The following is a 60,948-nucleotide window of genomic DNA, read 5'->3' on the forward strand; positions in this document are numbered from 1 at the left end:
TGAGAATATCTGACTCAACCTCGATCCGAACCCCGATATTACGAGGGACCTGATTTCATAGACCAGTGTTTCCCAGGGCTACAACGAAACTGTGTACTGTTGGGGGTACTCGAGGACCAGGGTTGGGAAACACTGTCACAGACCTTCCACAAATGTCTTGCTTTATTAAAGCCTTTTCATGATGTATCCAGGACACCAGTGGTGTTTTTAATTGATTTGACATTTCTCAAGCCGTGAGAAACGTGTGATAAGCTGGAGTGCTGCACTTTGAACAGAGTATCCTGAACTGAGAGTGTTCTGAAAATGACTTGAGAGCAAGTCATGAAAAGAAGCAGTTGTCATACGCACACGTCAAAACACTTATTAAATGCAGCGGGTCGAATGAATATACAATAAAATCTTAACATGTTCATATTATTTGATTTAGGATTCATTTTCAACAAGGCAGGTCCTACAGGCCCTAGCTTTGTCGCACCTGGACTACTTTCCAGTCGTGTGGTCAGGTGCCACAAAAATTACAATTGGAAAATTACAATTGACTCAGAACAGGGCAGCAAGGCTGGCCCTTAAATGTGCACGGAGAGCTAACATTAATAATATGCATGTCAATCTCTCATGGCTCAAAGTAGATTGACTTTCATTACTACTTGTTTTTGTAAAACGTATTGACATGCTGAATGCACCAAGCTGTCTGTTTAAACTACTAGCACACAGCTCAGACACCCATGTATACCCCACAAGACATGCCACCAGAGGTCTCTTCACAATTCTTAAGTCCAGAAAAGACTATGGGAGGTGCACAGTACTACATAGAGCAATGGCTACATTAAACTTTTTTCCACATCAGGTAACTGATGCAAGCAGTAGAGTCAGATTCTTTTTTAAATTAAGATAAAAATACACCTTATGGAACAGCGGGGCCTGTGAAGATACACACACACAGGCACAGACACACGCATACACATGCTAACACATGCACCCTACACACACGTACACATGGATTTTGTGTTGTAGATATGTGGTAGTAGTGGCCTGAGGGCACACACGTAATGTGTTGTGAAAAGTGTTATGGCGTGTTGATAAGAGAATTATGTTCTCAAGGTACATAACCCAATTTAATTATATTACTCAGTCTGCAAACCATAATTTGTAAGATCCTGGTCGAATGAAACAGACGGAGGCCCAACTAAAATAGTCAAAAAGGTTTATTCACCGGAACGTTGTTACGTCAATAATACAAAACAATTCATTTTATACTGACTTCCCACCCACGCACACACATTCACACAACCATACTCACACAATGTCCTACTACGCACACACATGTCCTGCTACCCAGCCGACAGAGATTAGGGAGACCTTGTCCTTGAGACGTACTCCCCGTTCTCTCCCAAATCTCTAGTCAGGTTGGCACCGAGCTCAGACAGTCTGTGTTTAAAATACCATAAAGACATATTGTCTTTACCCTAATGTAACGGCTTTCCTCTTCCTCTTCATCCGAAGAGGAGGAGCATGGATTGAACCAAGACGCAGCGTTGTGATAAGACATATTTAATAAACAAACAGAAAACACGACGAACACTTGAATAATTACAAAACAAGAAACGACGTAGACAGACCTGGACGACAAACTACATGAAACACGAAGAACGCCCGAACAGGAAAAATGACTACATAAAACGAACAAACAAACAAAACCGAAACAGTCCCGTATGGTGCGACAAACACAGACACAGGAGACAACCACCCACCACAATCAATGTGAAAACACCTACCTTAATATGGCTCTCAATCAGAGGAAATGAAAACCACCTGCCTCTAATTGAGAGCCAAAGCAGGTCACCCTTTAACCAACATAGAAACACATAACATAGACTACCCACCCAAACTCACGCCCTGACCGTCAAACACATACAAAATAACAGAAAACCGGTCAGGAACGTGACCTAACCCCCCCCTCAAGGTGCGTACTCCGGACGGCTCTAGACGCTCATGGCTCGCTGACGGCTCTGGCTGCTCATGGCTCGCTGACGGCTCTGGCTGCTCATGGCTCGCTGACGGCTCTGGCAGATCCTGGCTCGCTGACGGCTCTGGCAGATCCTGGCTCGCTGACGGCTCTGGCTGCTCATGGCTCGTTGACGGCTCTGGCTGCTCATGGCTCGCTGGCGGCTCTGGCAGATCCTGGCTCGCTGACGGCTCTGGCTGCTCATGGCTCGTTGACGGCTCTGGCTGCTCATGGCTCGCTGGCGGCTCTGGCAGATCCTGTCTGGTTGGCGGCTCTGGCAGATCCTGTCTGGTTGGCGGCTCTGGCAGATCCTGTCTGGTTGGCGGCTCTGGCAGATCCTGTCTGGTTGGCGGCTCTGGCAGATCCTGTCTGGTTGGCGGCTCTGTCAGATCCTGTCTGGTTGGCGGCTCTAGCGGCTCCTGACTGACGAATGGCTCTAGCGGCTCCTGACTGACGAACGGCTCTGACGGCTCGGGACAGACGGGCGGCTCTAATGGCTCGGGACAGATGGATGGCTCAGACGGCGCTGGGCAGACGGATGGCTCAGATGGCGCTGGGGAGACGGATGGCTCAGATGGCGCTGGGGAGACGGATGGCTCAGATGGCGCTGGGGAGACGGATGGCTCAGACGGCGCTGGGGAGACTACAGAATCTAGCCGACTGAGACGCACTGTAGGCCTGGTGCGTGGTGCCGGAAGTGGAGGCACCGGACTGGAGACACGCACTTCAAGGCTAGTGCGGGGAGCAGGGACAGGGCACACTGACCTCTCGAAGCGCACTATAGGCCTGGTGCGTGGTACCGGCACTGGTGGCACCGGGCTGAGGGCACGCACATCAGGACGAGTACGGGGAGAAGGAATAGTGCGTACAGGGCTCTGGAGACGCACAGGTGGCTTAGTGCGTGGTGCCGGAACTGGAGGCACTGGGCTGGAGACACGCACCATAGGGAGAGTGCGTGGAGGAGGAACAGGGCTCTGGAAACGCACTGGAAGCCTGGTGCGTGGTGTAGGCACTGGTGGTACTGGGCTGGGGCGGGAAGGTGGCGCCGGAAATACCGGACCGTGCAGGCGTACTGGCTCCTTTGAGCACCGAGCCTGCCCAACCTTACCTGGTTGAATACTCCCCGTCGCCCGACCAGTGCGGGGAGGTGGAATAACCCGCACCGGGCTATGCACACGTACAGGAGACACCGTGCGCTCTACTGCGTAACACGGTGACTGCCCGTACTCTCGCTCTCCACGGTTAGCCTGAGAAGTGGGCGCAGGTCTCCTACCTGCCCTTGGCCCACAACCTCTTAGCCCCCCCTTCCAAGAAATTTTGGGGGTTTCTTCAAGGGCTTCCGTGCTAGCCGCGTACCTTCATAACTCCGGTCTTGAGCTTGATTCTCCGGCTTCCAGCCACGTCTCCTTGCTGCCTCCTCATACCACCGCTCCTGGGCTCTCGCTGCTTCCATCTCCTCACGAGCGCGGCGATATTCCCCAATATGAGCCCAGTGTCCTTTTCCCTCCAATACTTCTTCCCATGTCCAGGATTCCTGTTTCGTAGGCCACTGCTCGAACTCACGCTGCTTGGTTCTGGTTCGGTGGGTGGTTCTGTAACGGCTTTCCTCTTCCTCTGCATCCGAAGAGGAGGAGCATGGATTGAACCAAGACGCAGCGTTGTGATAAGACATGACATTTAATAAACAAAACAGAAAACACGACGAACACTTGAATAATTACAAAACAAGAAACGACGTAGACAGACCTGGACGACGAACTACATGAAACACGAAGAACGGCCGAACAGGAAAAATGACTACATAAAACGAACGAACAAACAAAACCGAAACAGTCCCGTATGGTGCGACAAACACAGACACAGGAGACAACCACCCACCACAATCAATGTGAAAACACCTACCTTAATATGGCTCTCAATCAGAGGAAATGAAAACCACCTGCCTCTAATTGAGAGCCAAAGCAGGTCACCCTTTAACCAACATAGAAACACATAACATAGACTACCCACCCAAACTCACGCCCTGACCGTCAAACAGATACAAAAAAACAGAAAACCGGTCAGGAACGTGACACCTAATTCTGACTAGACTACACATTTATTGATTATGATTTTATACATTCTAATCAATTACATACAATTATATGTTTCAGGGAGGAATATTCTAATCATTCAACTAACAGATAATTTTCAACTAACACATGTAGTGTCATGTAATATTTTATATTGTTTATAACTGCCTTAATGTTGCAGGAAGAGTTTTAATGGGGATCCTTAATAAATACAAATACAACAATTCATGTTACAAGTCTCCGAAATGGGTAGGAAATTAAGGGGCTGAGCTGAGTCACATTAAGACGTTTTCACAACAATTAACACAACCCCATGCAGTGGGAAAATATACAGCAGAAAATAGCTCAACTGAACCTGTCGTTACTATGGCCTAGTTAGAAAAGATGCATGTTGCAATTAGTTTGACACATCCATTGGGTTATCGACTGGTTTGACCACTTGGAAGTGGGTTCACGGTCTGCCTGTTTACGTTGTGGTTTCATCAATGCTGTTTTTCACACCAACACAGAACCTGACTGACATTTCTCCATTCCTTTACCCATTTTTCTTTTGTCATATCCATGGTTCATTGAACACAGTTCGTACACAGTTGACAGCTTTATTGACAGTTATATGATGATTATCCTACCTACATATTTTGCATGGTTCTATTTAGCTGCCCATAAACATTAAGCAGTATATGTCATAAACAACAAGTACTCTAATTGTGCATTTTCTACACAATGGACGTCCTGTATGTGCTGCTGTCTGTGCATTCCTCTCGGCCATGCATGATGAATTGACTGAGTCTAATTAGGCATACTGTTCTGTTGGGTGGGAGTAAAGTGCACAGCTGCTTTTTATGTGTGCTTTAGACGCCAGTGATTCTCAACACCCCCACACACAACAACAGCGACTGTATAACGGTGTGAATGCAGAATGGGAGTCCTGACACAGTCTAACGACAAGCAATAATTGATTTAATGAGAGCATATCTTCACCATGGTATCTTGATGGAGGCCATTTTGACATTTACTTTTAAAGGATGTATCATGATTAAATAAAATATGAGTGTCTAAATTTGGTTATCATGGGGATTTCAGACTCTCAGGTTCAGTGGGATTTATTGACCGCTGTGCTGCAATCTAAAACATGCATAAATTAGTCAGCAATACAAGGACTGCATGCAATAAAAAGACATTATCCTTCCCTCCCTCCCCTCCCTCTCTCTCTCTCTGTTTCTCACACACTGCTCCCAGTCATTACTGGTTTCTCCGTCAGAACATTGCCTACTTGGGTGTTACATACAAAGGACATGTTCCATTTATAGGTCTATGACCCTGTAAAGTACGTGAGGCAGTGTGGTATTGTATGGAAGGTTATGCCTGAAAGGAGATTGGACTGGCATTTACCTTCCACTAGCCTGGAACATTGGACAATAGTGACCTGACAGGCTGACATTCATTTCTGACTTGTGATGTACAGTCCAGTCCAGGTCTCCATACTAAGCACAGCATGTACAATGTGTACAATGACGTACTGATATAGCTGTATATGAAGTCACCAGCCTAGCCAACGTTTCAGTGTGGCCTTTCTTTAGCTACAGTAAGTGCATGTCAGTGCATGTTCATGTTTGAAGCAGGTGCATCCTGCTGCTTGTGTGCATGTGTCAAGACAATGAAGAACACCATGGTCTGACAAAACGCGGTAGACTTACACTAGTCCATGTTAAAGAACCAAGGATGCTGGAAAAGGACATAACTCCATCAGACAAAGCAAGTAATTCACTGGGATGGTGTGAAGAGAGATCAAACAGGTTTGGGAAGAACACAGAGTCTCCATCAGAAGTGAGAAGAATAGCACGCGTCTGATCATTACAGACAACCTCGAATTGATGTTCATTGCAAAAGGCTGTGAAGTGCAAGGTTTTTGCAAAACAACTTGGATATATACAGTTGAAGTCGGAAGTTTACATACACTTAGGTCGGAATCATTCAAACTAGTTTTTCAACGACTCCAATAATTTCCTGTTAACAAACTATAGTTTTGGCAAGTTGGTTAGGACATCTACTTTGTGTATGACACAAGTAATTTTTCCAACAATTGTTTACAGACAGATTATTTCACTTATAACTCACTGTATCACAATTCCAGTGGTTCAGAAGTTTACATACACTGACATTGACTGTGCCTTTAAACAGCTTGGGAAATTCTAGAAAATTATGTCATGGCTTTAGAAGCTTCTGATAAGCTAATTGACATCATTTGAGTCAATTGGAGGTGTACTTGTGGATGTATTTCAAGGCCTACCTTCAAACTCAGTGCCTCTTTGCTTGACATCATGGGAAAATCAAAAGAAATCAGCCAAGACCTCAGAAAATAAATTGTAGTCTGGTTCATCCTTGGGAGCAATTTCCAAACGCCCGAAAGTACCCCGTTCATCTGTACAAACAATAGTACGCACGTATAAACAACATGGGACCACGCAACCGCTCAGGAAGGAGACGCGTTCTTTCTCCTAGAGATGAACGTATTTTGGTGCGAAAAGTGCAAATCAATCTCAGAACAACAGCAAAGGACCTTGTGAAGATGCTGGAGGAAACAGGTAAAAAAGTATCTACAGTATATCCACAGTAAAACAAGTCCTATAGCGACATAACCTGAAAGGCCGCTCAGCAAGGAAGAAGCCACTGCTCCAAAACCGCCATAAAAAAGCCAGACTACGGTTTGCAACTGCACATGGGGACAGAGATCGTACTTTTTGGAGAAATGTCCTCTGGTCTGATGAAACAAAAATAGAACTGTTTGGCCATAATGACCATCGTTATGTTTGGAGGAAAAAGGGGGAGGCTTGCAAGCCAAAGAACATGGGGACAAGAAACTAGCTCCATGGTATACAGACAATACTCGAGCTCTGAAGCAAGCTTCCAGAAAATTGGAACGGAAATGGCTCACACCAAACTGGAAGTCTTCCGACTAGCTTGGAAAGACAGTACCGTACAGTATCGAAGAGCTCACTTCTCACTGCGCACCCTCACTGCTGCTCGATCATCCTATTTTTCCAACTTAATTAAGGAAAATAAGAACAATCCAAAATTCATTTTTGATACTGTCGCAAAGCTAACTAAAAAGCAGCATTCCCCAAGAGAGGATGGTTTTCACTTCAGCAGTAATAAATTCATGAACTTCTTTGAGGAAAAGATCATGATCATTAGAAAGCAAATTACGGACTCCTCTTTAAATCTGCATATTCCTCCAAAGCTCAGTTGTCCTGACTCTGCACAACTCTGCCAGGACCTAGGATCAAGAGAGACCCTCAAGTGTTTTAGTACTATATCTCTTGACACAATGATGAAAATAATCATGGCCTCTAAACCTTTAAGCTGTATACTGGACCCTATTCCAACTAAACTACTGAAAGAGCTGCTTCCTGTGCTTGACCCTCCTATGTTGAACATAATAAACGGGCCTCTATCCACCGGATGTGTACCAAACTCACTAAAAGTGGCAGTAATAAAGCCTCTCTTGAAAAAGCCAAACCTTGACCCAGAAAATATAAAAAACTATCGGCCTATATCGAATCTTCTATTCCTCTCAAAAAGTTTAGAAAAAGCTGTTGCGCAGCAACTCACTGCATTCCTGAAGACAAACAATGTATACGAAATGCTTCAGTCTGGTTTTAGACCCCATCATAGCACTGAGACTGCACTTGTGAAGGTGGTAAATTACATTTTAATGGCGTCAGACCGAGGCTCTGCATCTGTCCTCGTGCACCTAGACCTTAGTGCTGCTTTTGATACCATCGATCACCACATTCTTTTGGAGAGAATGGAAACCCAAATTGGTCTACACGGACAAGTTCTGGCCTGGTTTAGATCTTATCTGTCGGGAAAGATATCAGTTTGTCTCTGTGAATGGTTTGTCCTCTGACAAATCAACCGTAAATTTCGGTGTTCCTCAAGGTTCCATTTTAGGACCACTATTGTTTTCACTATATATTTTACCTCTTGGGGATGTCATTCGAAAACATAATGTTAACTTTCACTGCTATGTGGATGCCACACAGCTGTACATTTCAATGAAACATGGTGAAGCCCCAAAATTGCCCTCGCTAGAAGGCTGTGTTTCAGACATAAGGAAGTGGATGGCTGCAAACGTTCTACTTTTAAACTCAGAGATGCTTAAACTCAGAGATAAAACAGAGATGCTTGTTCTAGGTCCCAAGAAACAAAGAGATCTTCTGTTGAATCTGACAATTAATCTTGATGTAATGTCCTGACCAGAGTTCTTATGTGTTTTGCTTGTTTAGTGTTGGTCAGGACGTGAGCTGGGTGGGAATTCTATGTTGTGTGTCTAGTTCGTCTGTTTCTGTGTTCAGCCTAATATGGTTCTCAATCAGAGACAGCTGTCAATCGTTGTCCCTGATTGAGAATCATATATAGGTGGCTTGTTTTGTGTTGGGGATTGTGGGTGGTTGTTTCCTGTCTCTGTATTTGTGTTCTGCACCAGATAGGACTGTCTCGTTTTTTTCACGTTTGTTGTTTTGTATTTGTTAATGTTCATCGTTTATCGTTATATTAAACATGTTGAACACTAACTGCGCTGCATTTTGGTCCTCTCCTTCATCCCAGGAAGAAAGCCGTTACACTTGATGGTTGTACAGTCGTCTCAAATAAAACTGTGAAGGACCTCGGTGTTACTCTGGACCCTGATCTCTCTTTTGATGAACATATCAAGACTGTTTCAAGGACAGCTTTTTTCCATCTACGTAACATTGCAAAAATCAGAAACTTTCTGTCCAAAAATGACGTAGAAAAATTAATCCATGCTTTTGTTACTTCTAGGTTAGACTACTGCAATGCTCTACTTCCGGCTACCCGGATAAAACACTACATAAACTTCAGTTAGTGCTAAATACAGCTGCTAGAATCCTGACTAGAACCAAAAAATGTGATCATATTACTCCAGTGCTAGCCTCCCTACACTGGCTTCCTGTTAAGGCAAGGGCTGATTTCAAGGTTTTACTTCTAACCTACAAAGCATTACATGGGCTTGCTCCTACCTATCTTTCCGATTTGGTCCTGCCGTACATACCTAGACGTACTCTACAGTCACAAGACGCAGGCCTCCTAATTATCCCTATAATTTCTAAGCAAACAGCTGGAGGCAGGGCTTTCTCCTATAGAGCTCAATTTTTATGGAATGGTCTGCCTATCCATGTGAGAGACGCAGACTCGGTCTCAACCTTTAAGTCTTTACTGAAGACTCATCTCTTCAGTAGGTCATATGATTGAGTGTAGTCTGGCCCAGGAGTGTGAAGGTGAACGGAAAGGCTCTGGAGCAACGAACCGCCCTTGCTCTCTCTGCCTGGCCGGTTCCCCTCTCTCCACTGGGATTCTCTGCCTCTAACCCTATTACATGGGCTGAGTCACTGGCTTACTGGTGCTCTTCCATACAGTCCCTAGGAGGGGTGCATCACTTGAGTGGGTTGAGTCACTGACGTGATCTTCCTGTCTGGGTTGACGCCCCCCCTTGGGCTGTGCCGTGGCGGAGATCTTTGTGGGATATACTCGGCCTTGTCTCAGGATGGTAAGTTGGTAGTTGAAGATATCACTCTAGTGGTGTGGGGGCTGTGCTTTGGCAAAGTGGATGGGGTTATATCCTGCCTGTTTGGCCCTGTCTGGGGGTATCATCGGATGGGGCCACAGTGTCTCCTGACCCCTCCTGTCTCAGCCTCCAGTATTTATGCTGCAGTAGTTTATGTGTCGGGGGGCTAGGGTCAGTCTGTTATATCTGGAGTACTTCTCCTGTCTTATCCGGTGTCCTGTGTGAATTTAAGTATGCTCTCCCTAATTCTTTCTTTCTTTCTCTCTCTCTCTCGGAGGACCTGAGCCCTAGAACCATGCCTCAGGATTACCTGGCATGATGACTCCTTGCTGTCCCCAGTCCACCTGGCCGTGCTGCTGCTCCAGTTTCAACTGTTCTGCCTGCGGCTATGGAACCCTGACCTGTTCACCGGACGTGCTACCTGCCCCAGACCTGCTGTTTTCAACTCTCTAGAGACAGCAGGAGCGGTAGAGATACTCTTAATGATCAGCTATGAAAGCTGAAGCCAACTGACATTTACTCCTGAGGTGCTGACTTGTTGCACCCTCGACAACTACTGTGATTATTATTATTTGACCATGATGATCATTCATGAACATTTGAACATCTTGGCTATGTTCTGTTATAATCTCCTCCCGGCACAGCCAGAAGAGGACTGGCCACCCCTCATAGCCTGGTTCCTCTCTCGGTTTCTTCCTAGGTTTTGGCCTTTCTAGGGACTTTTTCCTAGCCACCGTGCTTCTACATCTGCATTGTTTGCTGTTTGGGGTTTCAGGCTGGGTTTCTGTACAGCACTCAGCTGATGTAAGAAGGGCTATATAAATAAATCTGATTTGATTTGAACACCATCCCAACCGTGAAGCACGGGGGGTGCCAGCATCATGTTGTGGGGGTGCTTTGCTGCAGGAGGGACTGGTGCACTTCACAAAACAGATGGCATCACGAGGAAGGAAAATTATGTGGATATATTGAAGCAACATCTCAAGACATCAGTCAGGAAGTTAAAGCTTGGTCGCAAATGGGTCTTCCAAATGGACAATGACCCCAAGCATACTTTCAAAGTTGTGGCAAAATGGCTTAAGGACAACAAAGTCAAGGTATTGGAGTGGCCATCACAAAGCCCTGACCTCAAACTTATAGAAAATTTGTGGGCAGAACTGAAAAAGCGTGTGCGAGTAAGGAGGCCTACAACCTGACTCAGTACCAGCAGCTCTGTCAGGAGGAATGGGCCCAAATTCACCCAACTTATTGTGTGAAGCTTGTGAAAGGCTACCCGAAATGTTTGACCCAAGTTAAACAATTTAAAGGCAAAGCTACCAAATACTAATTGAGTGTATGTAAACTTCTGACCCACTGGGAATGTGATGAAAGAAATAAAAGCTGAAATAAATCATTCTCTCTACTATTATTCTGACATTTCACATTCTTAAAATAAAGTGGTGATCCTAACTGACATAAGACAGGGAATTTATATTAGGATTAAATGTCAGGAATTGTGAAAAACTGAGTTTAAATGTGTTTGGCTAAGGTGTATGTAAACCTCCGACTTCAACTGTATAGTATATTTATATATCTCTTGGAGCTGTGGCACCCACTAATGAAGGCCTATTTCTTTTGATTTGGTCTGGCTAGTTTTAGGCACTGAACACACTAATGATCTTACTTTTTCAATTAAGCTGCTTACTTTTCTAAACGGAGCCCAACATTGTGTTCCAGAATTAATTACAAGTCAATATGAGCTGGGGCCCTGTTGGGTTGAAACAGTAGGGGCCTCATGGTACTGCTATTGGATTGGAAAGAAGTGAGCGAGAACACAATTAACCAACAGTGTGCTAGCAGCAGTGCTTTTAACACTTGTCTGGGACTAGGACAAGCCTCAAACTAGGGACTGGAAGACAAAAGAAAGATGTTTTTGAGCAGTAACAGTAGCTTATGTGCAGATATATACAGAGCTCTTTATAAGGAGATTGCTCAATGCATAATCACCCACACGGCAGAGCTTTGAAGAGATTGTCATTGAAGGTTAATGGAGAACATCCTACAAATGTACTTATCAGTTTTGATCTTAGAAACTCTGTCATTTCTGAGAACACTTGTTTTAAAGGTAACGTTGCTTCCGCTTTATACAAATGTCCAGTATTTCCACAAACCATCTCAACCTAATAACATGTATTCACATATACACCATCTTACAAATACTTGAATCTGACACTTATCACAACATTATCCCTTCGTATGTCTACATCAAAGTGAATCAATCAAGTCTATCATTCATTAAATGTAACCACTCACGTCTGACTTGTGTCTGTATATGCAGCTATTTCTGATGTAGCCAGTGATGGGCCAGGTTAACCTCTAAAAGTCGTTGGGGTACAAAGCTAACATATGCAATTGTTTTAAGATGGTCATACCATAGATCATTTCGCTATTTGATTTGGAATTTTAGGACCCCTTTAGGTATCCCCCAAAAATATATATACTACAGCCCATGGAAACACATTGAATGACACAATCCTAAATGGCAAAAAAAGATTAGGAAGAAGGCTATGAAGTGTCTGTCCTATATCTAGGAGATATAAGAAAGCTCGGGATTAACCCCATATTTTTGGGGCACAAATCTACTTCCATACTTCCATTCATTTGTATAGGTTACCTTCAGACTAGTCCTGTGACACTTGTGGGGTCATAGTTTCTAGACCAAACCGTTCGGACGCTACAGAAGTTTCCATGAGAAGACCGATTTTCGGGATGTCTCATGTTCTGACAAATGCCGCTGTAGCTCGACTACCTTCCACTGCAGACGCGGAAGGCAGACAAATGCGGAATCAGTGGATTGAGACTCAGCCCATGCAAACTGTTATCTCTAGCTTCATTTGACGGTTTTTGATGGGGATTTTTTTATTATGTTACTTAGATTGACTCACGGGTGTCAATAGACTATTAAGGATTTTTAACTGACAAGAGTGAACTGCAACATCTTCCTTTGTAATTAGACTTGAAATACTTGAAACTCATGAACAAAAAGCAAAGCTGTTCTAATACAATCCACAACAAGAGTCAGTCAAGAGTTTGATTCTGATTCTCAAGATTTGATTCTGTAGCAATGTTCTAATTAATCACCTCAATCTGGAAGCCTGAACCGTTATTCAGACAACACTCACTCTCCAAAGTTCACCACCAGAACCATTATCAAAGGATGTGTCTAACTGCTGTCCTCTCAGCCACATTTGAGAATCTACTCCTTACACCGGGAAATGGTTCTCTCACTCTGCTTGACATGGACTGCAATAGGTTACAGTACTAATTTTGGGATATTTAGGTGTCATATTCTAGAGCCAATATTCTATAAGAGGTTCCCAGTAGTTAAGCAGTAGAACACTTGAGGTGCAGGTACCTGTACGGGTGAGAACCAGCCCACTTCAAGCAATGCTCACAATGTCAGCAGATCAAGACTGCCATCTTCAGTTGAAGCTGTGCCAGTAAAACACTGCAGATTTTTGATTTGTTGCTAAATCTACTTTGTGGGTGACACATTAAAGTAAAGTATACTTTCATAGGACATTAAGTATTTCATAAAGTGGTGTTAGTTCATAGTTTAAAATCAGTAATAAACAGTTAACACATTTGAATGACTACAAGTAATGGAGCAGTTGAGGTTTATTACATGTATTTATTGTTCAAGTACCTTTAAATGTTAACCGCACAACTCAGCACACAGAAACAGGTCCAGGGTATTGAATAACTCCTAAGTGAATTGCTGGTTGATGACATGTACAATTTTTACATATTTACATAGAAAAGTCTCATCCAAAGTGAGATGTGACATAGGAAACACTTCAACAGAACATTGTTTGTAAGACGCTAAATAAAAATATAAAGCAAGGCCCTGGTAATACTTGAGAATCACATAGCGGATGTCATGAGAGGATGGCAATAAAAGGCACTCTGTGATGGTTGTTATATACATTTCATTGACCATAAGTGGGGGAAGTTCACTTTGGGGCTTTCACAGTAAGAATCACTGCCCTCCATTGGTAATACATACAGACAGTGAACATTTAATAATCTAACGATAATCATAACAGAGAGCCAATTTCTACATTGTAGTGTGACAGATGATGGCTGAGTACCAATATTGTCAAAGGTCATGGAGTAAATACCTCTCGTTATAAAAACATAAAATACGGTTATTCAAATCTTTAAACAGGAGCAATAGAGGGTTGTCCACTACATATGTTAACTTCATACAGATTCTTAAAAAATATCCATCTAAATAAATACAAAAACAGCATCTCAGAAAAGGAGATCGTCCTCTTATACGTGGTGTTGATACAGAACAACACCCAGCAATACAGCACTCTAATGAAAAAGGTCCTTACCATCCTAATCAAACACAATGGTTAGCACATTCCACCTTGCACTGACCCCGGCACAACGCCCTAGAGCAGGGCTCTCCAACCCTGTTCCTGGACAGCTACCGCCCTGCAGGTTCCCTCCAACCCTAATCTAGCGCTACTGATTGTAGTAATTAGCTGATTGATGAGCTGAATCGGGTTAGTTACAGCTGGGGTTGGAGCGGAAACCTACATGGAGGGTAGCTCTCCAGGAACAGGGTTGGAGACCTGCCCTAGAACATTGTACAAGAGAATTCCACTTCAACACAGGGATTTGGAGAATAATCAGAGTACCATGTGAATGAAGGTAAATAAAGAAGAGAAAAGGGGATGACAAACATATCAACTTCTACTGTTCTCTTTGGTGTATTGTGACCTATCAAAAAAGTAGATCATTTCATACTAAAGTTATTTCTAGAGACAATTTCTGCCAGGCACCAAATGTAGCTCTATAGAGCTATGAAAGGCTACAAGTCATTATTCAGCTGTATTTGTGATATATTAACTAGGTAAACATATACTATGTCCTTTCATTGTCCAGAGTGAAAGCATGGGCTCGGGAGCCTTTCTGAATGCATGTGAACACACATTAGATGATCAATGCTCTATTGAACACGGTAGTTAATTTGTGACAAACTTCCGCACACAGACCCTTTCTCTACACAGACACCCGTGTATGAACCACCAGGAGACTTCTACTATGGACTCTGGTCTTAAATGCCTACAAAAGCTCTAGACTGTAAATAGAATCTGGATCTGAACTGTCAGTAGAATGCACACAACTGGTTGTGATTATCTCTGATCAAAGATGTTATTTTCTGCCCTGATCTGCTACAATTAAGACCTAACTGTAGCAAAATCTAAAAGTTACTGAACATAGTGGGGATCAATTTAAGTTGGCAGATGTCTGCAGGTATGGGTATAATAATGTATTTAATGTGATGTGCGTACACACGTACACTATGGGGAAAGTTAAGAGACCTCAGAGTACAGTACATTGTACACAGATCGAGCTACTGCCGGGGAGTCCCTTCCTAATTGAAAAACACAAAACATGAAGGCAGAATCAGTTAAGGGCAACCTCAAGAAGGCATTCCTTTTCATTTTGCTCCATTGACACTAATGCATAATACAGTGAGTGATAAGTGCAGCATGATAACTCAATACCACTTAACTTTAGAGGACTGGCAAGGTTGAGTGTTCCTGTAAAAAAGCACTTGGTAGAACATGGGGCTGTATAATAGTTCCAGCAATACTTGAAAAACAGCCCTGTCAAAACACCTGGATCTCGTGGAATTGGAACCGCGCCGCTGCTTTAAAAGGATTAAAATGACCGCTTTTTTCTAAATATTTAAATAGATAATATAAAACTTTATCGTTATGTTTTAAACAGACAATCTGTACACATCTGGTACCAACACATAAAAATGACACGCTTGGTTACATTAGAAAGGATACCTTCTGATACGTCATATCAAAAATAATATGCTGCTTTAGTAAGCAGATTCATAGCATTTTTCTTCTCGTCAAATTGTACAATGCTACATTACATTACACTTACAGAAAGACACCGAAGGAGAGAATGTCTGCTTTTTTTTAGTCCAATGCTTTCCTACTCTGTCTGCACAATGCAGTGGCACTGAGCAGATATGAAAGCCTTGGAGTCATGAGTGTCTCCCACAGTGACCACTATGCACTCCTCTCATTTTCTCCTCCTTTCATCCATTCCCTCCTGTAGCGACTTACTCCGTACCTTTTCTCCACTGCCAATCCTCCCTCTAATCAAACACTTTCTCTCTGTCTCTCTCAAGTGAACAGCTCATCCATCGATAGCTCCAGCACAGGCCGACTTTGTGAACGTCTCCTTTCTCTCCACCTCCATGTCAATCAATCAATCTTTTCCACTTTCCCAATGATCTTCTCCTCAAAGATGGGCAGGATAGCATCATCTTCGCGTACCTCTTCGAACACCACCCCAAAGTCATTGCTTACCTTCTTGAAAAAATACCTAGAGTCGGTTGGATAGAGAACAGTTGGTTGTTAGTTCAAGTGCATTGAAAAAGCTTTATTTATTATGCACCAAATTTACATAAGACAAAAAAAATCACTTTGGAATGTGGTTCATCATTTTCCACATTACCATAAACACGACAAAAACATGATATTCAATTTCAAGGACTTCAGAGTTCAATAGACTAAAATGTTACATAACATCATCCTGTAAATCTAGTGTCCTGTGCCTCACCAGGTAGAGTCGTGACCTCACCTGTAGCTTCCTTTCTTAGTCAGCAGCTCTTTGAACTGGCCCAGCATGACCATGCGACCTTTGACCGACGTCCTGTACGGGATGGGCTCCCCACAGAAGTAGTAGGCCACCGTAATGTTCTCACACGCGGGCTTCTTCGTCACTTTATGTCTGCAAACAGACAAGAAAGAGGTTCATTCAATGTGTCAAGTCAAGGCTTCCTTTCATCTTTCGAATGAGATGTTTCAAAGACCAAGGCAGAACTCCAAGCGCTGATCATTTGACAAAGTAAGAATGGGGGGGGGGGGGGGGATTGTGACATCCAGAGGTATAATTTCCTCTCAGTCAGAATCTGATGTAAGAAAACAAGATTTCAAGTCACTCATACTCCCTCTTTATAACTTATAAATGTTTTGGCTGTGACAGCCACCAGAGTTGCAATGCAGACTGTTTAGGTGGCGAAGCATAATCAACCAGGGGGCCGGGGACCCCTAGTGGGGCCCTTAGTTTGATTTCCAGAGGTCTGCCAAAAAGGAGACAACCAATAAATGCAAAATATGTTTGACAAACAAATTCAAAGAATCAGTTTCATGATTTGAATACTTCACAATCCACAATGTGTGACTTTACAGCATTGATTTTCTCTAAAATGCTATCAAATTGAGCACTCCTGGTACAGGTAATATTGCCCTAAGGACCTTGTCCAGGGAAAGTCATAATTTATCAATCAGAGTTCTTGGAGGTAATGTTGTTCCAGCAAGGAAATGCTCAGAGTTTAAATGGGATTGTGATGAAGACGTGTTATGCCCAAATGCTACCAGCAGGGAGCAGGCTACTACAGTAAGTAGTGTTCCAACTGCATGCCCACGGGCCTGTTGTTGGGTTTGATGGAGTGGGGTGAGGTGAGGTGGTGGAGGCCCAGTGATAGGATGGGGTGGTAGAGGCTCAGGGGGTATGCCAGGATAGCCAGGCTTTCATCTGCTCCTTACTGCAGCTATCCTGTCCCCCTTCATCACTAAACTGTCCATCGGAGGAAGAAGCCACGGGACATCAAACAGACTGCAGCTTCACACAGAGAACATCAAAGCTCTGCATTCTCGCCCCACGCAGCTTACAGTACACCTCTCCCTAGCTGCTGCCTCCTGTTACCTCCCTCCCTGTCCTCCAGTTCTATCTTCCCCATCTCTCTCCACTTAATATCATTCTAATCCCTCTCATCCCCTCTGCTTACCAGTGTGAAGCTAGAGGTATGATCATTCTCGCTGCCATCCACCGTCTTAGCCCTGACCCTGCAGCTACGGATTACTGTCTGACTAAGAAATGGCTGAAGAGGTGAGACTGATTATTCTAATCCCCACGCATACATGAGCAAATAATCAGTTCAAATATGAATTTATAATTGACAAAAAACTAAACTACACACAGATGTTATTGTACAGGAAACTACAACTAGAATATGGGGATACAAGTATTAATGCCAGTAATCAAACATGTATGCCTCAATTAATCTCTATGGAGTCTAGTCATACAGACAGGCCTCTGTTTGGCTGTGCAGATACAGAGCAGTTGGGTCTGGATGCTGCTGGTGATAGACATGGGAGGAGGTGGTGAGGTGGGGTGCTGCAGTGACCAATGGGACGGGGGTTTGGGTGCTGCTGTGACCAATGGGACGGGTGTTAAGGGCTACTGGGGTAAACCAGACTGGACGTACTCGGACAGCTCCGTGTCAGAGACGGCAGGCGCCACGCTGGGCGGTGGGAACAGGGCGGGCCTGGCGGCAGCACGCCCTCGCTGGATCACGTCCATCACATACCTGAAGGACCCAACAACCCTGGGAGTTAGACGCGGACCAGCCACAGGGTCACACCAACCAGGATACACACACCAGGGATCATGCCCAGATGTGCAATGAAAATGTAAAACAAGGTTGGTCAGTGCATCCTGCTACTCAAAATGGGGTTTGATCAATGGGAAAAGTGAAGACATTTTTTTGATTTTTTAAAAATTCTTTAGAAGTCTGAGACCCTGTCATGCTTCGGCTCACCCCAACATTTGCTGTTTCAGCACAAACATTACTTTTCTATAACAACGTTACTCTTTTTTCCTGTATTACCAAAAGGATGAGTTTGGTGATTCAGTCACATGGCTGACACAATCACTACAACAATACAACGGATGGCTAGACATGACATGAAGAACCAGGCTGTGACAGAGACATCTCCCTTCCTCCCCAGGTAACGCCGACTCACCTCTGTTTGGTCTGTAAGGTCCCAGTCTTCTTCTTCTCCTCCTCCAGTCTCCTCCTAGCCTCCTCCAGCTGGGTGAGGGGGTTGGGGGCCGGGTTGGGGGGCATGGTGGGGTCCTGGATGAAGGGGTGTGAGGGCTGCACACTGTTCCGCAGCTGGGCGCTGACCCAAGGATGCACTGCCCCAGGACGCTCCACAGAGCTGGGACGCGACACCTCGTGGCCCGACGGGGTTTTCTTGGACCCTGTGGTGCTCCTGGGAGACATCCTTGTCATTGTTTGACCCAAATGTACACATACCACCATAATACAGATCCGAGTTAATTCAATTGACTTGCATCTCTGTGGTTGTACGTTACCGATTCCCTACGTGGGAAAAACAGCTAGGGGTCACCCATAAAGTCGGAACTCACCCGTAGGGGCTCTTCTTGTTGCGGACCGCCTCTCCCTCCATCATCCACTGGAGGATCTTCTGGTTCCTCTCCACGTCCTCTGGAGGCACGGGCACCTCAAAGGTCCGCACCTCCTCAGCCTTCTTAAACGGCCGCTTCGATAGCGTGCTACCTTTGCTACTACGGAAATTGTATGATTAAAAGGACAACAACGTTAACGGCAAGTGTTAAAAAAAACGTAGACATGGAAGAACTAAAAACATAATTCAAAGAGACATGAAGAGGCTGTGTGCTTCTGTGCGTACCTGTAGCCCATAGGATCCATCGGGCTGGGGCCCATGCTGTCAGCATAGTTGCGAGACTTGGACCCATAGTTGTGCTGCTCCATCCCCAAGTGGAAGTTACCATTGACCCTCATGGCTGCGTCAGCCTCCACCTGCTCTTTGGGCTTCCCTCCGCCCGGGTGGTGGATGTGGTGCACGTGTTTGTGGTGGTATTGGTGGCTGGCAGCCTCCCCTTTGGGCCCCAGCCGAGCTGGCTGTTTGCCCGGGCCTGTGGGTAGTGGCATGCCAGGTCCGGGCACCTTGCCACCTGCAGGGAAGCTGTCGGGTGAGCGGGACTTGGGGGAGTGGCGGCCGGTGCCCGGGGACTGGCAGCCGGGGGTCTTCATGACTCGCTGGACGTGGTCGTCCAGGATGCTCTCGGGGTTCTCCTCGTGAGCGTCAGGCCGCAGCGCCAGGCCGTTGTAGCCGTTGTCAGAGTAGCGGGGGTTGTTGTAGTGCTGTGGGTGGGCACCAGGGGGCAGTCTGTGACTGGAGAACGAGGTGGATGTGGAGACGTCTGCATCCTCACCCTCTTCCTCCTTCCAGAAAGAAAAATATTATTAAATATACTGAAAATGGTTACTACCCAACTCAACAGCAATGCCACAAGTTGACATATCAGAGATTACATCAGTATATAATATACAAATATATCCTACCCACATGTATGAGCTTCAGTGTCTGGTCATTTCCCAAGAAAATAAATGGAGCCCCAACTCACCACATTGTGAAAGAACAACTGCTAAAGTCATTTCAAAAGGCAAAAGGCTATTTGTTCCAATCAGTCACACCAGCAGATGGCACACTTCCACAAGACCATGTGTTAACACGTGCCGTGGCATTATCACGGCTCTGCTGCAGAGGGAATGTTCTTCCTCTGTGGTGCAAAGCTATTTCACTCTACATCACGCCTGCCAGCATAATCTTAGCTTTCAATAGACCCTTGATTTTTACTACAATTAAATAGCTCTATATATTTCAAGCTACAACACTGCTATGTTCTAGTTTCTAGACAAAGGCACGTTCAGCCATAGTAACTAACTGTATGGCACGTTCAGCCATAGTAACTAACTGTATGGCACGTTCAGCCATAGTAACTAACTGTATGGCACGTTCAGCTATAGTAACTAACTGTATGGCACGTTCAGCCATAGTAACTAACTGTACAGCACGTTCAGCCATAGTAACTAACTGTATGGCACGTTCAGCCATAGTAACTAACTGTATGGCACGTTCAGCCATAGTAACTAACTGTATGGCACGTTCAGCCATAGTAACTAACTGTATGGCACGTTCAGCCATAGTAACTAACTGTATGGCACGTTCAGCCATAGTAACTAACTGTATGGCACGTTCAGCCATAGTAACTAACTGTACGGCACGTTCAGCCATAGTAACTAACTGTATGGCACGTTCAGCCATAGTAACTAACTGTATGGCACGTTCAGCCATAGTAACTAAGTGTACGGCACGTTCAGCCATAGTAACTAACTGTACAGCACGTTCAGCCATAGTAACTAACTGTACGGCACGTTCAGCCATAGTAACTAACTGTATGGCACGTTCAGCCATAGTAACTAACTGTACGGCACATTCAGCCATAGTAACTAACTGTACGGCACGTTCAGCCATAGTAACTAACTGTATGGCACGTTCAGCCATAGTAACTAACTGTATGGCACGTTCAGCCATAGTAACTAACTGTATGGCACGTTCAGCCATAGTAACTAACTGTATGGCACGTTCAGCCATAGTAACTAACTGTACAGCACGTTCAGCCATAGTAACTAACTGTATGGCACGTTCAGCCATAGTAACTAACTGTATGGCACGTTCAGCCATAGTAACTAAGTGTACGGCACGTTCAGCCATAGTAACTAACTGTACAGCACGTTCAGCCATAGTAACTAACTGTACGGCACGTTCAGCCATAGTAACTAACTGTATGGCACGTTCAGCCATAGTAATTAACTGTACGGCACATTCAGCCATAGTAACTAACTGTACGGCACGTTCAGCCATAGTAACTAACTGTACGACACGTGCAGCCATAGTAACTAACTGTATGGCACGTTCAGCCATAGTAACTAACTGTATGGCACGTTCAGCCATAGTAACTAACTGTATGGCACGTTCAGCTATAGTAACTAACTGTATGGCACGTTCAACCATAGTAACTAACTGTATGGCACGTTCAGCCATAGTAACTAACAGTATGGCACGTACAGCCATAGTAACTAACTGTATGGCACGTACAACCATAGTAACTAACTGTATGGCACGTACAGCTATAGTAACTAACTGTATGGCACGTACAGCTATAGTAACTAACTGTATGGCACGTACAGCTATAGTAACTAACAGTATGGCACGTACAGCCATAGTAACTAACTGTATAGCACGTACAGCTATAGTAACTAACTGTATGGCACGTACAGCTATAGTAACTAACTGTATGGCACGTACAGCTATAGTAACTAACTGTATGACATGTAGCAGCAGTGCATACCATTGTGCCCTTATTTCACCAGGTCTGTCTCTGTCTCTGCAACTAACTGAATTGCTAAGGATGTGTTGACCCGGTCTTCCACTCCCCTAACTAAAACACATCAGCCTCCATTGGCTCCTCACCGTTCCCACACACCTTTTATGGCATTTCAACATGGGAATCATTGGCAAATAACAGTGGGCAATTTATGTGGTGGAGGCTTTGATGCTCACTCCAGGTAGAGGAATCCTGGGCGGGAGCGAAGGACTTTTTGATGAGGATCTGACTGGTGCATGCAGATATTGGCCTGGCTCTCGGTCTCTGGCTCAGAGCAGCTGTGCAGGCCATTGCTCTGCACTCTCAGTTACCCTGTTCGTGCCAAAATGAGGCCAGATCCAGACCTGCTGAGCCCATCCTGCTAAAAGGCATCTACTAATGAATGTGATGTACCGAATCTCTCTCACTCACTCTCACCTCAGGGAAATGGAACGTACTGCTGCTATTGAACATGTAAATTATACATTAGGTGGGCCAATATTCAGAGCGTTGAAAAGTAAAGCAAAAAACACCTATTAAGTTATTGAGCTCTCAGTGGCACCAATGCATTGATCCTAAAGGTTCTGTATTGTTTAGAGGCGAGATAAAGAAGACAAATGGTTTAATCAGTAAACAGCACCATAATACCACAGGCCATCCTGCAATATTGACCCGTTCCTTTCAGACACTACTGAGGGAGTATGCCTAGACCGGATGTGACATCTCCATCAATCAACATTGGTTTGAGGCCACATTCAGTGAGATCAGGGAGTAAGTCTGTGGATGAAAACCAGGTAAGAGAGCAGAGGAGGAATTTGGGGAGGGGACTAGCTTATCTTTGATTAAGGTAAGAATATCAGTTAATAGAGTCACTATTTGTTACTCCCCTGTCTGCCACCAGCTCTTAATAAAGAGAGAACTACTGTTCCATGATGGCGGTTCCTCTTACGGAGGGGCCAAACGACATAAAATATCTGCCTTGAGACTTAAGACCTGGCTCTGTGTACCGAAAGAGATTCCATTTGCGGTGAGCGCAAGCATTTCTTCACGCTCCAACTGACTTCAAACAAAGTCATTACAGTGAGCCAGGCTCACAAGTGGCTCAAGCTGTCTGCAGGTGTTCCATCTGATGCCAGAGACAAATGGATCCAAGATACAGTGGGATGGATCCCTGATAGGCCAGAGCTACACTTTTATAAATGATTCATAATGGAATAATGTCTGTTTCCTTTTAATGAATCAACCCAGTCCTTTCAAAAAAACTGAGATATTACAGTGTACCTTCTGATAGACAGCCAGACAAACGGCGACCAGCTGTAGAGAACATGGTAACAGGTTGTTAAGAGGATGATGGGGCATATAGAGTAGTACAGTGCCCCACCAGGGAGAGGGATCATACAGACAGCATGGTGGCATCTGTGGACAACAACGTACCAATCTGACTCTCTTCAGCCGCTCCTCCAGTTTCTCCTGGGCCTCCCTCTCCCTCAGCACTCCCTCCAGCCGGCTGATCAGATCCGCCGCAAACTTCTCCGGCTCCACGTGAATGTCCTTTGGTATCCGGTTTGTGCGCTAACAGAGGGAAACACACAATTTCCAGTTCACTTCAAATTGTACCAGTAGTCATTCGCTGATAACAATGTTACCGTTTTCTCCTGAAAGGTAAAACCTGTGGTCACTATGCTGTTCACTTCGGGTTGATAGAACAAGACGGGAGAAAATGATACAGAAGGAGGAAAGACTTATCAAACACGTCTACAGTTTATCAGGGAAAAGCTAACAGAGGCCCTGTAATGGAAATGAATGTGCCAAAACAATAACCTCAAACCAAAGTCAAGAAGACTATTGCTTAGTAGCTAATGTAGTACCTACAAGGCCTGATTTGACATGGTTTAAGGCTTTGAATAGTCTGATATAGGCTGCTCTGCATAATGTATGCTGTAAGCCGCAGGCATTCATCTCAACAATAAAGTTTCAACATAGGGCACTTCCAAAGTTAGAGAAAATGTATAAGATAGTCAAATATCAGCCATAAACAACTTTGTTGGTCAGTGACTTTATAATAGCCATTAAAAACAAAAACACCGAAATCAATCTCCAGATCGACGCGTCGCAGTGTGACACCGTGCCCCACTTGCCTAGTTAAATAAAGGTTAACAGCGTCTGAGCTACAGGCCACGTCTGGAAAAACACAGTGAAAACTCACTGGTACACCACAGACCAGACTTAATCTCTAAAAGGTGATTGTCCGTTCAAAATAATCCCCATCATTGCATGTTTAATTACAGGCAGCAGAGTGAAGTACATTTTTTATCAAAGGAAGATGCTGGGAATATGCAGCTCTTAGCTGGTATTCCCAACACAACTCAAGCCTGTAAGGTGCATTGTTGTAGTAATCTAGTAAAGAGAGATTAAAGTACATTCTGGGGATAGCCAGTTTTACTCAGGGCCCTACCAAAGCACACAGGATATGTCCACATGCTGATTACAAAGCCGGAGATTTCTCCAGCTCTGATTGCTATTTTCTCTTTGAATTCGGTTTCAGTTTGATTCATATTCATTTTACCCAACACAGACAAAGCTTTACACACAAACAGCCCAGAGTAGCTTTATGGCCGTTAGAAGGCCTGGCCGTAGAAATTACTTCACTACTTTGGCTATTACCCTCTATTTGTGAAGATTGTACACGGAGCGTACCAAACATTAGGAACACCGTCCTAATATTGAGTTGCACCCCCTTTTTCCCTCAGAACAGCCTCAATTCATCAGGGCATGGACTCTACAAGGTGTCAAAGAGATCCACAGGGATGCTGGCCCATGTTGACCCCAATGCTTCCCACAGTTGTGTCAAGTCGGCTGGATGTCCTTTGGCTGGAGGACCATTCTTGATACACAAAGGAAATTGTTGAACATTAAAAACCCAGCAGGGTTGCAGTTCTTGACACAAACCGGTGCGCCTGGCACCTACTACCATACCCTGTTCAAAGGCAATGTCTTGACCAGTCACCCTCTGAAATGGCACACATACACAACCCACATAACCTAACGTCACCTTCATCTACACTGATTGAAGTGGGTTTAACAATGACATCAACAAGGGTTGATCGCTTTTACCTGGATTCACCTGGTCATTCTCTGTCATGGAAAGAGTAGGTGTTTCTAATGTTTTGTACACTCAGTGTATGCAGTGCATTCAGAAAGTATTCAGACCCCTTGACTTTCTCCACATTTTGTTACATTACAGGGTTATTCTAAAATGTAATACATGTTTTTTTATTTTCCTCATCAATCTACTCACAATACACCATAATGGCAAAGCAAAAAACTGAAATATGACATTTACATAAGTATTCAGACCCTTTACTCAGTACTTTGTTGAAGCACCTTTGGCAGCGATTACAGCCTCTGGTCTTCTTGGGTATGACGCTACAAGCTTGGCACACTTGTATTTGGGGAGTTTCTCCCATTCTTCTCTGCAGATCCTCTCAAGCTCTGTCAGGTTGGATGGGGAGTGTCACTGCACAGCTATTTTCAGGTCTCTCCAGATCTTCGATCTGGTTCAAGTCGGGCTCTGGCTTGGTCACTCAAGGACATTGAGACTTATCCCAAAGCCACTCCGGTGTTGTCTTGGCCGTGTGCTTAGGGTCGTTGTCCTGTTGGAAGGTGAACTTTCACCCAAGTCTGAGGTCCTGAGCAGGTTTTCATCAAAGATCTCTCTGTACTTTGCTCCGTTCATCTTTCCCTTGATCCTGACTAGTCTCCCAGTTCCTGCCGCTGAAAAACGTCCCCACAGCATGATGCTGCCACCACCATGCTTCACCTTAGGGATGGTGCCAGGCTTTCTCCAGATGTGACACTTGGCATTCAGGCCAAAGAGTTCAATCTTGGTTTCATCAGACCAAAGAATCTTGTTTCTCATGGTCTGAGTGTCCTTTAGGTGCATTTGGCAATTTCCAAGGGGGCTGTCATATGCCTTTTACTGAGGAGTGGCTTCCTTCTGACCACTCTACCATAAAGCCTGATTGGTGGAGTGCTGCAGAGATGGTTGTCCCTCTGGAAGGTTCTCCCATCTCCACAGAAGAACTCTAGAGCTCTGTCAGTGGCCATCGGGTTCTTGGTCACCTCCCTGACCAAGTCCCTTCTCCCCCAATTGCTCAGTTTTGCCAGGTCGCCAGCTCTCGGAAGAGTCTTGGTGGTTCCAAACTTCTTCCATTTAAGAATGATGGAGGCCACTGTGTTCTTGGGGACCTTCAATGCTGCCGACATTTTTTGGTACCCTTCCCCAGATTTGTGCCACGACACAATCCTGTCTCGGAGCTCTACAGACAATTCCTTCGACCTCATGGCTTGGTTTTTGCTCTGACATGCACTGTCAACTGTGGGACCTTGAATAGACAGGTGTGTGCCTTTCCAAATCATATACAATCAATTGAATTTACAACAGGTGGACTCCAATCAAGTTGTAGAATCATCTCAAGAATGATCAATGGAAAGAGGATGCACCTGAGCTAAATTTCGAGTCCCATAGCAAAGGGTCTGAATACTTACGTAAATAAAGTTTTTCTGTTTTTGATTTTTAATACATTTGCAGAAATGTCATTATTAAGTAGATTGATGAGGATTATTTTTTATTTAATCCATTGTAGAATATGCGTGTAACGTAACAAAATGTGGGGGGGGGAGGAATCAAGGGGTGTGAATACTTTCCAACTGCACTGTACGTGTCTCCATTACCATTGCAGTATGTGTCTGGGACTAATCCATTAGACAAAAACGGAACAATCAAGGACAAGGCAGCCGGCGTTTCCGTTTTTCTGCTATGCATAGAGTTAGTTTCTTTATTATTTTGTATTCTGTGTACCGAAAAACAGAAGTCAATGAAAAGCAAATATATTCTACACAAAAACATAAATGCATCCTAATGTGAGGGAGAGAGTCTTGTTAAGCAGGACTCTTGACTCCGAGGCCCAATTAGGATGGGAGTTCTCCTGTAGGGAGCTGCAGAGGCATGCAGGGAGTCGGGACTGCCACAGAGGAGAAACCCTGCTGTCTGATAGGCTTCAACACAGACAGAGAGCTGAGGAGAGCACCAGGCACAGTTTATAAAGTACAAGCCTCCATATGAGCTATTCACACACCCTACACAGGCCCAGAGAGAGAGATGCAGTCTGGCATCTTACAGATGCAGGAAGGTGGAGAGATGGGAACATTTGAGAAAGACTGATGTTTCTAGAATACCAGATTACAGCCACGTAAGCCGTCTTTGATGAGCAAGTGGGGTTCTTGCAGGTATGCGTGCGTACTTGTTTGTGTAGGGGTGTGTGTGTGTGTGTGTGTGTGTGTGTGTGTGTGTGTGTGTGTGTGTGTGTGCAGCTAAACCAAGGTTGACTTACAGGAATATGAGGTAGTGGCACACGCCCATTTGCTTTGGCACTTTCGTGCATCTCTCGTCGATGCTGTTTGCGATATTTGTATGGTGGAACCCCATCTCTGGAACAAAACAAAAAAAGAACAATTTTACAAACATATTCAAAACGAGAAAACTCATAGGTTACTTTGAAGCTGCACTTACATTTCTAAACAGTAGCTCAATCACCCTAAGAGAAGGACAACATTTTGGGAGTTCATGGTAAATTGAGCGGGTTGAGATTTCTGGATTTAGGTTTCGGTAAATACCAGAGTACCTAAACCCTGAGGGTTTCCTCTGTAGCCCTACACAGTAGTGAACAAGCAGAGAGTGGTGCGGTCGCCGACACCAACACTATGAATTGTTTTATCCCAAGTCTCAGTGGTCCTGCTGGGTTTGACTCGCCTGCGCCAGGAGCTGTGCAACAAACAGCTGATAATGGCCTCTAATCTATCCTGCTTCAGACACATGTTTTTGTCCTGCTGAGCAGCCTTTGATGTTTCTTTAAACATGCGTTCCCCTGTGCCATCTCTGAACTTACAGCACCGTTCCGGTCTTCTCTGGCTTCCCTCTGCCAACACATCCTAGCTCGATTTACTCTAAAAGGGAAACAGTCTGCTTCCCGCTAAGGCGGAAGAAAGAGGATCGCAGCGCTTAATAACAGCTTGTGTCCAACATGGGATCCTCCGAAGGCGCTGCTTATACATGTACCCATCTTGAAACAAACCGTTGTCAAGCAATGTGGGTATGTCATATAAGACGTAGGCTATAACATTTTATTTGTATTCATTGTGTACCGACTCCTTTTACACAATTATGAGAGCCTGTCAAAGTCTACTCAACCTTTTACCGCCAATTCTCCCCCATTTCCTCAGAATTCCGGGAAACTTGATTTAAAAGGGTAACAAGTCAAAGCCTTCAAATGGCATACTGTGGCCCTGTCGTACCTCCCAGTTTATAGCTCTATAATTAGCATACGTAATGACATTTAGCGGCTTTCATTCGTGTGGGTAATGAACAGATGGCTGTTCTCTGAGGAGAGGAGCAGAGAGAGATGTGTTGCTGCTCCCAGTGACAGACAGACAGACAGGGGGAAATGGCAACCAGTCTGCGTGCAGCAGGAGGTGCTACAGTCAGACTAGGGTCCTATTCATTCGGCACCAAACGGAAGAAAACATACTAAAAAAGAGGGACTATCTGAACTTGTTCAATGAGAAACTTGTTTCTGTTTTCTGTGGCAAAACGTTTTGCTACTGTGTGCCCTAATGAATACGACCCAGGTAGAGCTCAGATATACTGGGCATGGATGAAATTGAAAATAAGGTTCACTATTATTTTCTATGCCCACACACTCACATGTCATGAAATTGTTTGTGAAGGTCCTCATGCTGAATAGCAAGGAACAGGGAAGCTAAACTTCATTCTCGAGGCATTCTGCCCTTACTTGTGGTATGTACTATTACAGTTTGACCGATTGTGTGTGTGCATGCGTGTGAGTGGGAGGTGATGCGGAGGCTGTGCGAGTACATACACACTGCTGTCTGTCAGGGAGAGTGTGTCGACGTCGCTGGCACTGGACATGCTCTGCTGCTCGCTGTCGTTGGCGCTGGTGGCAGGGGCCATGGCGTAGCCCGTGTTGACATAGTACGGGTTGACAGGCTCCCGCCACGGCACACGTCTGGAAGAAACGCAACATTCAGAGAGATAGCATTAAGGCAAAGTCATTAACAAGACATAGCACATGATATAACACAATCAATTCATGTCAGAGTGTATTAGCACCATTAAACAATAGATTCAGGTTCACATGAGACACACGTAAGTACATTTGACAAAGATTATTGCACTGTATTATCATAGCATTAAAAGGGAAGGACGTTGTTAGTTATTCTGGATAAGAACTGAGTGACAATGTAAATGTCATTTAGATATAAAACAAAGAAACATTTCCAAATAAGACTACTGTAGTATCTCTGTAGTAATACATGTCTTTCACACAAAACCACCCACATTGTCATAATGAATATCCTTCAGAGGGTTTCTAAGGGTAGGTACAGTAGAGATGCTGATTCAATTCTTATTGGAGGCATCGCATCACCACAGCCTCCATCATTGACTCAACCTCCCTCAACACACTCCTCAAACTGCTCCCTTCACATGAATTATAGATTTGGGTAGGCCTCTGTTCTCTTCATCTTTAAACTAAAGAAGATCCCTAAAGTGTTCAGTGAGTGCTCCCTCGCTGGGAACTCTGAAGCTCTCAGTCTTACTGGAGACCAGACCAAACCCAGGCTACTTCTGACTGGTTATCATTAGTCAGCCCATATTCTGCCCAAACAAAGAAAAAATGTAATCTATTGCAAAGTGGTAAATCGTTTTGGATTAAGAGAATAATGGAGAGTGGTTGAAGAATGTCTTTTAGTTCTACATTATGTAAGTAAAGGGATGAGATTCTAATATGTCTAGAAATGACAAATGGTTCTCTTTGAAAAGCAATGGCAGTCGTGACGGAAGATATCATTTATTTTGTCATAACTAGACTGCCAATCTATCGAATAAAATGACGATATAAACTAGATTTCCATCCAATTGGTGAGAGATTTTCATGCGAATGTTCCTAAATCCACAAGGTAAATACGCGCATTTTCCCACCAGTTGTGTTTCCACCAAACTGAATTGTCGCGGATAAAAATCAGTGCACGATGACGTAGTGCACACAAAATGTACTTTTTCGCTTACCGAATAAAATGTGAATGTTTAACGTGTTTCCATCGCATTTTCAACTCTACCAATAGTTTTGCCACAAAACCTTTTTGCTTTAAATAGCAAATGTGACTAGTCGGGTCTTGGTACGTGTTCTTTAGCCAACAGCAGATACAGTTCGGGTAGGCTCTGCAGCAGGCTAGTCTACATGATGATATTATCACAGATAAGAGCGAGAATATTTTCTTATTTGTCAAACGGCGGTCAAGCATCGATCATCATGTCACCAGAATAAAAGACCCTCAACATTTATTGGAAAGGAGCATGAAGCTCATCACCGTGCACTTTCAGCACCCTGTGAAGTTCATCACAACTTATTTCATCTGTAGCCTAATAAAGTGCATGGTTTCCTGAGTCGTAGTGGGAGGACCACACACCATGTGATTGAGTGACTCCAAGTTTACTTCGATATAATGGCTATCAATATTTGCGCATAAAGGCATTTCCACCACCATTTCTCGCATAATAACATTTTACCAAAGCAAAGAGATCCCACCACGTCAAACGAACAACGTATCTGTCAGCATTTATAAAATTAGACTGAAACGTCCTGTTTCTGTCACAGCTGTTTTATTTTTAAACTGTATGACTTTACTCACATAAAATCTATGGTTGGAAACGTGGGTATTGGCTATAAATGACAGGACCTAGGCTAGTGGTACTGCCGTCACATTCCACCAGGACCATATCAGGGTGGCGTACAACTATTCGGCAAAGAGCAATAAAGTCCTCGACAATCTCGGAGTCATATTTCCCCCGAGAAAAAAAAACACAGACACATGCCTCACTTCCTATTCAACATAAGATGGACATAAATACAGGTCTAATCTTCGTAAAGAACATGTGTCCAGTCATGCTTTCTGAACAGAGAGAGCCCTGTCCTGTCCATCAACCATAAGTCCTATCAGCTTTTATCACTGGAAAAGAGATTACAGTTTAATACTAAAGCACTTAAGTCATGAAATGATGCTTATGGTCCTTTTAGCATTTTCCGCACATAAGCACTGTGAGCAGTAAACCATTACATCATCTGCCCTTCAAGGGAAGTCTACTGAATTACCCATGGAGAACATGCATGACATTTGCTTTTAGCTTACAAGCCAAATCTAACATAAACATGAAATGTCATAACGTGAACAACTAAGAAAACAAGGGAAAGAGCTCAGATAAGTACTTGATTTGGAATAGTCAGCAATTTTGCAATAAAAGTGAGTTTCCGTTGAAGTCAAAAACATCTCTCAATAAAAAAATTTTTTTTTTTAAATAGTTGAGTAGTAGAAATGGATTCACTTCTCAAAACAGAGGCTCTGAGGAGAACACATCTTCGCTCCGGATGCTCTAAAAAACTGCTTTGAGGAAAAAACACAAACCATGATGGCATCCCTCATGCTACATTTATCAAACAAAAACAAGTCCAACCAATAAGAGCCGTCAATGCATAGAAATGTACATTTTGTGGCTGAGGTGCAACGTGGTTGTGGATAACGACCACGTTCTATGGCCACGGTTTCAAATGAGTGGGATTCATTTAAAAGGAAAGAGCGTTGCGAGAGGAAATACAACTGAAAGGGGCAGCTGCAGGAGGCCACAGTCTGTTTTAAGGAGTGTGCACGGCAGGGGAGCGAGCGCCATGCAGGAAGCCTCCTTTCTACCAGGGTTTCCCCTTGACCTGGAAGCCTGCTTCCCCTGCTGCCTCCTAGAAACCAGTGCTTCAAATTCAACAACCTGGCTGTTCTCTCTCTTCAGGGCACCACAGGGAAAATGGCAGCCTCCTACCAGAACCTGAACCATGGCCATCCATCCTACTGACTGGTAGTGAGGCATCTGTTTATGAGCCTCTAAGCCCAGCCTGGTTCAGCCTGAGAGGAGGAAAGGGATGGATCACGGATGGAAGCAGCTCTCGGATTACTGCAGCCTCTGATGATTATTCCCAGGCAGCACTCATGCCCATGATCTAGAATCTTCTAATGATTGAAGCAGCAGCCATGATGTCAATGTCCACAGAATCACAGAGAGAGAGAGCAAAGAGAGGGAGCCGGAGGAGAGAGATGCTTTCAAACCAACACTGGTTTCATCATGGTAGATTTTTGTCTGCTGTTTAGCTATGACAGTGTGGGTGCACAGCTGTAAATGGATGACATTTCATCACGTTTCTTACGACCGACGAGTAGGCCAGACGGCTTTCGATGAACATGAGGAAATACCCGAGTACAACAGCAGCACTTGCCAAAACGTGACTCATACCTCGCAGAAAGACCACCAAAACATCATCCATACCTTTGGTTAGCCTTGTCCTGAAAAACTAAATGAACTTGTCCTCCTGATGCACAGTGATCGAAGCTCAATGCCAAAGCTTTAGATGTAGGGCCTCTTGTTGTTCCAACGACTTGCGCATGTCTTTGCACCTAGAGAATAATTACTGGTCCTTTGTCACTCCCCTTTCCATTGGAGTGCAGCCACCCCTGGATCACCACTGATTGGTTACACAGCAACATAGGTGAAGGAATCAGACCTGCTAGCAGGTTAGTTACTCATTACATTCTCTCTACAATTACTCTGAAGATGATAGTGTTATATAAAAATGGAAGCTATATATCTAACCTGTTCAAAACAGAAATTGTCCTTGAGATAAACCATCTAAACTACTTTCCGAGGGAGACCTGGAGAGAGGAGGGGCACCAGGAGAAATTTTCCTGAGTCAGGGGTGAATTGAATGAGTCTTTCAGAATGAACAGTTTCATATAAAATATGTGTTCATGCTCATCATAGCATGTAAACATATTCAGAGAGCTTTGTCTCTACAAGAACAGTGACTGGCTGAGGCCAGTCACCTGCTTGTCTGAGAACAACGTAAAAAATATCACGCAACATTTTTTGTGCATTACTACACAACTGAAAAAAATATATAATGCTTTTCTCCATATTCATCTTCACTACAGAGCTGCTCTCTTTTAATTCCCTGGATTCTGGTCTTCACACATTAAGAGACATCTGACTGGTGCAAAATTTAGTTGCACAAAAACCCGAAGGGTGATGCTAAAAGGCTATTTAAAAATGGAGGGTAATCTTTTTGTAATTTCCGCCAAATACTAGACCTAATGAAATAGTCATTTGAAAACAACCTTAAAAATGCACTGCTCTCACTAATTAAAGCCAATCATATCCAGGGGCCATAGAATACACAATGAGAAGTAGGGTGGAGTGGGGAGTGTTTGTGGTTTTAAAATATCCTAGTCTTTCATTCTGTCACATTTATAGGCCAGTTATAAATGAGAAACATATATGCCTATAACACTATAACTATACTAAAAACGCAGTTCGGGAGCATCCAAATAGACTAAAGTCAGACAAAACAATATTCCTTAGCCTAAACAATGTGCTATTTCTGAGTAGACCTATTTTCAACATCACAACACTAGTCCTAAACTGAAACAAAGACTTGGAAACGTTACCATTTAGTCAGGCTAATTGAAAAGACTGATTTCAAGACCTTCAGCCCTGCAACCACAACTCTTCAAAACATCCTCTGCACACTAAGGTGCTACTGCATCTTCTGCATATGTCAAGGTTTGTCTAAGACTGTTGATAGAAAAGTGGGTCAACTTCTAGGGATAGAATTCTGCAATCTTCAATCTCTGCAGCAGACAATGCCAACAGTGAATACATTATCCTTAAGGACATCTGAAAAGTAAAAATGCTGTGTTTTTACATATTTCAGAGCAAGGCTAAATGAGGCCACAAAATCCCTCCACATATTCTTCTCACAACTGGTGATAGCAGCTTTGCTTAGTGACAAATATGGAACAAATTCAGAAATGTGTGAATATGTCGTTAAAAAAAGATTGATATTTAATTCACAGACTTTGGCAGGAACATTTGTAGGCCTAATCCTTTGCATAGTGGACTAAAAAGCCCAGATGCGCTGTTTCTGTTCCAACAGGACGAGGATTAGAGTTTTAAGTAGTCAGTCACATCCCATTCTGCGCAAATGAAATGACAGAAGGCTGTGACAAAGATTTCTGTCAAATATAACATAAGCATCATATTACTATTAATTAAAGAATGGAAGACAGACAAACAAGACTGTACTTTTACAATCCTATTTTAGTCATCCAGAAGAGAAATATGGGGAGTGCATTTCCTTCGACAGGGAATAATTCCTTTGACTTTCTGCTGCAGTTAAACCAGACTTCTCCATTTTCCACAGTCAAAAGAGAAATCATGTCGAGCTTTTCTCTGAGAGAACCTTTCTTCCACTAGAAAAGCCTGCCATTCACAGGACACCTGCGTGGGGAACACAAAGAGCGTCTGCCTCCACCTTCTAACAACCAGCAAATGCTCTCCCTTCGACCCCTGCCACTGCCTCGCCATCACAGGTACTTAAAGGCCTCTGCCTACACTGCATTCCTCTCATCTTAAGCTGTCCGCTGTGCTAAACTCAGAGGCACTTTTCATCTCCAACTTCAGGCAGCACTCGCACAGAGGGGGGGAGGACAAGTTTATTTCTAATTCAGCACTTGCACAGAGAAGCTAGATAGTTATAGAGACTGGAGAGAGAGAGAGGATGTCGAGAGAGGATTTACCTGTACTCGTGACTGTCCTGGAATCTCTTGGTGCTGGTGACGCGTTGGGAAGCTGTCTCCTGAAGCAGCTTCTGAGTGAGCCGGTTGCTGGGAGTGGGATCACTCTCCTGCTGCTCCTCCAACTCGTGGTCACATCTCCACTCCTCGTCCTCGTTCAGTGTGGGCAAATACCCTGGTAAAACCTTCCCACCCCCAGAGACAGAGCTCTGATCGCTGTAGAGCTTAGGGCTCTCCCCCCCAGTCCTGGTGTATTCCAGATAGATATCTGACTTGAGGAACAGCGGGTAGGTGTTCTCCTCCATCATAGTCTGAATCTCAGTCTGAGCCTGGTCAAACATGGCCGGGTCAATGTGCAGCCTCATCACACAGTCCTTGATGAAGCTCTTGGTGGCTGGTTTGATCTGTCTCGAGACTATACCATTGTTGTCCAGGATGTACTTTTTATAAATGGCTTTCGCCAGTTTCAGCTTCTTCTCCTCGCCCTGGCCCTCATTGGCCTCGAGCTTACGGAAGCCAGTGCAGGCGAACCAGAAGTCCAACATGTCGGCACATTCCTCCTGCTTGAGGAACGTCCTGAACAGGTGGATACCATCCTGGTCATCCAGGAGGGAGTGCAGGGACTCTGCCCACTTAAGGTAGGGCGGCGTGGGGGAGGCACTGCCCTCCGGCTCATAGCCCAGGTCCAGGTCAGGTCGTCTGGGCGTGGCCGTGGAGGCCTCGTTCTTGAGGCTCTCGCTCTTGAAGGAATAGAAACCGTGGCTGTAGGGCCGTCCATCGCTGGACACCAGCTCTCCCTCCTCCCCAGGGACCGGGGGTCTGGGGGCATCCTCAGTGAAGCTGCCTCCCAGATCCACCAGGTAACCCCCCACCTTGTCGCCCACGCTCATCTTCACAGCGTCCATACACCCCGTCCCAGTACAGCCCACAGTGCAGAACTATCAGATCCACCCCTCTACTTATGCCACCGTGAAAGAATTTCTCCTGTAAGAAAAATACAAAAATATATAATGAGTGGAAACTTTAAACACATAAAATGTAAACGTATTCACAGGCAATGACTTAGACGTTTATTATCTCATTTTGACAACTTAGTAAAAACGAACAAACGTTTGAGACAAATTGGAAATCCATTAAATTCTGAGAAAATAATAGCAGGCTGCATATCTATGTCTAAGCTTCGAATTCACACAAGTCTAATATTTCAAAAAGAAATCTTGCCAAAACAGAGATGCAATAAATTATTTCATTGTTCACATCGATAGCACCCATTTAAAGGTCGAAAAAATATTTTGACTACTAAGAAATAAAATTCAATATCCCCTAAAGCAAAGGGCATTGAAGAAATCGATGCTCACGAAAAAAAAGTGATCTGTGTGTCATGTGTTCACACAGATTAGCACGTTCCATTAATGATTCCCCACAGCAATACCTTAACATCAGAAGATTCTAGAACATATTTTTATTGTTGGGTTTCTGAACTGCGGCTAGGCTATATGTTAGTGTGAATGAAATCTATTCTATAAAATACAGAGGTAGTGAAAATAAAGAACACTATTTCAGATATAGATAGCCTAACTGCTTCGTGACAATCCTATTGGATGCATTTCTGACTTCGAATGACTGGCTGAAAATAACTGAACGGAAAAGGGTCATGGACACCGAGTAGTAGGGTTTCTCCTCCTTCCATTCTTTAATACTGTCAGGTTCTTATTTATTTTTTCCCCCCCTGTAAGTAGAGACAGATGTGCACATCGGCCCCTCTTCACTATTGAAAATAAACTTGCATGTTTGACATGTGTCATGTAAAGGATACAGAGAACAAAAACGCCACTTGAGGCCACTGACGACAGACACAGATCTGAGCAGTGTACTACAGGAGCCGACCCTGAGCATGAAATAGAGCGACAAGGGCAGAGCATTCTGGACATTAAAAGAGGAACTGTGGGGTGCAGGCAGAGCCCAATCTGCCATGACTGTGACCGTGGCTGCTGTGTATGGTGAATGTAGCCAGGCAGGCACTCCGACTGATCATATCAGAGGACGACCTTGAGTCAAATATTTTCAGTCCCTGCTGAGACCTGGAGGAAGTGGCCCTCCCCCGTGGCTGTCCGGGAACTATGGAGTGGACAGACAGGTTCTTTTACACATCACAGTGCAATGAACCACTAACTATCCTCAATTTCTTCTTTTCACATTGACAGTGATGATGAATCTACACAAAAATGTGATAACTTCTCTTTAAAATGTTACATTTCAAGATTCTCAATATCTTTAGAATGTTCTCATCTATCTAGACACCAACTGACTTAGAATGCCAGCTCAGATAAATACCTGGGTATCTGGCACTATCATTCCACACGCACTACAATAATCTTCAAGCAAAGGTCAAGTCCAGAATAGGCTTTCTCTACCAGAACAAATCTTAATTCACACACAGCACTAAACACACCATGGTCCAAATGACAATAATCCCATCCTGGATTATGGTGATGTCATCTACAATATGGCCCCAAAGTCCACCCTCAATAAACTGGACGTACTTTACCACTCTGCCATAAGCGTTGTCACTAGTGTCCCATTCCAACCCCATCACTGTGACTTATAGTCATTCATTAACTGGCCATCCCTACATGTATGACATAAAACCCACTGGTTCACATTCATTTACAAGTCCCTCCTCGGCAAGGCCTCCCTTTATCTCAGCTTGCTACTAAGACTCCGCACCACCAACACCAACCTGAGATCCAGCAATTACATAAACCTGGCAATCCCCAAGACACTCAGTATCTTTGGTGAAAATGCTTTTCAATTACCTGCTGCTAGAGACTGGACCATGGTTAAAAAAAACACAAACTATGCTCTTTTGGGCCAACTGGTACATTTAAAAACAAACTGTCTGAGATTTTAACTGATAGCTCCATGTGTTTTCCCACTACCTCTTAATTAAATGCTGCACATTACTCAATATCTTACTGACTGGTTTACTGGTTGGACATTGTGTGTACTTTTGACTGTTGTATCTATGATATTGTTTAACCTATGTGTGTGTTATACGTGCTGCTGCGGCTACCGGAGGTCTCGTTGTAAATAAGAATTTGATCTTAATTGACACAGTAGGTGTGGACGTTAGCTAATGACAACTGCTTTGACCACTAGGTATTAGTTCAGCCAACTACTCAGAATGATTTGTACAATCATCAACATTATATGCAATTTATCATGTCAATATCAAACCATAAATCTAAGTTCCCCTCTTTACTGCTGTAATTAAACGGTTCAATTTAAAAATCAGGGGGGAAAGCTTAGGTGATAATGAAAAACGAAGCCTACAATGAATTCACAACTTTCACTGTGTACAATACCAAAACAACACAGTTGGAATCAATTAACTTAGCAACATAGCCTTCCAGTAACAACGTAACAAACATGTAGGAAGCTGACGTTATACTGGAACAAAAAAAAAGTAACAATATTGATGCTGGAATTCTATTAAACCACAATGTAGCCTACGTAGTAGCACATTTACCAAAATAGCAAGATCACATTATCAAGAACAGGCTGTGATATGATTCCAACTGTGAACACGTAGATCGTGCAAGTATTATCATGCGCACATTCACAAATACTGTGTTGCGGTCTTCAGTTTCGTAATATGCACGTACATTTCCAAAGAGCGTAATCTGTCGCTACTATAACTGTATTACTACACCCATTCCCTACCATCCCTAATGCTTTGAAGTGAGCCCTACATTCATTGCATTCATGTCTTGGCCTCTGAGTATGAGCAGCACAGCAGCAGAAACGGATGGGGGAGGGGAGGCAGAAACAAACTCCGTACACACAGCCAGGCCCTTCCGCAGCCGACCGACTGGTACACAACTTTGCAACACTATTTGCCTACTAAAATGTAAGTATCTTAGGTAATGAATGTTCAGAGTTGTTCACGACCAACACCACACCATTTTCCAGAATCGATAAAAGACGCAGCAGAGATAGAACACTCGATCTCGGAATTGACTAGCGCACACACACACAGCAAAGCGATGGCACATATCATCTCCGGCTACCGCAATCCCAAACCATGAGCTGAAAAAAAAGTGCTCTATACTTCACCTGTGAAAACCTACTTGCCGTTTTCGAGTGCATCGGGAATTTTTGCTTGTACAGCTCACTGTGAATCGTGTCATAGATGCGAATAGCAAGAGTTTAAAAATAACAAAGAAAACAGTCCGTTCTCCACCTCTCCATGGCTGTCTCGCACTCCTGTCTGTGTGGTGGTTCAGAAGATGTACAGCGCCACGAGCGTTCAAAAAACATACTGTCGCGGTGTAGAAGAAATGGAATGGGGGGGCCTGAACTGGAGAGAGAGGGATGATGTGCATTCTCTTCAAATATTCTATATTGTAGCTTTCTCTACCCAGGCGACAATATCTTGTTATCACATGTATTGCTGATAATAAAGACAACCTGATCAAACCATCTAAACAAATCAAAAGCCTAGAATGATAACGTTACATCTATACCGTTATTTGGAAATCCTTTGGCAGAAAAGGGTCAACTGAAAACGCTCATATCATGGAAAAAATGTATAAGCGATATTCTTACAGAGATAAACATAACATTTGTAAGGAGCGGAACAATGCCGCATGTAAAAGCAGATGATGTGGCAATAAGAGACAGTAGACCACCTGTCTCTATAGGAATGCTATTTACAATATTTTCACAAGAACTGTTGCCAAGGAACTGTTTTGAGAATATAGATTCAAAAAGGCAAGTAATAATTTAATGTGGTTGTCCTTTCCCCCGTTCTTTTATGTATACGGCTGGCACAGAATAATGAAGAATGGAGTAATTGTGTTCGCCTGCTGCCACTGTACTGTAGTTAGTTCACTTTGAAAATGTCCGTGAAACATCAATATCAACACACAGGGAATATGAACATGGAGTGCAGCTTATCTACCTTGAAGGTCACACAAGAAGAGAGCCAGAGAGAGGTTTATTATCACACATATGTCCACTACATTACAACAGCCAATGAATTATTGTATCTTATCATTTAATTCTATCAGCTCTGCCGGAGTTTACCAAAGAGAAATGCAGGGTGGTATGATAGTACTCTTTAACTCTTCTAGCTCCCTTCTCACAGCTTGTAAAGAGATAGAGATCAAAGGTATGCCTGTGATTGTATTCCTCCACCTGACCAAAGGAGAGAAATGCTTAGACAAAAGTTCACGCAGGGGTCTTTCAACTTGCTATTTGAATCTTTTGCCCCCTTTAAGAAATACACAAGGGAGTAAGAATTAACATTTATTTTTACTGGAATGTATATTTGCAAGGGCAATATGTGTTTTGACTGTGTATTCACACATTGTGTGTTGATCTAGACCTGCAAACTAGCTGCACACACCTGCAAACAATCAGGTCTGTAATCTCAAGGCTTTATTGTACTGAGATCAAAGGCCATTGGAATGCAGAAAGCCATTACTGGTCTTGATGGTTTGATTAGATTAGATCATTCAAAAAGTACAGAGAATGACTGTACATATTTTTCAACTACATTATATTTTAGGGGGGATTTACACCTGAACTGAATGAGCCAACACAAATCTGGCATGTGCAGCCCTTCTAGAATTGGAGGTCCTGGTGTTGTGTAAAATGATCAGAGTAAACATTTTGAGGTATACTTAGTTACAACCAGTGTTGTTGTAACCTGGTTGAGGTTAGATATAACTATGTGCTTCAAGACACATTTTATTAAAGAGATTATCTGTGTATTTTTGTATACTTTTTAGCCAGTAGTTCTGAAAGTATCACTCACGAGCCAAAAGTGGTCCCCGAAAATTGCGTACTATGCAACATATGTGCACAAAGTAATTGCTCTCTCTCTCTCTCCTGTGTCTACTGAGCCTTTGGGCCTGCATTGCAATCTCGTTGGATAATGCTCGGCAGGCCTTTTCCTAGCTGTCACTCAAATGTGAGGGGCTAGAGCTCATTGGATAGAACTCTAATTGGTAGTGGGCTGGCCCACGTGGAGGGGAATGTACAGTTGAAGTCAGAAGTTTACATACACTTAGGTTGGAGTCATTAAAACTAGTTTTTCAACCATTCCACAATTTTCTGGTTAACAAACTATAGTTTTGGTAAGTCGGTTAGGACATCTACTTTGTGCATGACACAAGTAATTTTTCCAACAATTGTTTACAGACAGATTATTTCACTTATAATTCACTGTATCACAATTCCAGTGGGTCAGAAGTTTACATACACTAAGTTGACTGTGCCTTTAAACAACTTGGAAAATTCCAGAAAATTATGTCATGGCTTTAGAAGCTTCTGATAGGCTAATTGACATAATTTGAGTCAATTGGAGGTGTACCTGTGGATGTATTTCAAGCCTACCTTCAAACTCAGTGCCTCTTTGCTTGGCATCATGTGAAAATCAAAAGAAATCAGCCAAGACCTCAGAAAAAAAATTGTAGACCTCCACAAGTCGGGTTCATCCTTGGGAGCAATTTACAAATGCCTGAAGGTACCACGTTCATCTGTACAAACAATAGTACGCAAGTATAAACACCATGGGACCACGAAGCCGTCATACAGCTCAGGAAGGAGACGCATTCTGTCTCCTAGAGATGAACGTTCTTTGGTGTGAAAAGTGCAAATCAATCCCAGAACAACAGCAAAGGACCTTGTGAAGATTCTGGAGGAAACCGGTACAAAAGTATCTATATCCACAATAAAACGAGTCCTATAGCGACATAACCTGAAAGGCCGCTCAGCAAGGAAGAAGCCACTGCTCCAAAACCGCCATAAAAAAGCCAGCCTACGGTTTGCAACTGCACATGAGGACAAAGATCATACTTTTTGGAGAAATGTCCTCTGGTCCGATGAAACAAAAATAGAACTGTTTGGCCATAATGACCATCCTTATGTTTGGAGGAAAAAGGGGGAGGCTTGCAAGCCAAAGAACACCATCCCAACCATGAAGCACAGGGGTGGCAGCATCATGTTGTGGGGGTGCTTTGCTGCAGGAGGGACTGGTGCACTTCACAAAATAGATGGCATCATGAGGACGGAAAATTATGTGGATATATTGAAGCAACATCTCAAGACATCAGTCAGGAAGTTAAATCTTGGTCGTAAATGGGTCTTCCAAATGGACAATGACCCCAAGCATACTTTCAAAATGGCTTAAGGACAACAAAGTCAAGGTATTGGAGTGGCCATCACAAAGCCCTGACCTCAAGCCTATAGAAAATGTGTGGGCAGTACTGAAAAAGCGTGTGCGAGCAAGAAGGCCTACAAACCTGACTCAGTTACACCAGCTCTGTCAGGAGGAATGGGTCAAAATTCACCCAACTTATTGTGGGAAGCTTGTGGAAGGCTACCCGAAATGTTTGACCCAAGTTAAACAATTTAAAGGCAATGCTACCAAATACTAATTGAGTGTATGTAAACTTCTGACCCACTGGGAATGTGATGAAAGAAATAAAAGCGGAAATAAATCACCCTCTACTATTATTCTGACATTTCACATTCTTAAAATAAAGTGGTGATCCTAACTGAGCTAAGACAGGGACTTTTTACTCAGATTAAATGTCAGGAACTGTGAAACGGAGGTGAAATGTATTTGGATAAGGTGTATGTACATTTTTGACTTCAACTGTAATTTCTATTCAATTAATGACACATTTGTCAACCAAAAATAATTATTTGGGGGGAAAAAATTCTCATTGGTCTGAATTTTTGTGTGCACTAACAAAATACAAAATGTGGTTTGACCTTGCTCAGGCTATTTGCTGGAATTTTTCAAGTTATCTTTTCTTGTTCATAAACTCTTTCACCTCCAAAGGCAATTTTTTTTTACAAACAGGTGTGTGTCATGTACTGTAAATTATCTACTTTATATGATTGGCCTGGAGCCATCTTCTTCTGAGAATTCAGTGACCTCATCCTTTTTTTCGTTGACTCTTCTTATCAGGTCAATACATTTTTTATTGTTTTTTAAAGTAAGATGGACAAATACGAAAGACTCTGAGAAATAAGTCGTATGAAGGGTCAATTCTTGTTACATTCTTTTGAGTCTTGTCTTTGAAGTGCAGATTTTATGCCACCATGGTATGCTTCAATGTACACCACTGTGCAATACAAATAAGATAAGGGTGATTCCGTGGGAAGGTCAACCTGAACATGTACAAATAAAGTTAGTCATTTCCAAATGAAACCACTTGATAATTATTCTATATGTTGGAGTTCAAGCTTTATTTGACCAGTTTATGTAGGAAATTTGGACCATTACAGAGTAGGCTGCCATGTCTCAAAAAAGGTTTTTCAGAAAGGGCTCACAGAGCTTGTTTTTCCACCCACAGCTGTCCTCCAGTGTTAGTTCTGAAGATGTTAATGAAGCAATACAGGCCAAAGTTTTGTTTCATTTTCTACTATCTTATAAAGATAGTGGGGTGACTGGAACAGACAATGTAACATCTATCCAGGAAACGTTTTTGTAAAATATGCACCTTACATTGGATCATCTTGAAACTTTCTCCGTAAAGCCAACTTTCAACAAGGTTTCATATGGTCTATAATTGGTTTCTTACATTTCATTATGAGTATCCTTTTTCAGCGCAATGATATCCTTAACATCCATAACGGTTGTGTATGGGATGGATATTGATGTATCATATCTTAGCTTCAGAAGCTTTTGAATTCACCCCATTATGACTGCTTGTTCTGAGAAGTATTCTTCAGACTTGCCCTGAAGTAATTGTTGATATCTTGAAAATGATGGGTTCTAGATAAGATTCTCTTGGAAAATATATTCTGATTACTCATACAATGAATGCAGTGCTGTTTTTTAGATAGAAAGATGAGAAGAGTGTATCAACAATTTGTTTATTACAAAAACAGCTTATATTTGTATCAACATTCAACGGGACTGTATTGCTTCATTAACATCTCATCTTCATAACTAACACTGGAGGAAAGCTGTATATGTTTAAAGATTTTTTTTAAAGGTGGTGCCTGGCATTCTATTCAGGCTGCCTGTAGTTATGTTTGTTTTTTATTATTATTTTTGTTATATTTTTTTACCCCTTTTTTGTGATATCCAGTTGGTAGATACAGTCTTGTCCCATCGCTGCAACTCCTGTACGGACTCGGGAGAGGCGAAGGTTGAGAGCGGTGCGTCCTCTGAAACACAACCCAGCCAAGCCGCACTGCTTCTTGACACAATGCTCGCTTAACCCGGAAGCCAGCCACACCGTACAGCTGGCAACCGTGTCAGCGTGCATTGGGCCCGGCCCGCAACAGGAGTCGCTAGAGTGCGATGGGGCAAGGACAACCCGGCCGGTCTAACCCAGCATTGTTGTGGGTTAGATTTGTGCGCCACCTCATGGGTCTCCCAGTCGCGGCCGGCTGCGACACAGCCTGGGATCAAGCCAGGATCTGTAGTGACACAGCTAGCACTGCGATGCAGTGCCTTAGACCACTGTGCCACTCGGGATGCACAGCATCAGTCTCCCCAAAAAAGATGTCCATTTAATTTAACATCCATAACACTTCTTATTAACTTTATTTCTCCAACATGCCAATATTTAGAAGTCCACTTTTAGGGAATGTACACTCACCCAAAGGGGTACTATATACACACATGAAACGTTTCATTTATATTTTGTTTGTCCCTTCTGTGAGACATTAAAGTTGTGATTTTTCATGCAAATATAATTTCCATCATGCTGTAATCAGCCATAAACAATGAGGACAAGTTGTAAACTACAGTGACATACATTTCTTTAAGTCAGAACTTTCTCTCTCCTCCTATAGAGAATTGCCTCTGTGAAGATTTCCTGACGAAGCAGTTGCATTCAAGTGCACTATTATTCAACCGTTGTAGCCACAAGGGCACACAGCATGCCAGAGGTCTCAAATGACACAGCATGGCTGACTAGAGGAATTGTCTGTCAACAGAGTGACTTGGAGTGCAGTGCCCCTGCACTAATCACACCTCCTCTATGACACATGTACATGTATTCATTATGTAAGGGATAAGAGGCTATGCATTCTATGGAAACTAATGAACGACACACTGGCGGAGTGGAACTGACCTTCCACGGAGTTGCATTATTTTCCAGAGAACGCATAGAGCAACAAGTTGATTGTCCCTTTTATACCATGGCTGTAATTGAACACACTGGCCACTAGACGTGTTCATTTGCTGCTCGAAATGTGTTTAACATCCACTGAAGTAGCTAGCAAGTCTACTAGATGGTAACCAAACAGTCTTCCTAGTTTAGCTAACCAAACCATCAGTCCTAGCTTTCTATTACGAAAATCAAATTGAACAATGCCATTAATGTTTTCAATTCACTTTTGTTTTCAAAATTCTACCGTGCGCCATAGGGAAATAATGCACACTCTAGAATGCCCTTCAAGCCAATCAGAAACAAGTATTCAAACATTGCCATGGTATAAGCATTTATTATCTGGAGTGTCTACATGGAGTGTCTACATATGACTGCACAACAAGCAGTGTGCGGTGTGTATAACATTTCCAAGAAATATGTTCAGAAGAGATACAGAAAGAGCAGCAGAGTGGTGTGCTAGTAAAAGGATGCTCTATTCTCTCGGTGAAGAAAACCATTTGAAAGACCCCACCTAACCATGGGCTATTCTATATGATGATGATGAAGAGAGGAGGACATGCGGCACTGTTCACAGCCATACGGTATCTGCCTGACATCTGTGTCTCATTATAAACAAGAGCTCAAGTCTTAGGCTGCAGGCCCACGTGACTGAAGACATAACATAATGAATAGGCTCCATATTGAAAAGTGCCACAAGTTCTGAAATAAAATAATGAAATATTTCTTAATTATGTAAAGCAGCATGCCTTACCTTTAGTAAAATGTTACTCCATTGTTTAATGGATTTCTCTCCTCCAATTTGACACCCATTTGCTGAGGCTCCCATTGCAATCTCATTGGATAAATCAGGTGCCAGTAAAGACAACATCTCTCTCAATACTAGCAAAATGAAGGTGCCTGCCCATGGAGAATCTTGCCATACCAGGATGTATTTTTTATCCATTCGGTTCTGAAACAGAGGAACAAGAAAACATTTGGTTGCATTATCACCAAATATAAAATATGTTCAATTTGACAACAATGCTCCGAGGATGTGAAATGCTAATGAAGATTTTACTTGTGCTTTTATTTTTCAAAGTTTTGACACCTCACTCAAATAGAAATTGAAGAAATGCATAAACATCAAATGAATTTATGACATTATTTAGAGAATAAACCAGCATCTCAAAATAATATCTAAAACCTGCCAGAAACAGCACCCTGAACGAGACGTACTGCTGTACCCCTTTTTAACTCAAGACTGTGTTTATTTCAATATTTGTCAGCTATGTAGCACTGTCATCCAGATAAGGGGCTATTTCAACATTACCATAACCTGGTGAATAATAACACAAGGTCTGTAGCAGTGTTCCCCAATTGAGTGGAAACGACAGAGCAGATCTCCCATCAGATGCCATCAGCAGCTGCACACCCAGCCCTCTCTCTGTCCTTCCTGGGCCCTGGATTTGATCGCTGGGCCCCCCACGGCGAACAAACCCCAGGGCTCCAGGAGTCCAGGGAATACCAATTCAGCTCAACACCAGCTGACCAGCAAGAGAAACGATTTACACAGATTAAGGAAATACCTTTGCAATTCTGGTCAGTCTTGCATAAAGTATTACGTAAAGCCATTGAAGCTGCCTTCAAATAATCGTTAACCCTAACATGAATTTTGTTTGGCTTGTGGCACGTTCATTTTACATTATATCGATGTCTGCACATAACTTATGGACATCATGTTCCCCCCCATAGAGCAAACTATTAGAATCATTTGACAGCTGTGTTCGGCAGTTTTCCTCTAGTATGATGTGTAGGGATTGCGACTGGCAGCTGTAGATGCCAATCAGCTACCTGTTGATTGGCCTTGGGACTGATTGACAAATGACATGACAGGTGCAGGCTGCTAGTACCTACAAGGCAGCTGACAAGCTAGTAAGGGGTGGGTGTGTTATTGACAGTAAGGGCTGTCTTCTGTCCTGCCCTCAAGGCAGAGCTGCCCTCAGAACAAGTTTGAATAAGGAAAACTCCACTGAGTGTGTAATCACAAGTGTAACCGGCATCAGTCTAACTTTTCTGACCAATGCCAATTCCTCAGCAGCAAAGGTACAGTGAAGGTCCAACAAACCGTTGTGTTATACGAAATCACATTTGCTTTGCAGGTATGGCAAATCTTGTTACCTGCCTTACAAGGTTTGGTTGGAATATACAGTTGATATGCAAGTGAAAGCACAGTGCAGTAACAAAAATAAAGATGGGGTACACATCAAGTTTGGGGTGGCAAGAGATTTTTTACGTACCACCATTACCATATACTTAGGGAGTTTAATGGTCTCTCCTTGACCTTTAAAATCATGACACCATGTCACAGTCTATCTGTCTCAAGTGATATTAACTAGCTTTCAAGGGCATCCCTGATCATAAACCCAGCTAAGGAACAGAATGGTACGTGACACAGCACATGTCACGGTGACAGCCTCGTAAAGGTGTAGGGCTCTATTTTCGGCTGCCGTTAACCCAGCACAATTCTCAAATGCACAATATTGTGCAATTTCAACCTCTTAAAGCAGGCACCCTGCTCTTTTCAAACCATTGCGCCTGGGTCGGTAATTTACCTGTCTTATATCAGCTCGCTTACGCTGAGGTGGGAGGGGCGGAAATATTTGAGGTGTGTCCTTAAAAACGTGCACTAAAGTGCCAATTTCAGGCAGCGCTGTGGGGATATTAAAGACAGACCAAAAGCTGGTCTTAGCAGTAGGGCAGTTGTCTGTGGCATGGAATTAGCCTGCGGAGGCACCCGGTATCCTTATCAGTAGAATAGCATTTCACCAATGTTATATTAAAATAACACTTTTGGGAGCAGTTTTTGGATAATATTTATGTCCAGCTCCCTTAAAAAAAACTTTAGACACGTGCGATGCCCATTGAATGAACGATGTCAGTAAGCCTATTTAGAAACATCAAGTAGTTATGTGTAGGAAGCCTATTTAGAAACATCAAGTTGTGATGTGTAGGAAGCCTATTTAGAAACATCAAGTAGTGATGTGTAGGAAGCCTATTTAGAAACATCACGTAGTTATGTTTAGGAAGCCTATTTAGAAACATCAAGTAGTTATGTTTAGGAAGCCTATTTAGAAACATCAAGTAGTGATGTGTAGGAAGCCTATTTAGAAACATCAAGTAGTTATGTTTAGGAAGCCTATTTAGAAACATCAAGTTGTGATGTGTAGGAAGCCTATTTAGAAACATCAAGTTGTGATGTGTAGGAAGCCTATTTAGAAACATCAAGTAGTGATGTGTAGGAAGCCTATTTAGAAACATCAAGTTGTTATGTTTAGGAAGCCTATTTAGAAACATCAAGTTGTGATGTGTAGGAAGCCTATTTAGAAACATCAAGTAGTTATGTTTAGGAAGCCTATTTAGAAACATCAAGTTGTGATGTGTAGGAAGCCTATTTAGAAACATCAAGTAGTGATGTGTAGGAAGCCTATTTAGAAACATCAAGTTGTTATTTGTAGGAAGCCTATTTAGAAACATCAAGTTGTTATGTGTAGGAAGCCTATTTAGAAACATCAAGTAGTGATGTGTAGGAAGCCTATTTAGAAACATCAAGTTGTTATGTGTAGGAAGCCTATTTACAAAAAAAGTAGTTAAAAAATCTGCTTGTTTCTCGTTAATCATTTAGTTGAATTCTGATTGTTGTCCGTGGTGCTGAATCCGCTATTCTATTCATATTTGCATAGTCTGGTAACCCCGACCCTAGGTGGATACATTGTGGGAGGCAACCAACCCCTCTGCCTATAGGTAGACTAATATTTGACTGTGTGTTTGTTTGTTTACCTGTAAAATTCTTCACATGGCAAAGTTACCATACAGGCCATATCACTGCGAAGGTAGGCTAATCTTATTATAACATTTGGTAGGCAATGTCTATTGTTCGGATATGCAATGAAATTTAGGCTAAAGGCTACTGAAATTTGAATGCAACATTCCCATGTTGAAGGACATCACCCTTTTTAAAAGGCATATGAAAATTTGGATGCATAAACATTTGTCATAACTAGGACTATTATAGTGTTACTACCCTATGTTATTATACTCTATGCTATTTAATAAACTAGTAGTCCTATCTTTCAGATAGGACGAACATCCATTTTCTACCGCCGGAGTTTATGACAACAGAACACCAAACACCGTAAAGACACAATTTAAAGCAACCACAAAAAGCTTCGGAGCAGTTTTTCATTGGCAAGTGAGTGGTCAAGCCCTCGTAACACCTACAACTTGCGCCCATAATTCCCACTGTCAAAATAGCAAAAATATTTCTGACACACCCACAACTTGAGTGCACTTAGATTTATGTTAGAGGTTAGTTTGTTAAAATAGATCCCAGGGTGTACAATGAAGTCATCCACTGCAGCGTATTATTATCTAACAAAATAAAACACCTTCATTAACCAAGCACTTGCTCTCGCTTTCTTATTGACACCATGCCATCCGACTGTCTCCACTTGTAAATAATGAGGTCGTTTCCTTTATAAGTATTCACAAAAGTTCACATAACAATATTACACATTATTCTCATAAGTATAATTGGAAAAATGGAGCCTTTTGGTGCTTGTAATATAATCACTTTGAGATCAACAAACAGTTAAATGATCAACAAATCCTATCATTGCATGTTGCAGAGCTAGAGAATAGCATGAGTAAGGTGGTCAGGACATCAGATACAATGTTCAGGGTGGTAATCCCAACCCTATCATACCCTCTACGTTACACATTAACCTGACATCATTACATCATGGTGGTAGTTAACTCCTAAAACAGGGACATATACTATACATAAGAAGGATTTCCTTTTGAATGCCTTTGTTAAACTATGTCTCAAATGTTGATGATTTTTCTGTACACGTGAAACAATACTAAGTGATGCAATACAGAGGAACATATCTTGGTTTCAGCTATGCTTAAATTTGTCTTCCTCTCTGAATTATCAGGAGACAAACCCTTGGGTACAATAATGCAATGTTTATATTATACCCATGGATGATTCCTTCAATTCATTGTAACGGTCCAAGTAATATGTATTATCTGTTGGTATAGTATCAACATATTGAATGCATGCGGTGTGGAAAGTGCAAGGTTTACAAAGTTGCTGTGCTGTGCATGCAAAATACCATACTGCTTTATTGCAAGAGAATATTAATGGACAATTAATCATCCTACTGCTTTACCGTCAACATAGTACGTGTTATGAATTGAGTTATAATTTAACATGAGGCCTTTTAGCATTAGTGGTAAAATAAAACTTGGGATTCAATCAGACCTGACATAGAATTGTGTTGTTTTCTTTCTGCACCAAAGACTACAAGTCTTGTTTTGAAAATGGTAAACATTTACCTGCGGGGGACTACCTAGTGTGGAAAAGCATGTTTATGCTACTGCAATGTGAGCTTGATTGAGTTGAGCCCATAGTCAGATATTCACTGAACTGAGATCCATCGTGTTACAAGTGAATAGAACGAACAGGTACACGCAACGGAATACTCCATCTTTATTTGTATCTCGTAGACCAGAAGTCAAAATGTTCATATCTGAATTAACAGCAGCTTAAACATTTGCCACCTATGGGCTCTGGCGGACTTGATTTCCTGTGCTGCAATTCACAGCTGCCGAAGATGATAAGGTAACCTAAACCAGGCCTCTAGGTGTCTTTCATGTTCTCCATTGTCTGTGGCCCAGCCATCTGCTCACCTACAGCAGATGAAAATGCTTCTACAGGGATCCCTCCAGTGAGTTATATCACACAAGAATGGAGCCTGGGCCAGGCCACGCAGGGAATTCATGCACTGTCTTAAACCGTGATGACATGAAATGAGCTTTCTGCATAGCAAGTGGTATTTCAATTTCATCTCCTCCTCCTCTCCTTAAGATTGCTTAGCTTCTCATTTTCCAGACACATTTCCTGTAAATCCAAAATAAGTCTCAGGGCTCTCCCACGGGCCTGCCCATTTTATCTCATTTGCACATCTGAGAGCTGTGTTTGCTTAAAGACAGTAAAGTCTCATTGGTGAGGGGGGAAAAACGACCAATGTGCAAGTTCGAACGTGACAATGTTAAAGGTCACATCCCAGAATATCAGCTCATGAAATGGAATGAAGCAACAACAGGCATGCCTTTCTTTTGCAATTTCACTCCTTTTTGGGATAATTTACTGACTGCGGAGTTATTTCTCTAAATGACTTCAGTATGTGACACATTATTCACTGCTGTAGAAATGTGGATAGTATTGAGAATGGGATCTGTAGTTACATGATGCTTGCCAACCCAACATGCTATATACCACTTTGCCAAAAGTCCAGACACATAAACTCCTATTTTGTGTATGGCATTTATGACCCAGTTTAGGATACTGCGCACATGTACTTTACACTTAAGCCTACTTACTTGATTCATTGCTTTTTATTTCAGAGTTTCTAACTTCCTTTGAGGACATGCTGGACAATCACTCCTACATCCTAATCAGCAGGAACGAAGACAAAAGACATTCCGATCTCTCAGCTGTATGTCACTAATTCATGTACCCATTCAAAATGCTCAAGTTCTGTTCCAACTATTTCAGTGGCCGTGACTGAATAATATGCGGCTCAAGCTTTCAATAAACAGGCAATGACAGCCATAACGGCCGATTGAGATTGAGAGGGAACAGTAATGAGACCTGCAGATGTTCCTTTGACTTCCTTTCATACTGCCCTGGAGAACCACTGTTGGCTGTAGAGAGATCTTTCAAAATAGGCATCGACTCAATACTACTGTAAATATAGTAATTGCCACCATTCTAGCTCCACTACGAACAGTTTTAAGATGCAGAGATGGATGGACGAAGCATACATACAATGCATACACCGTCATTTTTCTTAATAAACATGAATAAATCCTTAATTTCACATTTGTTACTTGATGTGATTAATTTGTTTGCATTATCGTTGGACTGAATTAGGATAAACCAAGATAAATAATGTGGTTTTGAGGTTAAAATACAGACAATGAAAACAAATGACGAAGAATTAAAAATCACCTTCATCAGAATGTTTTGTGTTTCCTCTCCTCCGTGACAGGATAAAAAATGATTGCAATCAACAACAAAAAATCTGCAATCATCTAATTGAATGATGCAAGCTTCCTTTCATAGAATAATCGTAACAACTTAATACATCCCCAGATCTTCTTTTCTATTGCCTTTTGTTCCAGCTGCCAATGTGGATTTTCACTCCCTTGTAGGCCTTGCTTGAAATAGGCTTATCTCTGGTGAGGCCTCTTCACTTGACAATAGCCCATCTATACATTAAAATGAATGCTCTACTTCTTTGTACACACAAGGCGGTATCATGTTTCAAAACCAGTAGTTTTCAAGTCACTCACAAAAAAATGTAGTTTGCATAAGAACAAAAGCAATAAAAAAGATGTATTTGTCTCAAGGTTCTCATTAAAAAACTATGAACAAGACTCAATGAAATTAAACACGGACAAATGTTTTCAGCGGCTGAGGGTATTTTTCAGCTGCGGATACTTTGAACCACAGTGCAAGCTTTGGTCAAGAATAATTAAGTTACTTGAATAGAAGGGACTTAAAAGAAAGAGTGTCTCTTTGGTGTATTGATATGCTGTTCTTTTTAGTGCTTGAACGTCTTAAAAGAGCAATACGTGAAAGACTGTCAGAAAATGTATTCTGGAGTCCTGCTGATGTTCTTTGTCATTGCTGAATATATCGTGACTAACAAACCCAAGAGTGGATTAGGCACAGAGGATTAAACGATTTGCCGTCTTGAGTTTATATTACTACTTATAGTTTCTACTCTTCGAAACATGCATATAATATAACTACATATTCAGGCTGCTTTATGTTTGTTATGGAATGGAACCCTGAAGTGACATGCAGCGGTGGCCATGCACCCAATGGCGAAAGTCCTCTGATCATAGAAGATCTGTTGGGTTGGACAAATGCACATGAAATTAGGCATGAAAGCTTGTCATTATGCCCAGTATTTTGGGCTTGGGATGCACTTCAAGCAGTCAAAACAATTGATGTGCTCTGCCTTGGCAAACAAGGAGGCCCGTGACAGTAGCAAGATCATCTGGGAAAGAAAAAACGGAAACTGTTTCGAAATGACAAAGAAATGGAGCGATAAACAATGCAAAAGCAGCCATCGCTCTCAAAGGTTCAAAGCTGTGCAGACAGCATAACTACCACCTCCCATTTGAATTTACCTTGTTACACGATGCTTGTTTTTGTTCTGCTGAAATGCAGACTGCTCCGATTGTCTTGCTATGGATCACGTCCCGCGCTACGCAGTCTGCGGTATGCGGAGCCGCCATCTTTAATCACGACTGAGTTCATCTGTCGATGGTTCTTTCCTTTCTCCCCTCTCTTACTCTGTTCTTGTCTCTCCGTCCGGGCCCCCTCTGCGATTGTTGTGGGTGTTCTTCTTTTCTGACTGACATCAAACCGCCATATCGACAGGCTCATGTGCCGCCTGGTAGGGGGGCAGCTCAAAACCAGCAGCATTGGCCGCTCTCCTTTACCTCGCCGCACATTCACTGACCACATTTCTAGTTTTTCTCCCAAAAAATAGCGATTCCAAACAAAAATTAATCTCAGCACCGAGGCCTTTGATGTGTGGAAGGCCGAATTCAAAGCTCCTCAATAGGGTCTGTTGAATACATCTTTCTGTCAGATGTTCCGAGTAATGAGATTTAGAGGACTTTGATTGATCTAGGCCAATTTGTTGTCACCCGTACAGTCTCAGTCACATATTTTACGGATAACTAAGGTATTAGAGACACAAACGCTTGATCCAACCATACCGACTTTGTTGTTCTTCCGTTCTTCCGATGTACGAAAATCGAGAGCAAAAAACCATATCGTAAGTAAACAAGGGCTCAGCTGGAGTTCTATGATCGCGCCATTTGAAACCAAAACAATTCTGAGAGGCCTTTGACTACATTTTTTTTTGCTTTCATCCCGACAATGCTCTTCTTCCATTCTGACACCCCACTCACATGACTCTTTTATGGTCGAAGACTCGATTTGAAGGATAATCTTGTTAACTGTCACAGTTGTTTTTGTTCCGTAAAGTACTTTTTTCGTACAATAACCAGTCAAGTCTCAAAATGGTCGGAGCTCTCACCTGGCTCTCCTGCTGAGTGTGTCGTCGGTTCTGATTTCTCTGGTCCGCCATGACTGGGCGCAGTCGCCTGCTTGCCACTCCAGACTACTTTCTTATACTCATAAACCTGTTTCTGTTTCTTACTAGTGGATTGCTGAAAGATGTGCATCTTTACTTCATGTTGCAGCTTCTTCACTGCAACCCCATTGGAGGATGCGAGGACCAGATGATAGTCTGCAGAATCCTATTGTAACTATAGCAACAGACCCCGCAGGCATGAGTGATTTGCACCTAATTGCTGGGTAAACATTAGAAATAGCCCACTTACTATTAGCAGATATGATCACAGTTTGTGATGAGACTTAGGGGTGACAATTACAAAAATGAAAGTGGCTTTGAACAAACAAAGCTGAACGGAGTCCCCTTCCGCAATCCAGTCTGGTTTTATCCAGTCTGTTTAAAAAATAAACTCTCTAGCCATGGAGAGTGGTGGAAATAGCTGTGCTTTGTTATAAAACCTGAAGTTTGGTTATTTTTAGATCAAAGCTAGCATGTGTTTAATGGATAGGGAAGATTGCGAAATGCCACAAAACACACAACAGCCACTGAGAAGAGGTATAAGCAGATGAGAGTAGTGAAAAGAACATTGGGGAAAAGGGGGAGAGATGATTATTGCCTTTGTTGTATAGCGTTATCAGCTGCTTACCTTTCATATGAATTTCACACTTGCTTGTCTTGTAGCAGCCAGGGTCAGATTCAACAAACCCTTCCCACAATGACCGATTTTCCATTCACACTACCCCAACGAACATCCATGGCTGCCACTTGCATTTGCCTTGATTGCGCCACACTAAAACAAATTTTACTTTCAGATTTTCGCTTGATTTCAGTGGTTCTCTTTTCGCTCCTTTGGGCACATTGGCCAGCATCTGTAATAGAAACAAGAGAAACTACAAAACTCAAAGACATGTAACTCTTAAAAAGAAGAGAGCACCACAGGACAAACAGCTGGCCAGTGGTATCAAGGAGAGCCGGGATTCATGTTTGGGAGGGGTGAGATGTTGGAGCAGTCAAGTCCTGGCTTGGGGAGTAAGATTTGATTTACCTCGCTCTTCATCGAAGATGAGTTGTAAGTTGTCATGGACACAAGGATTTATTTTGTCTTATTTGTTTCTTATCCTGCAGATTCTCTCTAACACTCCCCCAGCGGAACGCAGACCTACAGAGAGGAAATATTCACGGAGAGGAAATTTGATCGAAAGTTTTGCCTGCCATTTTTTGTATTTTTACCTGAACAGATGGATTAGAGAAGAAAAGAAATCTAGATCTAAAGTACAGTCTACAAATCTTTCATTTGGTGGAAGTGACTATTATAGTACTGTAGATGCACATTTTACAAAATAGTCTGTGTGTGCATGGGTGTGTTAGGAACATATTGTCCCCTCTATATTGTGTTTGATTTTGTTCGTATTGCCACCTCCCAGCATTCTCTGCACATTCTCTGACTATGACGTCCTCACTACATCAGAGAGACTCGTCAAACAGATACACTACCACAAAAATACAAAGCAAACATTACCCCGCCATGTACACAAATGAAGACATCTGAATTGTATGACCACAGAGACAAACACTCAAAGACCTCAGTTTGGACAAAATTAACTACAAGTGCTACGACTTCTGGCCACACAAGTGTTTTATATTGTACTCTGTGCGTGTATCAGGTAATATTCCATCGTGGTGGATTTCTCATTTGAAGCCGACTGTGTTTTCATGGACACACTCACTCCCATATTTCCCCTCATGAACGGAAAAACAAGCCCTGCTTATCAAAGAGCAGTTTGGCCAGTGTGTCTATAACAAGGAGCAATGCATTATTAAAAAGATAGCCACATTAAATATTGTCTTATTCTCAGAGGCTCAGAGGCAGAAAGTGAGTTTCTTGGTGTTTCATCACATGAATAAAAATGCCTCATAACGATGTAATTTCAGGCTAAGAAATAGCTCTCAGGGTTTACAACTGAATTGATTTACGATTCTGTTTACGGATATACGGAGCTGTTCTGTGCACAAAATCAATGCTGTATGACATTACAAACTCCATACTATTTTAGTTTCAGGGATACAATTTCTTGTCATAAAGATTCAAACACGAGCGCAGGCACCATTGTTTCAGTCTCATTTCAAATGTTCCCCTACATTCTCCATGCCTCAAATACCTGTTCTTTACTATAAAGACTAGATGTTCTGCGGCCTTTGTTCTTCATCCATAATGGGAAGTAAAGCCCAGTTAAAGTCACTGAACAAAATCCTATCAACAGAAGTGCAATGGACAATGGATATGGCTGGTAATGACTGCTAGAAGGATGAATGTCCTCCTGTGTGGATCAGAATGTCCAAGGCCAGAGCCTCATTTTCTGTACCAGTTGAGCTCTGGGCAGAACCTTGAGCTCTGGCTACTGGAGAGTGTGATATATTCTGGATGTTATAGGCGTATGTGCTTGGCATTTATAATACGGGCCTGGCAGAGCAGAAAAGTAAGAATAACCTAACTTGTGTGTTGCTGTGTTGGTTGATTCTAGCCACTGGGCACACACTGGTTGAATCAACGTTGTTTCCGTGTCATGTCAATGAAATTACGTTGAACCAACGTGGAATAGATGTTGACTGAGGGTCCTGTGTGGCTCAGTTGGTAAAGCATGGAGCTTGTAACACCAGGGTTGTGGGTTTGATTCCCATAGGGGACCAGTACAAAAATGTGTGTAGTCACTCTGGATAAGAATGACTCAAATGTATTGGTGTCTGTGGGGAGTCACTACTGTATACAATAAGATCCATCCTCATTATACAAGTGACTTTCTTATACCGAATTTGGTTAGTGATCTACAGATTTGTTACCAATTTTAATTGTTTTAACAATAGTATTTTTTAGCTCAAGGATCCTCGTTTAGGCCTCAGAAATGCTTTGGGTTGTGGTTGATGATTATTGTAATCCACAAATTCCATAACTTTCCACGCTTCATCACTTTATACCCTATATTTATAGCTTTCACAATTCCTGTGAACCAACAAATAATCTCCTACTATTGGTGTTGTTTCCACCTCATTTCACTAACTGGGCAGCCCTGCACCTATCAGCATCCCCAGACTACAGAACATGGAACCCTGAGATAAACCACGCACAATGAAATTCCACCAATGATCAGCAGGGGACAAAGTAGCCAGCAGCTGCAGTCATTTTTAATCTCAACCTACAATTCAGTCAGAAACAAAACAATGAGCAACGGAAACAAACAATAGACACCCTCCACAACTAATCTTGACTGACACATTCTGTATGTCATAGACACTATGGCAGGAGCAGAGCTCATTCAAACCATTTGTGTGCTGAACATTGCATCATGACATATTGCATTTCCATTGTCCTTCTCAAATCACTCTGCTTATGTTTCTTCCGAAACAATTACAACTATTTGGGACTTCATTAGCTGTGGTGGAAGTTCTATTGATATTGGCCATGCCTGTGCCGTGATGTAGCAAGCAAAGACAAACTAAACACAACTCATCTTTTTCATTGTGTGCGTTTAGATTTCGTTTTTGTTTTAAATATGGCTCAGTATAGTTGCTTGCTATACTTACTAAGCATAAAAGGTAACACTAGTGTAATAAAGACATTGTTAGCACCAGCAAACCTCAAGAATAGTTTAACATAAAACAGAGCAAGCTTTTGTTCGTCTCTAGGTACTGATGATTAGGGATAAGCAGGTCAAGGTTTCATCCACAACATCTGTTGGTTTTCAACACTGCCTCATTCCCAATGGTAATGAGTCTTATTCATTTTGGAAAGCCTTTGAAACAACCCCTAGGATATCTGATCAAATGAAAGCCCTAAGGCAAGCATTTCTCTCTGAGGTTTCGGGGAAGAAGAAGATAGTGAGAGCTCCACCAGCCTCATGCATATTATATCACTAAATGTAGAGGCAATACAAATGTACTGACCTGCCATATCAATACCGTAGAGCAGTTCAACTCCTTTCCTTTTCTGGGGTGCATTTTCACAGACTCAGAAATAACACATACATATATCTGCAGTATTCTAAAATACAGAGTTGTATTTCTATAGCCATATACCCTCAGTAACAATGTAACATTTCCCCCCTAGAACAGGCAATCCAATTTGAATACTGGTCCGTCTGTTCCCAGTGTTCTGCAATTAACAGTCTGAAAATAAGGATACATCTCACGCTTACATTTCCTGTCTCATCCTTCTCCTTCTCCTCTCTCCCCTCCCCCATCACTAGCAGTCTCTCCTTTCTCTCTCTCTCTCTCTCTCTCTTCGCTCTCTTTCTTTCTTTCTCTCTCTCTCTCTCTCTCCTCTCTCCCAAAGGTGTTTGTTTATTCCTCCCTCCAGGCTGTAGGACTGAAGCCCACTCCCACTGTCAAAGAACCCATCAACGGAGAAGATTAAAGGACCCAGTAAAACAACTGGTGTAACTCAGCTGACCAAACCATCTGTGCCTCTAAGAACACATCGGCAACAGCACAGAACACACACTGCCGTTAACAAAACATTTTTTTCGTTACAGATTATATTGCATTTCTGCTTAGACGCCTTGTCGTTTCTGCATTCCTGTTTAGGCCTCAATAAGTATTTTGAGCACTGTTTGGATGGATGAAAATTACAGACGTGTTAGCGTTGGGCCAGTAACCCGGAAAGTCGCTGGTTTGAATACCTTAGCCGACGAGGTGAAACATCTGTCAATGTGCCCTTGAACAAGGCATTCAAGGGCGCCGTAATACTATGGCTGACCTTGTAAAACAACATATTTCACTGCACCTAAAAAATATATAAATGTTTGGCCAATCGCAATTACATAAATGTCACATTACTAGCTGGGTCATTCTTAAAATGTTGTGACAAATGTGTCCCATGTCTGCAACAAAGAAAACCTGATTGAATATCACATTTTTGAAGGGTAATTTAAATGTAAAAAGCTGTTTGAATAATAATTTTAATTGAACTGTTTATTGCATAAATTGTGTGTGTGTGTGTGTGTGTGTGTGTGTGTGTGTGTGTGTGTGTGTGTGTGTGTGTGTGTGTGTGTGTGTGTGTACTCGCTAGCCTTGTGAAGTATTGAAAGACATTGCAGTGTAATAGCCTCCCCTTGTGGTTCATGTAAAACATTTTATTTTCCTCATTCTTTTTTTTTACTCACACCAAATGTAACTTCCAAAGTGACAGTTAATTTAAATAGGCCTATGATAAAATACATTATATTTGACATGCATTGGTAGGGGCCCTACAAGCTACTCCCTTTCAAGTGAAATTGTGTTACTTCTGTCTTAAACAAAACATGACCTATTTCCAATTTTAATAGTTTGAGTGTAGAACATACAAAAAAATACATGAACACGGCATAAGCCATGAAAAAATGATTCTAAATTAAACATTTTCAGTGGAATTTAACTGCACAGGGCCGCCACGAGTTCGCTGTGTAACATGTACGTCTACATGAGATATGGAACACTCTTTCATGCGCTAACCAGCGCAGGCGCGGTGGCCAAGTGGTAAGGCGTCGGTCTCGTAAACCGAAGATCGCGGGTTCGAACCCCGTCCGTGCCTTTTAGGAGATTATCAATAGCATTTCTGCTAAATAAAAAATCTATGTACCATTACCATACTCGAAATAGAATTTATAATGGAAAGCGTAATTAGCCACAACAACAGTCAAATTTTTGTTGATTTTCACTTCGACTGCATACATGACTCTTGAAACATTGTGTGGGACTACTTTACCATCAATAGGGGGCAGCAAACACTCATGTTTTTAATGCGTCCATACAATCTTTCCTTTACAATGTGTACATAACATTGTAGCTAGAGTGAAATGTGACATATAGGCAGCAACTGCCTAAATTTGTGCTAAATTGCGCAATATATTCATATTTTAAAAGAGACATGGGGACTTTTGCAAGAATTGTACATTAAAACAACGCAATGTTTTGTTTTTGTTACATCCCATTTCATCTGCATTTTCAAACCCTTTCATCATTAGCCTTATTGTGAGAATCTTTTTGGCGCGCGCGGAGCCCTGTTCTGGGCACCATAAACGCACAAAACAGTGTGAAGCTCCATAGATTTAGAGGAATGCATTTCCCAGTTTCAACATTTGTATAATACTTTTAGGAAATTAAAACTCATAATTCCATTTTTCAGTAGGCCTAGCATATGCCAAACTTTCCCCCCCAATAGCTGCAGAAAACTACGCAGGACAACGCCATCTCTGACTCTGATACGACTCCCCTAGAATGTTTTTCTGAATCCCAACAGCCTATAATTAACAACAAAAACAAATATATTTGGATAAATGCCATATTGCTGTTGTCTGTTTTTGAGACTGCATTACCCCCTTCACGGCCTCTCTTACCTCGTGGCGTGACCATGAAGCAATGTTGGAGGCGCTGGTAATCGAGATTTTATTTAAATGCATTGAGTCAAGTCCGCCAGACACTGCTGAGCTCACCACTAGGAGCACGGATACTTAAAGAAACAACAACACATAAAATCAGACAGTCGTTCCTTCCTATCCTGCTGACTGGTCTGATATTATCATGGTAAGTTTAAAGCGATGTTATATCCATGACACACGGAAGATGTTTGGCTTGAGAGGTCGGAGCGGCTGTCATGTCGTCTGTCTACCAGGGCTGGGAGGGCCGGCAGGTGTGAGGGTAATTTGTATTACTGTCACTCCGATTATCTAATAATTATAGGACTTTGTTGTTGATCATTTTGAATAGCACAATGAACGCTAAACTTGTCTGTGAATGTTAAGATAATGCTATTGTGTTGATATTAGGTTTGCATGATTAGTTGTCGTATTAAATGTGCTGTTCTTTTCAGGGGGTGGTCTCTCAGAGTAGCAGACAGATTGTGTCTGAGAGTACCTGAACTCTCTAGGGACCACCAGACACTGTCTGGGACTCAACTAACGCCCAGTGAATTCACTAAATGCACACAAGAGCTGTATATTAAAACATGTTGTTTTACATTCTATACAGAGGGGCATATTGCAGAAATATGATATTAATGTGCATGTTGTACTCCAGTTATTGTACAGGAAAT

General features: G+C 42.6%; 1 protein-coding gene, 1 long non-coding RNA gene and 1 other non-coding gene across 13 annotated transcripts; 2 read left to right on the forward strand and 1 right to left on the reverse strand.

Annotated features, from left to right (window-relative positions):
• Positions 1–13,314: 13,314 nt before the first annotated feature.
• On the reverse strand, positions 13,315–60,340 carry LOC129830234 (axin-1-like). 11 transcript variants are annotated; one of them, XM_055892677.1, is made up of 13 exons: positions 54,931–55,012; positions 54,532–54,754; positions 45,434–45,631; positions 34,541–35,521; positions 28,726–28,872; positions 27,181–27,277; positions 23,222–23,359; positions 19,246–19,802; positions 18,962–19,120; positions 18,553–18,804; positions 18,015–18,116; positions 16,325–16,474; positions 13,315–16,066 (listed from the first exon to the last, which is right to left on the reverse strand). In XM_055892677.1, exons 4-13 carry the CDS (start codon positions 35,440–35,442, stop codon positions 15,946–15,948), a joined length of 2,625 nt encoding a protein of 874 aa, XP_055748652.1. In that variant the 5' UTR covers positions 35,443–35,521; positions 45,434–45,631; positions 54,532–54,754; positions 54,931–55,012; the 3' UTR covers positions 13,315–15,945. The 11 variants fall into 11 exon arrangements, with proteins under 11 accessions (XP_055748652.1, XP_055748660.1, XP_055748634.1 ...); XM_055892685.1 differs by lacking the exons at positions 54,532–54,754; positions 54,931–55,012 and adding an exon at positions 60,254–60,340; XM_055892659.1 differs by lacking the exon at positions 54,931–55,012 and having other exon boundaries at positions 54,532–54,857.
• LOC129830279 (uncharacterized) lies at positions 38,184–55,740 on the forward strand. The gene is made up of 2 exons (XR_008755510.1): positions 38,184–38,447; positions 55,011–55,740. It is a non-coding gene; the product is annotated as an uncharacterized LOC129830279 (long non-coding RNA).
• On the forward strand, positions 59,377–59,448 carry trnat-cgu (transfer RNA threonine (anticodon CGU)). The gene has a single exon. It is a non-coding gene; the product is annotated as a tRNA-Thr (tRNA).
• Positions 60,341–60,948: the final 608 nt, after the last annotated feature.

The sequence above is a fragment of the Salvelinus fontinalis genome, chromosome 2 (genome assembly GCF_029448725.1).
Source record: "Salvelinus fontinalis isolate EN_2023a chromosome 2, ASM2944872v1, whole genome shotgun sequence".
Taxonomy (NCBI): domain Eukaryota; kingdom Metazoa; phylum Chordata; class Actinopteri; order Salmoniformes; family Salmonidae; genus Salvelinus; species Salvelinus fontinalis.

Bases quoted from the DNA above. Each gene is read 5' to 3' on its own strand.
- LOC129830234 (XM_055892685.1), bottom strand. From the start codon at position 35,442: ATGGACGCTGTGAAGATGAGCGTGGGCGACAAGGTGGGGGGTTACCTG. The intron at 28,873-34,540 runs GTAAATCCTCTC...CGTTTCTTCCAG, and splicing joins CAGGACAGTCACGAGTACAG to ACGTGTGCCGTGGCGGGAGC. The intron at 18,805-18,961 runs GTGAGTTCCGAC...GATGTCTCCCAG, and splicing joins AACAAGAAGAGCCCCTACGG to GAGCACCACAGGGTCCAAGA.